General features: G+C 34.9%; 5 protein-coding genes across 14 annotated transcripts in view; 1 reads left to right on the top strand and 4 right to left on the bottom strand.

Moving 5' to 3' along the window:
• Nucleotides 1-8,730: 8,730 nt before the first annotated feature.
• On the bottom strand, nt 8,731-28,004 carry LOC128248367 (ATP-dependent DNA helicase PIF1-like). The gene is made up of 4 exons (XM_089350065.1): nt 27,964-28,004; nt 27,052-27,802; nt 26,191-26,269; nt 8,731-8,933 (listed from the first exon to the last, which is right to left on the bottom strand). The coding sequence occupies exons 1-4, from the start codon at nt 28,002-28,004 to the stop codon at nt 8,731-8,733; spliced, it is 1,074 nt and encodes a 357-aa protein (XP_089206191.1).
• Nucleotides 28,005-28,011: 7 nt separating this feature from the next.
• LOC149136057 (uncharacterized) lies at nt 28,012-28,593 on the bottom strand. Its single transcript, XM_089350066.1, has one exon. It carries the CDS (start codon nt 28,591-28,593, stop codon nt 28,012-28,014), a length of 582 nt encoding a protein of 193 aa, XP_089206192.1.
• Nucleotides 28,594-28,912: 319 nt separating this feature from the next.
• LOC106874701 (uncharacterized) lies at nt 28,913-30,055 on the bottom strand. Its single transcript, XM_014922512.2, has one exon. It carries the CDS (start codon nt 30,053-30,055, stop codon nt 28,913-28,915), a length of 1,143 nt encoding a protein of 380 aa, XP_014777998.2.
• Nucleotides 30,056-30,231: 176 nt separating this feature from the next.
• LOC149136058 (uncharacterized) lies at nt 30,232-30,615 on the bottom strand. The gene has a single exon (XM_089350067.1). It carries the CDS (start codon nt 30,613-30,615, stop codon nt 30,232-30,234), a length of 384 nt encoding a protein of 127 aa, XP_089206193.1.
• Nucleotides 30,616-60,262: 29,647 nt separating this feature from the next.
• The window catches only part of LOC106874706 (uncharacterized), a 777,908-nt gene continuing 766,081 nt past the window's right edge, over nt 60,263-72,089 (top strand). For 4 of the 10 annotated variants that reach the window (XR_016241517.1, XR_016241515.1, XM_089350798.1 and 1 more), the window contains exon 1: nt 60,275-67,537. Coding sequence is in view for 7 of the 10 variants with exons in the window: in XM_089350798.1 (XP_089206924.1) it covers nt 60,656-67,537 (6,882 nt within the window). In the remaining 3 variants the exon portion in view is untranslated. Of the gene's footprint in view, nt 67,538-72,089 lie in introns of all 10 variants that reach the window. The other 6 variants (XR_016241516.1, XM_089350802.1, XM_089350801.1 and 3 more) reach the window with 3 other exon arrangements.

The following is a 72,089-nucleotide window of genomic DNA, read 5'->3' on the forward strand; positions in this document are numbered from 1 at the left end:
GTCTCTCTGGGATGCTGAATGAGGAATTGTGGTTATTAAAGTGGGTTCTATAGAGGTCTTCCATTGCTCCCTCGGTTGTCCTTTCTGAGCCTATCTAGCATGTGGCCATTAGCCCCTCTTGATATTGCCAGTGTGTCATCCCTGTAGAGGTCACAGCTAGTTGAAAGGGATCTCCTTTTTAGTATATCTAGGATGCCAAGACCTACTAGGTTACACATATGTATATATATATATATATATATATATATATATATATATATATATATATATATATATACACATATGTATATATATATATATATATATATATATATATATATATATATATATATATATATGTATAAATATTTGTATGTATGAATAGATGTATATATGTGTGTGTGTATATATATATATGTATATATATGTAAAAGAGGTGAGAACCAAAATCCTTCAAAGGGATATCAAACATCCAAGTAAAGAATATATATAAAAATATATATTTAGTATTTGCAAAAACAGTAAATGAAGTATAAGGAAAGGAAAAAATTGTAAGTATAGACAAATTTTAATTCAGTTCAAATCCAAGTTTAGTACCGAACCAGTATCCATTCTACAAATTGTTTCAGAGTCTAATTAATTCCAAAGACAAAAATGAGAAACTCTTCATGAAATAAAAATTAGATTCCTCATCAGGAATTACATACTGGTAGGAAGGATTATGACCAACAAAAATATCCAAAAACCTTTTGTAGCCCAGACGTGAACAAATAAATGAAAGAAAGCAAGAACGACAGATATTCAAAACTAGAAATATATATATATATATATATATATATATATATATATATAAATGCCCTTATTTAAACTTAATAATATGGTAAAATCAAATGAAAATAAAAATAAATAACAAATCTTTTGTTTACAAAATAGCCTTCTACAAGTAAAGAGAAAGAGTTGTATCAAGAGAGGAAAGAAAAAAGTAATACAGTGAAGGAGAGGCAGAGAGAGTAATAGCCATGATTGAGAGAGTGAGAGAAAATAATGACCCTTTGAGAAAGTAGTGTGGAGTGTATCTTCTGTTCTCAACATATGAATGAGAAAGGAAGGGGCGAATAAAGTAAAAGACAGCCATTCAACTTCGTGTGAGTATATGTATGTACGTGTGTAAATGTAAAAAGGAAGGTATGTGAAGGTTTGTGTGTGTATGCATGTGTGTGGGAATGTATGAGTTCCAGCATAATGGAAACGTACAACTCTGAAGATAAAAACTGACATCATTCCAATTTTGTGTATGTGTATGTATGTGTGTGATTGGGAAATATTTGAATGCTTGTATCTGTGATTGTTTTGTACTCCATTTTGTATCTTGTTTAAATAACAATTAGCTATCAATTATAAACAGCACGGGGTCAGCTAATAAATAAATACAGAAATAACAAAATGGTAGTAAGATAATTAAATGAATTAAATGTAAAAATCCGCTGACTCACAAACACAGATGGACCAAAATTAAAATACTCACAATATCTTAAAAATTAAATTTAAAGAAAAAACCAAGCTAAAGGAACCAATGAGAGTAGTAAAAAAAACCAAAGGGTGAAACCGAAATTATCAAAATCTCAAAAACCATTAAATCATAAAACCATTAAAAACAACCATTAAATCATAACATAAAATAATAACAAAACCTTATTTAAAATTTTTAAACACGCATTTATTCTTATGAACAGAGAAACAACCCCTTTCAGATTTAGAGTTTAGCATCCTTCTTCTAGAAAACAGAATCTAAAATAATTCCTCAGAACAAACAAGGCACAACTTATTAACAATCCTATAAATATTTGTGTGTGTATATCATCATCATTGTTTAACGTCCACTTTCCATGCTGGCATGGGTTGGACGATTTGACTGAGGACTGGCAAACCAGATGGCTGCACCGGGCTCCAATCTGATCTGGCAGAGTTTCTACAGCTGCATGCCTTTCCTAATGCCAACCACTCCAAGAGTGTAGTGGGTGCTTTTACGTGACAGTGGCACAAGGGCCAGTCAGATGGTACTGGCAACGGCCATGCTCAAATGGTGTTTTTTACATGCCACCTGCACAGGAGCCAGTCCAGCGGCACTGGCAATGACCTTGCTTGAGTATTTTTTCACATGCCACTTGCACGAGTGCCAATCAGCTGCGCTGGCAACGATCACGCTTAGATGGTGTTCTTAGTGCTCCATTTCTCCATTTTTTTCGTCCTTGTTTTTGTATACATTAGTTTGCTTTCTTCCAAAGAATCTAGTGCTCCTAGCTTTGATTTTCTGGTGGTCAGCCAGATTAGAGTAGTCTTGGCCAAGGCTGAAAAGATGATCTTGTACTCGACCGAAGATTGAAAGCTCCGAATGACCCGTCCTTGTGTTTCCCTGACATTTTTTGTATTGTCTAACTGTCCGAATGTTTTGGTGTTGCCCATTATGTTCTTGTTCCATTTTTTGTTTTGTTTATATATATATATATATATATATATATATATATATATATATATATATACACACATATAATTAGAACATGGAGAAACCACAGATTAAGAAACACATTGATTGGACCACATATATAGCTTATTTTGAATACAAAGCATGATATAACAAAATAGGTGATGTAACATATCTTATGGCTGTTTCTGTTTGGTTACCAAAATGCTGTCTATAAGTAAATGCGAGAATAAAGTTCTTCATCTTCATAGGGCATTCAATTTAAGGCAACAGAGATTCATCAGAGTAAAAAACAAGAGCATACAATATAAACAAAGGGAAGAAGTAAAAGGAAAGAAAACATGGCCTAGACAAATGGTCTGGAAGCCCCAATATGTTAAGAACATATAATATACCATCAAGGGGCTAACAGGGTCTGTAGGTAAAAGAGTGAACTAGTAACGGTCTAGGGAATACTACAATTTATTACTGGGTAGGTGCAATTTGAAGGGGTGGGGTTCAGTATGTTTGAAAAAAGAAGTTATCAAGAAACTATATATATGGAAAATACTAACATGATATCAAAGGGTGATACCTATGCTAACAGAGTAAACTCAAGAAAAAGTAAGCCACCAACGGAGCCACAAATGCAAAATATAAGTTAGTCCTAGAGCGCACAATGTTCCTGAATGTCGGCAATGGTCTTCCTCGGTCACATATATATATATATGTATATTCAAATTTGTGTGTGTATACATACATATATATATCGTCATATTTGTGTATATAAATATATATATTCATATTTGTGTGTGTGTATATATATATATATATATATATATATTTCAATTTGTAGCTTAGAATTAGCTTGATTGCGTCTTCATATGAACATATACTTCTTAAACTTTCAAAAGTAGTTTATCTCATGATTTTAGGGGGTTTTTTCATTGTCATTTAACTGTCTGATATTTAATATTTTAACATTTCAGTTATAGATATTGATTTTTGTCAGTTCTTCATTTATATGCAATACACTGTCAGCTTACTGTCAATTGCTTTTGGCACTATATTATTCTTTTATACTAATGTATTTTCCATTTTGGTAATTTTTGCTGTAAATATACAAATGCTGCGTTCTAGAAGTTTAACTATTAGTGAGTACTTATAAGAAATCAGAACTGAAATATCAGTCGGTTTCTCAGTTGGACATAACATTTGGAATTTGCATGGGAACATGAAATTAAATTGTGTAACCTTCATGCCTTTCTCAAAGACATTGTAAAGGAGGAGAAACACTTCCATTCTGGAATCAAAAGCGTCTCACACAAAGCCAAAAAGCATATCTATATCTTGAGAAACACTAGATAGTGTAAAGTAGAATCTTCTGGAATCCTCTGAAGAAACTGATAATGGTCTGAATAGACAAAATATCAATCAAAAGATGAGCAAAGGAGGAAAAGTGTTCTTTTGGCTACAAACTAGTGATTTACATCACCTTTTCCTCTTTTTCTCACTCACAAACTAACTGCAAGGCTTGAAATTTTAAACTCTACACTACTTGCTGCAAATGGATTTCATGTATCTTTCATTCAAACCTTATAACATATTTTTTACTTAACAGAAATATGTTAACATAATTATTATTTTACCTGAGATTATGGAAATTTTCCTTCTCTGAAGTTGATGTTTAGTATATGCTATGTTTGTGTGGTTACATGATTGGAATGTTTTATATCCTGCCACAGGCTGGTATAGATAAATTATGCAGCAGAAGTTTAATCAATGTGTTCACACAACATACTTCATGAGACTACCAAAATGCTCTCTCTCCGACAACTACCAACTAGTACCGACCACTACTCTTTATAAGAGTTCGGGTAGTCCATTCATCCAGTACCCCAGGGGTGTCAATGACTCTCGCCACAACATCTCCACCTTTGAGATTGACTTCCATTGGAAGTTAATATTATTTTTATTTATTTTTCTTTCATTACAGTTCCCTTTTTGAGATTTTCCTCCTAGAGAAGTTTAATATTTCTTCAGTTTAAGCACTACTTCCAACTGTTCTGTTTGCTTTCTGTTTCTTGTGCTGCTCTGACTAGGTTCGATTTTTTGTGCTGTTGGAACATCAAAGGTGTCATAGAATACTTCCGTGGTTATCTCTTATCTTTTTTCCATATGTCTATATTTTAGCTGGTTTAAATTCCTTTTGTGTTCCCATTTGTCACCTCTTATCATAAATATCATTTTACCTATTCTTTTTGTTACTACTCTGTCTTCCCGACCTTGTGTTCCATTTTTATATATTTTGAAAAATACCTTGTCACTGATATAATAGACTTTGTCATATTTTTAGTGTTTTCCCTATTTGTTTTTCTTACTGGTAGCAGTTTGTCAAAAATTGACTTTATTTTTTGAGCAAACATTAATTCTACAGGTGACTTACTTGAAAAAACGTTTGGGCTCGGTGTTATCCTATAAACCCTCAAGAATTGCACCAATGCTGTGTCATCGACTACCATGTTTCTTGATTTCTTTAATGCTCTTGTAATACTTCGACCGTGCGAACCAAAGGAGATGGTGACGTAGACGGTAAAGGCTCCTTTTTACCATGTCGCACGGTCAAACACAAAATAACATAATACAAGATAGAAGGCTCGTCGTGAGATATGAGCCATAGTGCCAGTAAAAGAACTTAGGACAAACTCAACCGTTAGATATATAATGAGAATAAATTTATTAACAAAGTGAAACTGTTTGTCTGTGTGCGCGTGCATGCAGCATATAAAATTAACACAGTAGATAAATCAGGCCTTGATGTACAAGAGAAGGTATACAACAATGTTAAGTGACAGACAGTCATATAAGCAATAGTGTGTGTACAATAAGTGAGAGTACAAGTGTGCATGTGAATGAGAGGAAACACAGAACATAGAAAGAGTGTCTGTAACATAGACAGTAAAAGGTCTCAAATAGAGAAAACCAGTTCATATAAGAGTTACACAAGGAGATAGAATATTCATACACAGGAAGTTGTGGCCAAGGAGCAGAGCTGTAGTATCACACTATGTGTGTTGAGCGTCGAATGCTGCGACCTGTGTTACCTGGTATAGTATATTCTCGCTGGTTAGTTCTGATTGTTGATCGTGAGTGGAAACATCCACTCAAACAGGGTCAAGATAAAACTGCGCTTGTTGATGTTGGTGTTGCTGGCAACAACAATGGTAGACAGTGCATTGGTGGTGTAGACGTCGGCGCTGGAACTGGCTGTAGCTGTGTTCTGTATATGTGTGGTCAACGACCAGACCTGTGAGAGATCTGAAATCAAAGACAGTATGTGTGGTCAACGACCAGACCTGTGAGAGATCTGAAATCGAAGACGTGTGTCGTCGTTGGATCGGGCTTATTTATAGGCAAAAAAGGGCTCACCGGAAACCCAGTAAAACTCTCTATCACATGACTTATCTGAAGCCGTCGATTGGATGTAATGCCCCCTTAGCAAGCAGAACAAGGGGACAATTGCCACGCAAAATAAGAACCAATCAGGATGGTGGACAGAAGGGTCCAAGGCAACCGAAGGCTAGATGTTAGCAGCTTCATTATCATTTGTGATTGAATGCCCGAGAGAGAGAGAGGTTTCACTACACTCTTTTAAATGTCTTCACAAACCTTTCCACTTGCCCATTAGATCTTGGGTGATATGGTGGAGTAGTAATATGTTCAATTGAGTACATCTTGCAAAGATTCTTAAATTCATTCACCGTGAATTTTGTATCGTTATCAGAGACTACGGTATCTGGGACACCATACCTAGCAAAAAGTTCATGCAGAAATTCGACTGTTACCATGGATGTTGGTTTGCTACATTTACACATTTCTGGCCATTTAGTAAAGCTATCTACCACTACTAGATAATATGATTGGTTTAACGGTCCTGTGAAGTTTATGTGTATTCTGGACCATGGAATATCGGTTTTGGGCCAAAGTTGAAATTTTATAGGTGGTGACTTTGCTGCAAGAACACATCCTCTGCAGGATTTTACTAGCTTCTTGATATCTAGATCCATTTTTGGCCAGTAAACATAACTCCTCATAAGCAATTTCATTCTAGAATTCCTGGATGTCCAGTGTGGAATTCCTTTAACATTCAACCTTGTAGTGGGATAGGCATTACCACCTCCTGTACATACATAAGCACATTATCACATCAAATACAATTTCGAAACCATGTTATGTCCAGCAACATGTATTTTCTTATATGTTTCTCCTGATCTCATTATTTTTCTCATTTTTATGATAAACTCATCTGTCTCTGCCTTATTTTTTATTTCCCCCAATGTCATAGGCAACTCACACACAACATTGCACAATATATTTTTTATTTCATTTTTAGCTTTTAACATTACTATTACTATGTCTTCTAGTGGTTTACTGTATTTTGGTATTAATCTTGACAAACCATCTGCTTGTTCCAATTTTTTCGATGGCAAATACTCTATCTTGAAATTGTAATCCAGTAGGATCGTTCTTCAGTGCTGCAATCTGTTGGCTGTATGAGTGGGGATACACTTTTTTGATTCATAAATTGACAATAATGGGTGGTGGTCTGTCTGCATATAGAACCTTCTTCCATGTATCAATTCATGGAATTGTTTACTGCATATATGATGGCTAATGACTCTTTTTCTATTTGACTGTAGCTTTTCTCAGCCAGCAATAATGAACACGAAGCATGAGCTACTGATTTCAGGCTACCATCTTCATACTTGTGTAAAATCACAGCTCCAATACCACTTTCACTAGCATCTGCTGCCACTACTATTTCTAAATTCATGTCAAAATGTGATAACGACAATTCCGACATTAAGACGTTTTTAATTTTTTCAAAAGCTTTTTGGCATTTGTTCAGCCAGTTCCACTTAATGTCTTTTTTTAATAAGTTATTCAGGGGTGCTCTTAAATTGTGCATATTAGGTATGTATACCTGGTAGTAATTTGCAAGCCCCAGAAATACTTGTAACGTTGTAATGTTCATCCAGGAGAGGCATATTTTTTATTGCACTTGCTCTAGACGGGTCTGGTCTGCATCCATTTTCATCAATAATCTGCCCTAGATATTTTATTCTTGGCATTAAAAATTTCACATTTTTCTTCACTGAGCTTAAAACCATATTCTTTTATTCTATTGGAGACTTTTTTAACATGCTCAGCATGCTGTACTCGAGATTCAGTTTTTATGAGTATGTCATCAAGGTAAGCTACAGTTAAATCTGAACCTGCAGGTATAATGTCCATAATTTGTGGGTGTCGATTAAATTTATGTAACCCTGTATGGGTACTTATTGTCGATAATTTTGAACATTCCTCATCAATTTTTACCTACAAATTACACTTCAGCTAGGTCCAACTTTGAAAAAGATTTTCTTCCATTCAACTTTGCGAAAATTTCTTCCAGACTAGGTAACGGGTAATTATATGGCATCACACATTCGTTTAATCTCATTAAGAAATCAGTGCATACTCGGATTTCTTTTTTTCTTGACATAAACTGTAGGGGACACCCATTTTGAGTAATCAATTTTTTCAATAATTGCCAAACTTTTCAAGTCTTATCCAATTCTTCGTTGACTTGTTTCCATGCTGCAAAAGGTACCATTCTTTTTGGTTTAAATACCAATGTAGTGTTTTCTTTCACTTGAAACTTCAGAGAAAATTTTGTTTTAATTCTGTTTTTAAATTCTCCGACACCTTATTTGTACTGGCAGAAGAACCATTTACACTCTTACAAAAAATATTTATGGGTAGGTCCCATAAGTTAAACAGTTCCACCCAGTCTGTTCTAAATAAATTTGTCATATTTTTCAACCATAAACTTTGGCTTTCAAAGTTTTTTCCACAGAATATAACATCACTTATTATTTTGCCCATAAAATGCAGTTTTTTCCCTGAAACACAATTTTTGAAGTTTCCTTTAATCTAGGTTTTCCTATTTTTCTCCATGCGTCTCTATTGATTATTGTAATATCACTGCCTGTATCCATTTGTAACTTGATGTTCACGTTATTCATTTTTATGGACATAAATTTTATTTTCTGAGCCTTGCTTAGAATTATTTTTAGCAATACATTTTTTTCTAGAATTTTTTCTTGATTGACCTTTTTTTGTTTTGCAATACAATGTGATCTTTTATGTCTGATTTTTCCACAATAAAAACATTTACAATATTTAAAAGAACAATTACTTTTAAAATGTAAACCTCCACAGCCATAGCACAGATTTAGTCTTGCCATTCATTTTTCTTTTTTCTTATCCATTTCAGGACGACACGCATGTATCTGAGAGCAGTCTTTTTCTACAATTTTATCCACGTCATGTCTTAAATTCACAATCCCCTGGCAGTCTTCAGCCACGGCCTGTGGAATTAATTTTTGGTCCTGTTCTAATTTTGTTAATATATGGGAATATATATCAGCATCTTTTCTTGCTGTTAATCCTTGAACAAAAATTAGACATTTGAACAAATTCATTTAATTTGAATTTTTCACACTCTCTGTTAATTACCCCAGCATATCTGACGAAATCATCATCTTTTTTAACTGAATTTAAACTTTGTCAACAAGTATTGAACAGGGAACTTCTTTCACTGAAAATTCTCAATAATAAATTAACTGTGTCATCGAAACAAATCTCACCTGATTTCTTTGGCAGAATATAGTTACAGTATTTTTCATGTTTGGGAGGGGATAACTTTCTTAAATGTAGTTGCACCTTCTTCTCATCACTCCGATTTTTACATTCTTTTTTGAAGATTTCTTTGTATCTTTGAAAATATGAAGAAAAAGTAGTACCTTCTTTTGGGTTATAAATAAATTCTCCAATTGAATTTGCTACACTGTCTGATAAGAATGAACCTGAAGTATTTTCAGCCTTCTTCAACATTACTTCCAGTAACTGTTGGTACTATTGTTGTTGTCATTGTAGTTGTTGTTATAACTGCTGTTGTTGCTGTTGCAACTGTACCACATGAGCCAAAATATCTTCCATGTTAGATAATTTTTTCTTTGGTTTCATAACAAAAGAAAAAAATGTTAACGTCCTGCGCAAGCTTCAAATATCTCATTGCCACTTTTATATCCTACCACAGGTTGATATAGATAAATTATGCAGCAGAGGTTTAATCAATGTGTTCACACAATGTACTTCGTGAGACTACCAAAATGCTCTCTCTCTCTGACTACTACTGACCACTACTCTTTATAAGAGTTTGAGTAGTCCATTCTTCCAATTCCCCAGGGGTGTCAGTGACACTCACCACAACAGAATACATATCAAAATCAGAAAGAAGAAATTTTTGAAGTCTTTGTTTTGTCATAGTTGTGAAATTGAGTTTAGTTCAAACAAATGGAATAAAATATGTTAGAATTAATAAATGGATGCACAACACAGCTTAGAACAAGTATGGTGGTTATGATTATGTACAGTTTGTTAATATAAATGAATTAACAATAATGATGAGGATCAATGAAAAAAGATGAGTTATCAGATCAATTACATACTAATTAATTTTATCATTATTTGACTATTGTGAGAAGCCTCACTTTTGTTCTTGTTTAGGCTGATAATGTATTGCATAAATTAACCATTTATGAATGTTGAATGAAAGACAGAAAGAGCATCATCACATGTGACAATAGTACAATCTGAGAAGAAGTTATTGATTCCAGAGATAAGATACTGGTAACATCCATTAGTGGGCAGCTTAGTAGAGATGCATGCAGACATAGTCAAAAGTTTTACTAATGTTGAGATTGATAGCGTTGCTTTCACCAAATTTCACAAAGGTAAGAGCCTACTGGTGGGTGATGGAGGAGAGTAGGTTAATAGTGGATCTGACTTTATGGAAAATGTGCTAGCCATGAAGGAGAGAGAGAGAGAGATTGAAGGTGTTGGAACATGTTAATGGCTTCATTACCTTATTACCTATTCACCCTCTCAGAGTTGTGGGAGCTCTTTAGTCTTGCAAGTTATCAGACAACCTCACTAGTGCTGGTGCTACAATAAAATGTATCCAGTACACAGTTAAATTAGTGTTGTTAGAATCCAGCCATAGAAACTATGCCAAGACATGAATTGATGATAATAATGACTGTATTTACTTGTAGATATTTGCTTTCTTTTTACTATTGGTATAAAAATGCTGAGCAGTGTCCATAGTTTATCCCTGGAACTGGATTTAGTTATAACTAGGTCAGGTTAGTGCAGTTTAACTCCTGAAAGTTAATTTTGATCATTGGTATTATCTGAGTGAGTAGGCCCTTTGATCAAAAGTATTTTATCTTCATTTCAAACAGTGAACCTAAAACTATGTTATCCTTCCTTTTATAAGACTGTAATATGTGATTGGAGGAATATTTGCCAAACGTTTCATGCAGGTTGAGAAATCACATAGCAGCTCCCTCATTGACTCGTTGAAAGTTAATCATAAATATTTATGTGATTCAGAATGTATCATAAATATTGCTTTTAATATCTTTATGGAAATCATATTTAGCAGCAATTTTTCTCAATGTATGACACTTGAAATTGATATGGAAGCATTCATAGATTATTTCTTCATGTAATCTAAAACAATTTCATGTCTTTTTAATTTATATTTGTGCATTGCAAGTGCAGGTAAGCTATATCACTGTTTCATTTATCTTTACTTTATTTAACTGGAATTAGAACATTCATTAGTTAAAACTAACACCCCAGTATGTTGCTGGTGTAGCCATTTGATTGTTCTTTGAGACAAAACACGAAGTTAACCTGCATGGGATTTGAACTTAGAATGTTGATAGACAGTACTAAATATTGAGCCTCTTACTATACATCTGTACGTGAGATTTGTTTTTAAGTCAAACTCCATATTATAATGCAACCTTTAGGCTACTAAGGACTCCTTTTTACTGAAATGAATATTCTCATGGACTCTTGGCTTTTGAAAGTTTGGGATACTCAACAAATTTTGAACTCAGCTCTTGATCACTTAGTACTACATTTGCCAATCCCTAGGGGTCCATAGACCCTAGTTTGGGAACTCTTGTAGAATAACAGTGGGACAGTTATTTCATTGCTACAGGTAGTGATAATTCTAGCAAAATATCTATATCTGCTGGTAATAGCATAGATCCTTATGAGCAGCATACAGAAAAGCAGTTCCATCAATTTTTTATGACGCTCAAAGTCCCTGATGTGTCTGATCTTTTAGAATTGGTGTAAAAAAATGGATATTTACAACTAATATGAAATGAAGAATCCAGGTGACAACAGAATCGAAGAGAAAGAAGAATAAAAAGTGAACACCTATGAAGAATTGAAATGGGAAATACACAGGTGGTGGGCAATAAAGAAAGTAGATGTGATACCAATAGTAATTGGTGCACTTGAAAGCATCAGTACTCAACTACCAACATGGCTCAAAAAGGTTGAAACAAATGTAAAAATAGAACACAATCAAAAATTATCATTGCTTAGAACTCAAGAGTTCTCTGCAGGGTTCTTGAAGCATGATCAGTAAACAAGTGTTGCCTTTGTCTGTTGGCTGTCACTTTCCTTCACACCTAGCAAAATAAGCTGAGTGTTTTCATGAAATAATAATAATAATAATAATAATAATAATACTTCCTACTGTAGGCACGAGTCCTGAAATTTGTGAGGAGGGAACTAGTTGATTACATCAACTCCAATGTTTCACTGGTACTTAATTTATTGACCCCGAAAAGATGAAAGGTAAAGTTGACTTTGGCGGAATTTGAACTCAGAACATAAAAACAGACAGAATGCCAATAGGCATTTTGCTTGGTGTGGTAATGATTTTGTCAGCTCGCCAACTTAATAATAATAATAATAGTTTCAAATTTTGCCACAAGGGTAGCCATTTTGGGGGAGGGGATAAGGTGGTTACATCAACCTCCAGTGTTTCACTGGTACTTAATTTATTGACCCAGAATGGATGAAAGGCAAAGTCGACCTCAGTGGAATTTGAACTCAGAACATAGCGATAGGCGAAATACCGCTAAGCATTTCATGCAACACGCTAACAATTCTGCCAGCTCCTCGCCTTAATAATAATGATAGATATAGAGGAAAACATACTGTTAGTTTTGCTCATATAAATGAATTCACATATATGTTTATCCATGTTATCATTGATGTTGAAAAGAATTTGTATATAAGATATATTAACTATCTCATTTTTATCAATTCACTATCATGATCACACTTTCAAACATGCACAATAAGAAAAATATTATTTTGTATACAATGCAGTTTATTGTGTTGACAACAGCTTTGTAAAAATTTCATCATCATCATCATCATCATCATCATCATCATCATCATCATCATACATTTGTTTTCTATGCTGGCATGGGTTGCACAGTTTGACAGGAGCTGGAAAGCCAGAGGACTGTGGCAAATTCTACTGTCAGCTTTGGCAGAGCTTCTACAGCTGGATGCCCCTCTTAATGCTAGTTACTTTGTAGAGTGTACTGGGTGCTTTTTCATGGCACCAGCACCAGTGAGGTTACCAAACAACTTTCAAGATAAGGAACCCTCAATCGAGTAGGGTAGATGTATTGAGAGAGGTGGCTTCATGTCAGATGATGAGAGGTGAAAGTATTGTAGAGGGAGAGAAACAGGTGTCTTGTTGTAGAAGAGATAAATGACTACCCTAGTTGGAAAGGATAGAGGAGGGAAGAGATGGTGATGTTTTGGGGCATACCTTCAAATTACAGGGTGGTGAATATAAGTGGCAGAGAAGGTTGGATAATGGGATAGGATAGTTAAGTTTACAAGACTGAGAAAGGAGAGTGCAAGATAGAGGGGAGGAGAATGCAGTAAGTAGTGAACACAGGTGGAGGAGAGGGGTTAGAAAGTGGAGTTTATTGGAAGAGATTTGATTAGGACAGATTGTGTGCAGGGGTATGGACATAAATGACATGCCTTTATAGCCCCACTTTTGCTTAAATGAATGGGTTTAAAATCAACATTAAGGAAAATAAATCTAATCCAAATAAATGATAAAGAATTTGTGAACCTGTAAATTATTCCAGCACTGGAATCCCCAGATCTCCCCTTGGAAACCTGAAATCCCCACTTCAGAAATTTCAAGTTTCCATGGGTAGGTAATTGTTATTTGTATCCATCTTGAAATTTCTGAAGTGGGGATTGTCAAGGACAATTGGAGTGAACACTCCCTGACTTGGAAAATCATGTAGAAGTTAGTGACAGGAAGGACATCCAACCTCAGTGATATATATATTTGTTCAATTCATACTAGTATGGTGGGGGAAAAACACACATAAAGCAAATTAATTAATTAATTAATCACACACACACACACACACTCTCACTTTCTCTTTCTCTCTCTCTCTCTTTCTTTCTCTCTCTCTCTCTCTCTCTCTTTCTTTCTCTCTCTCTCTCTCTCTCTCTCTCTTTCTTTCTCTCTCTCTTTCTTTCTCTCTCTCTTTCACTTACAAATACACACACAGACATACACATATACAAAATACATGCAACACACATATGACAGGCTTCACACAGTTTCTGCTTATTTACCAAATTTCACTCACAAGGCTTTGACATTTTATTTCACATAAAATTTTTGTAATGTTATTTGAGTATTTAAATTTCCTAAAATTTTCAAAATGAAATCATGATAAGAAAAATCTCTGAGATATTTCTTAGACTAAACATTGAAAAAAAATTATCAAGTTTGTTGCTAGTTATGACCGAATCACATGTTTCTAAAGCAATAGAAACATTTCTGTGCCCAGGAACATCCAAGTTGCCAAAATTTATCTCAAGGTAAGTGATACAGACTAGTAATTTTAGATTTCACACAATTTTGGCAAGTTGCATTTTTATATAAGATGCTGGTGCCAAATTCCATTCCCTTGCATCTGTTTTTGTTCCAGCCATAATAAAGTATTTTTTCTACCTGTAAAACAAAATAAGCTCAGAGCAATGGTGAAGCACCAGAACTAGACTAAAAGATTTATAGTATGTACTCTTATCCATTTATGGTATGTTCTACTTTTATGTTTTACTACACCTTACTTAGACTTATATCCCTTTAGGGGATTAATGAAGTAAGTACTAGTCATATACTAGGGTCAATCAATTGTACCCCATTCACCTGCAAAACATGACTTCATGTCAAAAGAAATCAATATTATTTGCATTGTTGCTATGGGGACATATCTAGTCAAGAAGTTATTTCTTAAGCTAATCACTTTACATGGAATCAAATATAAAGGCAGCTGATGTTGAATTATTCAGAATAATATATTCTTTTCAAATGTATACACATATGCATACACAGACACATGCATAAACATGTAAGGCTATTTGAAATTATGCTAATATTTATTGCTGTCGTTGAAATGATGGTGGTGGTGGTGGTCCAATAGGAGTGGTAACCTATGGTATAATATTATCTTTCATACTTAAAGGAATAGAAGTCATTACATTGGAGAAAGAGAGAAGAGGAATATTTTTATCATCTTTTATTGATTGATTGATATCACACCACCCAATGAGTTAACAAATACAACAATACAGAGAAAAATTTATACAAAACTTAAAACAAATTACCATTGGTTAGAAAAGTATTTAACTTAATTTACAGTCATGCCAAGAACTGAAGTCAAGGCAGAAATAATTAACAAATTAATAAAATATAATTTATTTTTTAACATAATTAATATCTCATTTTGTTGTGTCTAGGGAGAGTTACTGTGCCAATATTAATAACACATGCACTGGTTCAATTTCACTCCTTTGTTATTAGCCAATTGGTTAAATATCTATCCCGCTAACTGATCATTTGTTTAATTTGTTGGTTAAAATGTCAATTGTTTTTTTACTTTTCTTTCTTTTTTTCTTTTGTCAAAGTTCTTCTGTTGCCATTCACAACCCTTTACAGTGATTAATTAGTTGGATGAATATTCGACCAAATGACTAATAATAAAAGAATGGAATTGAACCAGTGTAAATATTATTAATATTGGTCTAATGACCCTTCCCAGACACAGCAAAATTTGTTTCAACACATGAATTCACATAAAGAATCTTGCAAGCCAAATACAAAAACAAAATTAATATCTCATGCTATTTACAAAATTAATAACTCATTTATGTGATTCTCATTTGTGTGCCAGGTAGTGTGGATGAAACTAGGTAGTGTAGATGACCAAGTTAATAAAGACATTGGACAATCATGCAGATGGTCATTGTCACTGCATTTCATGTGTGGCTAAAACAATTTTCAATGACCACATCCACCAAGCCTTAAGTAAGTGTCACTATGTGGTATAATTCACCACAGTAAGCAGTATTTTAATAACTGACTGGTGATCTATTGGCTTCAGTCATATCTATAAATTGATCTACTGAGAGAGCCATTGGTTGTTACTTACACCCAATAAACAGCTTTCTTTTATAAGGAAAGATATGTTTCTCATCTGCTTAATAACAGAAATTGGAGAAGGGCACTGGTCTAGTAAATCCTGTAGATCTGATGACAAAATAGCAGCAAGATCTTCTTGAAAACACCAACCCATGCCAGCATGGAAAACGGACGTTAAACGATTTTGATGATGATGATGATGATGATGATGGTGCATTAGACATGTACCATAAAAAAGATGAACTGGTCATGATTTTGATCAAACATCATCTCAATGCAGGGTGAGTTGGGTTCAAACAACATAAAAGAGGAATGTAGTTTATTTCAAGCTACTGAAATAAACTACATTCTGATGTTAAAATAAACAAATTTGAACTAATTCATATTAATTTTTATCAGTTTTTTATTGGCACAGGAGTGGCTGTGTGGTAAGTAGCTTGTTTACAAACTACATGGTTCCGAGTTCAGTCTCACTTCATGGCACCTTGGGCAAGCGTCTTCTACTATAGCCTTGAATCAACGAAAGCCTTGTGAGTGGATTTGGTAGATGGAATCTGAAAGAAGCCTGTCATATATATATGTTTGTGTGTCTGTGTTTGTCCTCCCACCATCGCTTGACAACCAATGTTGGTGTGTTTACATCCCCATAATTTAGTGGTTCAGCAAAAGCGACTGATAGAATAAGTACTAGGCTTACAAAGAATAAATCCTGGGGTTGATTTGTTTGACTAAAGGCATGGCCACAGTCAAATGACTGAAACAAATAAAAGAATAAAAGTTATATTGAAGACCTCCACATAATAACTTGAAATATCTTTTCCATACACAGATATTTAATATTAGTTATAGTCTCTTTTGCATTACTAGAAATATTAAGTAGTATGACTTATCCAGTACTTGTATTTGACAGTAATATTCTCAAACACTTACCAAATGATACCAGAAAGTTACAGGCCTTCTATCCAATATTTTTTCTTTTTTTTTTCTTTTTTGTAGTGGTAGGGTTTTTTTCCTTCCTGTATATCAGTTTTCAGGATCTTCTACATTGTTATCTTTGGTGCATCAATTATTTTTTAAGGGCAGGATGTGTCAAGCCAGATGTAGTTTGCGTTGTCGCAATTCTGGTGATCTGATTCTCAGTAGAATTTCCACATTCGTACTATGACTGCAACAAGTGACATAAATAATTGGTATCTTAATTTTCTGCTTGGGATTAAAAAGTTTCCAGGGAACTAAGAAAATTGTGTTTTCAAGAAGCCACAGGAACTGACTAATAAAAGCAAGCTATTATTTAGTTTAGGAACCTTTAATAAGTGAATGAGATTACTCTTCTGTTGGGAAAGATATTAGTTATCATTAATAATATTTCCAAATTATTTGGTGCTATTGCTCACAACTAGCTAGGTAAACATATACATATAGAATTAAATTCACTCATGTTAATTTTTGTTTTATTATTCAGTAAAACCTTGCTTAATTCTCTGTCTTTCTGAATCACTGTATCTGTTGCTTAACTAGTGCCTACTGTATCTGTTGCTAAATTAGGGTCTACTGAAGCCAATAATGCAGTTATTAGTTGATATTGTTGCACAGATGATATTCATTAAGGAATAAATAATTTAAGTACAAATCTAGATGCCTATAGCTGAATGAGTAAAAAACGTTTAAAATATTATTGAAATGTGCAAGTGCAACTGAACATTTGCTTAATAAAAGCTATCTTCAAAAAAGAAATAATGAAATTTTAATGAGGTAAAATGGTGTGCCTTAAAAAGCAAGTCAGCAACAATTTCTCTCTCCTGACCTTTGTTGTTCATGTTATATGCATTAACTACTCAAAATAAGTATTGATTTTACTTCAAGATAAAATTACTAAATTAATACTGAATTTTAATTAGTTTTCTTTGATCAAATGTTCATCATATTAATACATGGACAATACATTGCAGCTATAATATTAGAAAATGTTTTGGAGTATTGTTACTTTGATTAAAGCACTTATTACAGCTAAAAAGGTTAGTGAGGCTCTTTAAAAGTACATCAAAAATACGATTCTAGCTATGTTTCCCAATTTTTTCCAGTTTACCATATTGTTAGTTTTAATTCATAGCATTACTTAGTAAATCATTGTCATCGTGTATTGTCCACTTTCCATGCTGGCATGGGTTGCACGGTTTGACATGGAGCTGGCTAAGTGAGAGCTGTCTAGACTCCAGCTGTCTGTTGAGGCATGGTTTCTACAGCTGGATGCCCCTCCTAACGTCAACCACTTAACAGAGTGTGTTGGGTGCATTTTATGTGCCACCAGCATGGATGCATTTATGCAGCATTGGCACAGGTGCGTTAACACAGCACCAGCATGGAAGCTTTTTAAGTGGCACCAACACCTGAAAGGACAAGCCTGTATGTATGGAAGACAACAATTTTATTTAGCTTGACGTGTCTTATGAAGTACAGCAGATCATCACATCTCCCGGTCCCTTGTCATTTCTTCAGTGAAACCTAGCATCCAAAGATCCTTTCTCCCCACTTTGTCCTATATCTTCCCTTCCACAGGTACCCTCCACAATTAGAGCTTGGTACTTCTTTCATGAAATATCAGGAGCCTCTGTAGCTTGCTCAACTGGTTAGAAATAGCAGCTAAATAGTCATGAAATCACACCCTATGATCTTACAAAAAGGAAAGACACATTAGATAATGCAGTCCTAGATTTACTATGCCTGAAAAAAAATACAGGATGGCTTTGGCTGAAACCACTTTGTTCATAGTTATGCTCAATCAAAGCAGGTGTAGAGTTAACGAACATTACCATAAACACTGCTCTGTGGCATTACCTAGGAGAATAGGTCACAAAATATTATAAAATAACATAAAAAGAGGAGCTAATAACTCCTACACACCTTTAGGAATGTTTTTATTCACAAAGCTGGCATAAACAATCTGAATACCAGGTTTTGAAACTATTGATTATAGCAGTTTGGTAGTGTAAAACCACAGTGTGTAGCCAACCAGCTTTTATTGTTATATTATTTCTATTAGATCTGTAATTAAAGGACATCTACCCTTTGAACTGGACTGTTTTTGTTGATATTTTCGTTTTGTTTGGCGTCAAACATATCTCTTCTATCACACACACATCTTCCAATTTTAAGTGTATGATGATGATGATGATAATCCTCATTAGTGTTATTACCATCATCAAGTTGTTTTAATTAGGTGAACGTGTTGCTACAACATATTTCCACTTGTCTTGTTTGAGAAGCCCTGAATCCTACATTCAGAGCTGACATATGCAAAGAACTGTGGCACTGTAAAGTTCTATCAACAATACCTAGGCTTGATGCAAGATAATGAAGTTTATAACATTAACCCAAAAATTAAAATTAAACTTCTAAACATTCTAAAAAATATAAAAAAGGAAGGAAGTAGGGATGTCATACAATCAGAAGATATATGACTTGTGGTGTAAAACTTTTTTTGTTGTAAATATGTATATGGAGCTATAAGTTTGTCTTGAGGTTTGACATATAAATAGAAAAAGATACAAAAATTATCTAAACAGCTAAAACATTTTATGATGCATACTAATTATTTTATCTCTGGCATGAAGCACAGGGCAGTTGGAAGGGAAAGAGACAATTTGTGCAATGGTTGTTAAGTGAGTAATATTCGGTGGATATAAATTTGTTAATTTTGTCAGCTTTGATGAATACTGAGTGGTTGATGATTCTTTTGTTTCAATTTGAAGTAAGTTTCTTTTGGGTAGATACAGTGATATATGACTAAATTGATTTAATTCCCTTTGGAAGATAATTAAAAAGTAAGACAGTTTTTTTTTTATAAAAGTGCTGTTTCAATAATATTATCTTTTATCTTTTACTTGCTTCAGTCATTAGACTATGGCCATACTGGGGCATTGCCTTGAAGTATTTTTAGTTGAATGACATGATCCCCATACATATCTTTTTTTTAAAGCCTGGTACTTATTCTGTCAGTCTCTTTTATTGAACCACTAAGTTACAGAGATGTAAACACAACAACAAAAGTTGTCAAATGGTGGTGGAGGACATTCTCAGACACAAACACACATGCACACACATGATGGACTTCTTTCTGTTTCTGTCTATCAAATTCACTCACAAGGCTTTGGTCTGCTTGAAGCTATAGTTGAAGACACTTGGCCAAGGTGCCACACAGTGGGACTGAACCCAGAACATGTGGTTGGGAAACAAGCTTCTTACCACACTACCACACCTGCACCTATGAGCCATACCTCTACCTATCAGGTAATAACAGTGAGTGAAATGTAAAAATTTTGGAGCTCTGTGTCAAATATCTTACTATATTATCATCCATCTACATTATGAATTCAAATCCTATTGGCATTTATTTTGTCTTTATTCATTTTGAAGTTATATGTCATTATCTGAGCCAAAGCTAGCTCTGATCAAGCTGGCTTATCATCAAAAGTGTTCCAGTCATGACCATCCCATATTTTTTACAAAGACATTGTATATATATATAGCACTGCATTATCCAATGTATCCTTCATTTTCTTAATGTCCTTGATTGTTATTAGTAGGAGAGTTGACTATTTTTGTAGCAGGTCAAGCAATTGTATTCAGAGTTGATAAAAAAAAAAGAACAGAAATGATTGTGAATCACAAAAATTCCCTTAAAGTCATTACCCCTTTTTGTTTTGATTTTGAATCTTACTTAGAAGTCTGGATTTTCCTTGTTATTAGAAGAGTTTATCTCATGCCTAGTTACCCCTTTCTCTTATCTTCAATAACGCTCTCTCTTCTCACTTCTCTAACATTTTCTCACTACACAAGACGAAGAGTATGTTTCCACTATTAATATGTTGTTGGTTAGATGCTGCAAAGACATGGTTACACAGACACATTATTACTATCACATATACATAGTAAACTGAGAATGTACTGCCATGCGCATGCACGTACACATTAATGTCTGTCACACAGGTACACACACACAGACACACACAATTGAAGACATATGCATATTATACACATGCACACAATAATGTATCAGACACATACAAACACACACTCATAATGGTCAAATTAAAACTTTTTATTGACAATGCCTCTTATAAGCACATACCCCATATTCATGAACAATGTCTCATACAACACAAGATTGTTTTATGTTAAATATGTTACATTTCGTATTATTGTTTTTATGAACATTTAGAACTATTTGTCATATTTAACTGTTTGTGTCTCATCTTAACAGCTTGTTGCTGTAGCTGCACAGAACAAAGGCTCTGTTAAGATTATTGTGAACATAATTCACTTAATCTTCTTTAAAAAGAATAAAACTGATTCTTGAATTTTGCTTCTAAATTTTATTAATTCCCAAACAGTAATTTTTACACCTGTTAAAATATGATATGGCAGAGTAAAATGAATAGAGGCTTTGCAGGATCTTTTTATTAGGCTATGAAGCTGTACTATGGCTCACTAGTAACATCTACTGGCACACAGCCTATCGGCCAGAGACAACCATAAGCACATTTTTTTGGAACATAATAAATTACCTGATTGTTACCTTATTGACACCTGAGCAGAAGTAATAAGGTTCAATCTGAACAATAAGAGACTAATATCAAAAGACTACATTACTATTTCTAATGTAAGGATGATATGTTGTCAAGGAAAATCAACATCAAGGTGGGATCAATCCACAAATCTTGACTTTACACTGCAGTCTCGATCTTGTTATCAATAAACTGTCCTAGCTTTCATTTAAAAGTATTGATATTTTGTGTGGCTTTGATATCATTAGGCTTTGATATCATCATCTAATTCAGTGTACAGCTGTGTTGTGAAAATATTAGCTATATTCTGATGTAAAGTCATTTATTTATACTCATATTCCATTTCAAAAGGGCCTTACATATAGAAAGAGTCATTTTCTTATTTTCTTCCTCTGATGGAACCAAGGATGTTTCTAATTTATATCAGAAATGTCACTGAGAAATGCATAATTATCACAACTCTCATTCTCCCTATATATCTGCAGTTTGGTAGATAAACATCTACCTCATAATTACTATTGGTAATAGAAGTGATGGTCGTGGTGATGGTTGTAATTATTAAAGGAAAGTTAGTGATCTGCAAAGTAATTTGAGCAATGAAATCTGAAAGATCTCAATTTATTTTATTATTATACTTCGTGTTACTGATCATTTTGCTGGTCCAAACTTAATTACCGTCCTAAGAATCAATACCTTGAGTGTTTTTTCCTGACATACTCCACACAACCAAATAGTAAGACATAGATCTTGCTGAATATAGATTAGTAAGACTGAATCTGAGACTTTATTAGACAGTTGGAGAGAAGTTATCCAGATGTGTTATTGAGCTAATGAGGACCCTGTTGCTTAACTTAGTAAAAAATGGTGGCTATAATTCCCTCAAATTACACTCCACTGCTTGATCAGTGTAGACTAAGCAATAACATGTTATCATTCTTTATCAAAAGCAGCCAGTAAGTTGCCAAATCTAGTATTTCATAAAAATCATCAGCCTCTTCATATGAGTCCAGCCACGTTGTAACATTATAATATGTTATGTTTAATATTCCATTATGACACTTTGAATTTCAATTCAAATACTTATAAGACATATTTTACCTAACATATTTAATTTGTTTTGGTACAAAATCTGCTTTAGACAGCCCCTGTATTATGATACAAAAGCATCTGTTTTAAATTTAAATTGTATGTAAGGATGTCTTAATTGAGTAATATTTCAAACACCAACTTAATAATGGTGAAGCCAGTTGTTTTAGTAACTAACTAAAATCTTGACTATTTAAAAGATAAATTGAAACTCAAGTAATTTCTACAGAAATGTGGTCACAAAACATTTAATACACTATTTTACTTAGTTGATAGACAGTTACATCAAAATAACACTAGGTAAGTAAAAGTATATATCTAGTTTTTGGATAGTTTCCCTGTTCACATTGGATGGAATAGTCAACTGGCACTAGTATTTGCATAAAATTCGGAGGACTAATTTTGTTTATGTTACCATTCTCATTGCTATAGTGCTATGTTTCTGTTACCAAAATTGCTATTTAATACTGACAACAGGGAAGTTTTAAATATACTAAGAATTCAAACTGTGGACAGAACTGAAATGATGGCTTTACAGCAGACATTTATGAGAAGGGGCTTCCAAGGCCCCTCACATAATTTGAGTATCAAAGCTAAATAGTGAATGAAGGAGCCTCTATGTAGTTTCCTATAGAAATACTAAGAGGTTTTTTTCTCCCATCATTATCTGGTTAAAAAGTAAGTCAAAATAAGGCACACTGTTTGTAAATTCCTGTTCACTTTAACACTAGTTAGGAATTATAGAATTATACTGCTAAGTACAACACTAATCCATAACTAAATCTACTGACTTGTGGATCTGTTTTGAACAGAACATGATTGAATTACTATACAAATATTGATTCTTTACTTTGGCATAAGGCCACAATTTCACAAGGGAGAAAAATGTGGTGGTATAATCTTCATAACTTCCTCAAGGAAATGTAAATGATATGAATTGGCTTGCCAAGATCTTGAATCTTACTTTACAAAACAGATATTAGAATAAAGCTTTCTTTAATAGTTATTTATACTTAGTATGTTACAATTTGATCTGTTATTTAATATTCTTCACTTAATTAGGACTCTACCTTTTGTATATTAATTTCATCTAATACAGCTTTACAAAATAATCTATTATTAATCGTATTTGGATAAAGCAGGCACTGGATATTAACAACTTGTAGAATACGCTTTATATTACAACAGTTTAACAAATCTGATATAACCATCTTATTCAATATTGACATCTTTTAGAATTGCCAACAGTATTTCATACAACCTGTACAATCCTATAACACATACCCACCTCTTCCCATTATGGTCTCTGGAATCTAATTGTGGCCTCTGAAACCTAGTTGTGGAAATTGTTATTTATTGAGCTACAAGACTTCTTTAAATGATAATAGAAATAATTTCTCAAACTAGTTTACTTATGTATTATATTTGCTTGCTTCATGGGGCTGGGGCTATCCCAGGTTAATGATCCCAGAGGTGTCATCATGCATAGGGCCAACCAGGTCCACCAGTGCTCTCTATCACCGGTGGTTCCAGGCCAGCCCCCCTGCATCCTTCAAGGTGACATTGAGCCTCTAGAGACCTTCCCCACTCATGCCCAGTCATCTAGTGTGGGGCCAGCCATGAGGTCTCTTCCAGCCTGCAGCTGCTGCATTGAATGTGAGTAAAGCCCTGGTAGGAGACTAATGTATATATTTACCAGAAATATATTATATACAAATACAAGTATATAGATGAGAAATGTATTATATATAAATTCCAGAATATTTTATAAAAATATATAAATACCAGAATATAAATACCACAGAGTGGTACCTCAAGCAAGTGCTTTCTGGCTGTAGTTCTGTGTATCTTGTGAGTGAATTTGGTTGGGGGAATCTGTGTAGAAGACTTTCATGTGGTGTGTGTGTAACTGTTAACTGGTTGGCATTCAGCTGTAAAAATCATGCCAAAACTGACCTTGCCTGTGCTTGTACTATGTAAAATGCATTCAGTCCACTCTGTGGGGTGGTTGGTGTTAGGAAGGGCATCCAGCCATAAAAGCCATGCCAAAGCAGACACAAAAGTCTGGTTGTAGTCTTCTGCTTGGCCAACTCCTGTCAAACCATCCAACCCATGCCAGCATGGAAAATGGACATTAAACGATGATGATGTGCTTGTTTCTGTAACTTAGGAGTTCATCAAAAAATAAAAACAACAAAAAAGAAAGAAAAAGACCTATGGAATAAGTACCAAACTCAAAAAGTAAGTATTGCTGTTGATTTGATTGATTAAACACTTCAAGGAACTATACCCAGCACAACCACTGTTTAATGATTGAAGCAAGTAGAAAAATATACTAAAAAAGTACTAGAATATACATAAGAAAATATATCATATATAAAAAGCAGTATATATTCCAAAAGTATATTTACTATAAATATATATGTCAATATCAGTAATATATTGCATATAAATACCATGACAGATACCAGAAATATATATGAATATTAGAATATACACTAGAAACATATGTATAAACACCAGGATAGATACCAGAAATATATATAGATATCACAAGACATACCAGATGTATATTTAGTAGTAATATACATCAAGGAGGAGAGATCATGAAACATAGCAAACATAATATATTGATTTAAAGAATAAATGTAGATTAAAATATTATTAATCAGCTAACCTCCTCATTCTTTTTCCACATCAATAATCACCTGATGTAATGGAGTCTGTGACTTTCAATATTCTGAGAGAGAGTGAGAGAGAGAGAAAGAGAGAGAGAGAGAGAGAGAGATTCAGTGTCATTATATCTGCATATCTGTAGTTCAACTATGAAGTCATTGTCCATCTTTAGTTTTAACAAATCTTCAATACTAAGTAGATTACAAAGGAAAACACATGCCATGTCAGGAAGATGTGTCCATATATCATACCACAAAATTTTAAATGAAAATCTATGTTCAGAAGTGAGCCAGTCAAGTTTTGTATAGGAAAATTTAACATTCTTATTACTGTACATTCTGAATATAAGATAGACTACAGTTTTCTGAATAATATTTCCTTACTCAAATTACTGATGTTAATAAACAGACTTATACATATCTATTCTGAAACTCATCAAGACATGAATATGAAATGCATCTGAGACAGAGACAAGAATTTATAAATGCTTGTTATTTTCTTGAGCTGTGCCTCTTCTGTATTATTGTATTTAGTCTCTTATTGTTTTGTATTAGAAAACTGAAGATTTTCTACTTTTCAATACTCAAACATGCCTTTACACAACTCTACCATTTTAACAGCAAATCTAATTGTTCTTATTGATTAACAAATAAAGGCCCTTCCTGGGAGCTCCTAGTTAATATATTTTTAATACTTTTTCTTATTAGAAAGTTAAATGACAATATATATTTAGCTAACTTCATTTAGAAGCTGTTCATTGTTCTATGTTAATAATCACTAAATTTAAGACTACTTTATTATCTATTTCCTATTTGTCAATCTTGTTGCCTTCCATATCTTCAAAGTTTATCACTCTTTTTCTATTTTACTTTATGTATGGTTTCAAATATACCAGCATTGAATTCTATCATGTTCTGATGATCCTCTTCCTTGAAAAAGTAGACCTAAATTATTTTGTAAGTTATATTTACCTTTGCCAGTTCTTGTGTCAGTGGTAAGTATTGATTTTTGAGCAATGGATTTTTCATCCATGCTACAAGATATCATCACCTGAACAAACACAAAGCTTTAGAATTTATATCACCTGAATAAATATTCAGGGCATTGTCTTGTGAAAGAACCAGCCAGTTCAATGACAGACTTTAGAAACATTTCAATAATAATAATGATAATAATAATAATAATAATAACTAGCAGGGACCTGTTGAATTTCCATGAATTGATTAATAGAATGTTGAGTAAATAATAAACTTTTCTAAATATATGTATGTATGAAAATAACGCATTGAAGAAAGGAGTAATTAAAATCTCTACATATATAATAGAATGAGATATTTAGGCAGCAAATACTAAAATTGCATATATTTGTACTGTTCTATTTACAAATACATAAAGTTTAGCTATTAATTCTATCCTTTTTTAACAAACAATACTCATAGGCTGGGAAAATAAACAACAGACAGTGATATTTGGGAGTATCCACCATGTGTGCAAAAATTACCAATGCCAATCAATCCATGATACTCTCCCCTCCCAACATATAGCCATGCCAGTTTGCTCCAATATGAATACAGAAAACAATAGACCTATATAATACATGCCACATATAAGTAATTTCCTCTTTTGAAAGATATTCATTTAATTTCTATATATGTGTGTGTGTGTATATATATATATATATATATATATATATGCCAATGACACATACCTAATGCAATCAAGGGTCTCCAGAATTTTTGAAAAGCCAGTACCTCTCGGCAGACAATGTTCTTAGTAACAGTTCGCCCTCTTCTCCTTCCTTGTCTGTCTGTCTCCATCACCTTAACCCTTACATCTGAGAGTTTGTGAGCTCTAGAGTATGCCATATACAACTGCCCATGACTGAACACTGAATGAGGTAAAAACAATGCCACCTTCTCAAATGTCTGCCCCTGTGACTTGTTAATAGTCATGGCATATGACAAACGGATGGGAAACTGGGTTCTCTCTAAGATGAATGGCAAGTTAGGGTCACTTGGAGCCAGCTTTATTCTGGGGATGAGGACACATCTTCCAATTAGTGAGCTGCTAATCAAGGAAGCCTCAATTGAATGTTGATGCATGGCTACCACTTCCAGTCTTGTACCATTGCAGAGTCCATTCTGGATAGAAATGTTATGAAGAAGCATTACTACTGAGCTGGGTTTTAAACTCAATTTATGAGGAGGCATTCCTGACGGTGTCAAAGAGTTTAGAAATTCATGTGGATGGCACTCAGCTTCAGCAAGATCGTCTGTCAAAACTTTATCTGTTCCATAATAGGTGTGGCAGCCACCTGGAAGTTGTGTCAAAAATTCTTCATTGATCAGGAGGCAGTCTGAGTTCTTTGGCAAAAGAATTACTCTGCTTCTTCTCTCTTCCTCAGATGTATTGTTGAAGATATCATCCACCTGAGAGCCATCAATGCATGAAATTTGAGGCACTTCTATGTCATCAACAGTAAGATTAGGATTTTGTGGAGCTGCATATGTTCCATTGCCAAGATGCAAGAGCCATGATGCAAATTCCCTTTGGTCTACTGTTGTCCTGATGTTTTGGCTTAATCTGTATTGGATGAAATTCAGCCATAGAGGAGAATTTTTAATACAGATTTCAATAATTGCCTCACAAGTTCCTCTTGGTAATATGGGTAGGATTTGCCTAAAGTCTCCCCCAAGAGCACAACTTTACCACCAAAAGCAGCAGCAATGCCAGTGATATCTCACAAGGTTTTATCAATAGCATGAAGAGCAAATGAAGGGATCATAGAAGACTCATCCAAGATAATCAAATCCAGGTTTCGTATGATTTGCATGGTCTGAAGTGGCTGGTACATTACAAATGCTGGCTTCCGTGAGTGGGACAGGCAACTTGAACAAACTATGGATAGTCATTCCACCTGACAGTAGTGCCTGTCCAAGCACCACTGCACACATTGCAGTTGTTCCTTCACAGATAAGAATGGTATTAAACATATAAGTTTTACCACAACCTCCTCGTGTATCTACATAGAAACAGGAGTGGTTGGGCACCTCACCTCTCCTCTTCTTATCTACAGATTCAAGCACAGCATTAGCAATCAGTCTCTGTTCATCAGTAAGTGTTACAATGCCTGGGTAATTGAGGTCTCCATGATGGTCAAGCTGCAGTACTCCAATAGGTTCAGGCTGCCCAATTCCTAAACAATTAATGCCATTCTCTATCAGAATTGCATCAATTGAGTGCAGAGCCATGTTTTCCACATGTTCTGCAATAAAACCTTGGTGTAAGAAATCTTCAATCATGGATTCCTTGTGAGTGGTCCACAGGTGAAGAGTATTTGCAGGGTTCATATAAGTGCACAGAGTAGCAAACATAACACAACTGTAAGGGCATCCGACAGGCAGCAGCTTCTAGAAATGCATGTTCTAGTGTGTCATCGTTTGAGAGAAGACCGTATCTTGGCATGCTGCCTTAAATGTTGGCAAGATTTCTCCTTCTACAGTTCACAAATCCTGGAAGCTCACAGTGCCTGAAACATGCTGCAGCAACATTCACAAGTCTCTAGGGCTCACTTTATACATTCTACTGATGATATTAGAATTCCTTTGCCTTGGTGTCCATGTTCTACTGCGTTCATTAAACACATAATGCAGCGGGATGTCAGAGTACAAATGATTCCTTGCATCATCATACTCATGCAGTGAGGGTAATGTCATGGTCCCTCTGTGCCTGAGCAGCTTGCTGAGTGCTACCTCTGTGAAAGTAAACTCTTTGCTGGTCTTCAAGATGTACTGCAAGTCTGTAGACAGTGTGAGATGTGTCATGTAGCTTAAATTCTGACAGTCTCCACATAGCTTCCAGAGGAGAAACATATTGGCAAGTAAGATAATTAGTAATTTCATCGTGAGCTTGATTCTGCTCATGATCTACTGCTGAGTTGTCTTTTACTTCAACAGAAGCACAGTCATGTCCCTTGTGCACATACTTGAATATATGTTTAATGCTTTTCACAGATGAACAAATTTCTACACTAATGTGAGCCCTGTACTTTTTCAGCAGGCAGGCATGGTATGGCACAACGTTCCTATTGTCAACTGAGTGACATCCAACTTGAACTATGACTCCAGTATTGCGTTTTCTGTACTCTGGATAGCCATTCAAATTAAGAAGTGTTTCATCTCTGTAGTTCTTTGGGAATTTCTTTTGACATGAGCCATTTTCCATGCAAGGGGAAGAAGGATTATTTGTTCTGCAAGGACCATGTATCATGCATATTTTCACTAAATCATGCAAGACTGGATCATCATTGGTATCAAGAATTTCAGCTGTCACGATCCTATCTATGTCATTGCTGTTTCTCAGTTTGTCCTCATTTTTCAACACTACCAATATGTGGCAGTGGAGAAGACCTCTCTTCTGAAACTCAATGTCATAGACATGAGCCACTGGCACCCTTAAAATGTGTCTATCCTTTATGTCCTTCATAAGTTCTGCAAGGTGTGACTTGCACACTTGGGCAGCTAAATCTGACCTATTTTCAGATGTTTCATTTTGATGTTGATTATCAACTATCTCAGGGCACTTTGGGTTGCAAGTGTAAGTGATGAACAAGTCTGGCTTAGCATATTTTGAAACAATTGATATGACATCCTGAAAATATTGGTGCATATTCTTTGGACTGCCTGTGAATGAGGAAGGCAGTATCACTGACACTCCTGGTTCAATATTCTCATCTGCTTCTGTGTTCAAATAGTCCATCAATCCATTGTACCTTCCACTTGCAACTGGTCTGATTGTTCCTAATATATTGCAGCCTGCATCCTTCAACCTTGACATATGCATCTACAACTGTTAAAATAATTTTCCAGCTCTGTGAATAACACTAAACCTTATGCACACGTGTCCAGCATTCCTCGACATGTTGCATCTCACAATGCCATCCAAATTCCCCATGGAAAAACAGAATTGGGTAGCTCATAGTGTCCAAGTGGTATGATGTGTAAGATATTTTTTCAGAGGAGCCTCTCTGGGATACACAATAATGTCTCTATTTTCAGGAGGACACCATTTTCTCCAACAAACACTGCTATTTCATTGCTGGTGGGGAAATTGTAGCGCCTGATATCAGACCCTCTCCTGGAGTGTAACTCACATCTCTCTATTGGCACATTGTCTCTTCTGGCTCTCTCCTCTTCTTGTTCAACTGCATGCATGTTCTTGTACAACTCTGCATAAGGATTAATTTGGTGGATAACATCACTTATTTTTCTCATAGTAACAGGGGAATACTCAAAATTTTGAGGTGCATCTCTCCTGTGCTGCAGAGCTTCATCTACATCAATTATGTATAACTGGGTGTATTGCAGTTGATCATTAGCAGGATGCAGGTTTGTCATCATGTGGTAAGTTTGACCCTGAATGCAGAAGCAATACGGACCACTTCCTGGAGGTGCTGCCAGTTTGACTCCGAATGATGCAAAGGAGAAGGTACAATTGTAATTTCTGATATTTCTACAGAATGAAACAGACTCTTGATTGTTTCCCTCAAATTAACTTTTTAGTGTCTTTGGATATGGTTGCAATGTAGGCACATTCACTTTTCCATTTGTAAACCTAAATGTGCCACAGTATTCACATATAATGTTCATTTCTCCAATGTTAAATTGTTCAAATTCATTAACAATAAACTCTGTTCAGCACTGGCCTATATCTTCTCACATGCTGTCACTGCATCTGATGCCTCCATAAATTGTCAATTTCACCAGCATTCATATTTTGAACTCTTTCTCAATATCTTCCCCTTTGGTTTTGCTGATAAATAACCCTGTCATGTTGATTCATGTTCTCTACTCTTTGCTGAAATAAGTTTCTCTGCTGCTCATGGTACTGTGCACGCTGTTCCTCATTCATATTTTCTCATCTTATTTGTTGTCTCTTCCTATCTTGCTGCAGGTGTTCCTCATGTTGTTCACCCTCCATTGATGCTCATCTCAACTGCTGGCATTGCCTGTCTCTCTCTAGGATTTCCTGCCTCTGCTCTTCCCTTATTCTCTGCCTGTAGGGCCTCATTTTTGCGCGAGCAGCTTCCAGTTTTTGTTGCTGGTTCATGACGAATGCAGTTTATAAGCACAAAAGAAATACAAGATAATATATATACAAAACACATATAAGAAAAAATTGATAAAAATGGACTGTTATAGGCAATTTGGATCTTCTATGTTTCATTCACAAAACCAGCCCCCTTTAATTTTGCTCAGATTGTTTTCAATTTTGGTGTATCGATGCAGTTCTGAATTTTTATTATTCTCAGGTAATTACATTATCTCATAAATTAAGAATCTGATGTCAGAATTAAAGTTTGAAGATTTGGGTAATTTTAGCCCATCAACAGACAGCAAGTCATTAACAGCTTGTTTCTGGATGCGCACACCCACGCAAGTCAGTGGCACCCACGATAAAACATTTTAAAAAAACCTCCACATTTTGAGTAACATTTTATTTCAATTTCAAAATTTGTTTTATTTATTCATTTTATTGGATAGATATATTTGTCCGAAGCAGATTACATTTGAATAACATTTGATTTCAATTTCAAAATTTGTTTCATTAGATATATAGATAAAAATCCCATCCTCGTTTTACAGTTTACATATATTTATACATGTATAGATATGTATAGATATATGTGTCTATCTATCTATCTATCTATCTATCTATCTATCAACACACACACACACATTCTATCACCACTCTCTCCCTCTCCTTCTGACTCTTTCTCTCTCACTACTTCACTGTCCCTCCTCTGTATTGAAAAGTAAAAGTAACATCGAAAATTTACTGTGGTTATTTCTCTTTGATTTAACAATGTGTCGATGTATTTATCTATCTACTTGTATTCCATTTCACAGAAGACAAATAGATAGATAAATACATCGACACGTTGTAAAATCAAAGAGAAATAACCACAGTAAATTTTCGATGTTACTTTTACTTTTCGATACAGAGGAGGGACAGAGAGGTAGTGAGAGAGAAAGAGTCAGAGAGAGAGAGAGAGAGAGAGAGAGAGTGGTGATAGAAAGTGTGTGTGGACGTGTGACATTCTCTGTGTTTATAGATAGATAGACGCACATATCTATACATGTAAGTATAGATTCATGTGTCTATCTATCTATCTCTCTATCTATCTATAAACACAGAGAATGTCACACGTTCACACACACTTTCTATCACCACTCTCTCTCCCCCTCCCTCTGACTCTGACTCTTTCTCTCTCACTACCTCTCTGTCCCTCCTATGTATCGAAAAGTAAAAGTAACATGAAGACCGTAATGGGCAGACAAATTAAGGAAGGAACAAGCAGAATGATAATATGATGATGATAATAATTATAATAATAATAATGATAATGATAATAATAATAATAATAATTTTCTGATTAGCTAAAAATCCAAACAATAAATGAATCAACATTTTTCAAACCTTGGTTAGTTGTAAAAATGGTGAAGAAAGTAGAGTAAATAGTTGAACTTTTAATAGAATATATAGAATAATTTATTTATTAAGCATTTTTAGTTCGTGTTTCATTTTGTTGATATTGTTGTTTATTTGGTCTCTGGTCAACCTTCATAACTCAGACGTTATTACAAGACGTAATTGTCTTTCTTTAGTCAGATTGTATACGGCTTTGCATTACCTAATGTGTCCTTCCTTTATTATAACAGTAGTGTGTGATTTGACGTAGATTTGGTTGCTAATTCTAGAATGTAGCATCACTCTACAGATGTTCCCTCTTTGCAACACTACCACCACCACCACCACCACCACACACTTAAAAAATATTTGTTATCTTATATCTAACCTATCAGTGTTTACAAGAATGGAACAATTTCATACCTTTAAATTTCATTTTCAAAGATTTCATGTTTTCTATTCATAAATCAACTATTTTTAAAATTGGTTTTTGTTAAAAATATTAACCCATTAGCATTCAAATTATTCTGACCAATGTAATGCTTGTTTATTTGCATTGTTTTAAATTACCCATGCACTGTTTCATAACTTTTAGATTTCAATGATGTGGTCATTTATTTTTAGAATGACATTATAGGGTAGCTGAGGGTGGCTGATTATGGGCAGTCTCAACATAAAACTGGCAGAATATTTGGACTGGATATGGCAGTTTAAATGCTAAAGAGTTAAAGGACTGGCAGAGGATGTAAAGTGTTAGACTTTGAAGTTGTTGTTTTTTTTTTTTTTTTTTTTTCCTGGTTCCAAATCCTGTGGTATTTGACTTTCACTCCTCTGGTGTCAATAGAATGAGTATTGTATTCATCAAGTTTTAAAGTTGATTCAGTTAATTAGTACTCTTTTCCTAGAAATTTGTGGTCTTGAATGTAAGTTTGAAATCAATATAGTTTTTGAAGCCATGATATTTAAATTTGATTATTACATTTAATTTAAATATTAAGTCTAATTATTAGAAAAAATATCATTATTGAAATTTGGAATTTTCAACAGTAAAACTACTAAATTATCAATTACTTTATTTCTAAATCTATTTATTCAACCATGAAAGAAAAAAAAGGGCTTAAGAATCATGATTAAGACTAATCTGATAGTTGTTTAATCTCATCTTTATAAAGTAAAAAATGTAAAAGATGTATAATATAACAAAATAAAAAAATATATATATTTATAAAATCCTCCTCTTTTCTTTATGTAGCAATGTTTTGTTTGATTTTTGATATGATAGCTCCTACATTCCTGTTTCAAAAGATTTTTTTTTTCAAAATCAAAGCTTATTTGATTCTTACAGGATCATGGATTAATTTTCTAAGAGACTGTTCACATGTTCAGACAGATCCCTGCATCAACCATTACTATTTGAACAATTATCTTTGTGTAATGAAATCCCTTCGAGTTTTATTTTTTTGACTCAGTTAATAAATATCATGGAGTTTTCTTAATACAATTTAGCTATTGTTTATGATTAGGGACGTAATTAATTCTGAAGCATAATTATTTCCCAATCTTCTCCACAACTTTGTTAGTCCTTTCCATATTTTATTATTTCCCCTCCCTCTGTCCCTTCCACTTGTATAAATAAGCATGCTCCATTACCGATTTATAATTTCAACCTATTTCATGCTAGAAATAAGTTGAGAAGCTAAGACATAACAGTTTTCTACCAACTTAAGGACATTTGACAAATTACCTGTAATACAAAGTCAAACTATAATACTGCACTGTATTGTTTTTGACATTTTGTTTTTAAACATTTATTCATTCCAAGTTGTATTTCATTCTTTGCAATAACAAAGGAAAAAAAAATATATTCATATATTTTTTAATTGATAAAAGTCAATAATGATTTTTTAATAATACCAGGTTAAGCCACAAATTTTTTGAAAGGGTGACAGTTTACAAAATTTGGGGGAATCAACATCAGTACTTGAATGTTGTTTAATTTTAATCTACCATTGGAACAATAAAACATAAAATTGACTTTAGCAGGATTTGAGTTTGGGATGAAAAAAATCTGACTTTGCTGCAAAGCATTTATTTTATCTACTACTACTTATTCAACAATCCACAAATAAATACTAATTAAAATAATAAAATTATGATAATTTTCTGCATGAAGTTGAAGACATGTGAATTTAATGATTGAGAAAAACAGAAGTTGTGATGCTTCTATTATTCCCCAGGGTATAAGTAATGTAAGTAAAATAGCTCCCAAGTGTGAACTGAAACCAGGATATGGATTTAGCTTCCTGAAATTTCCTACCATATTAATTAGGTATCAACCGAGGTAATGACATTTACTCTAGGATATGCAGTTTGTGTTGACATGTGCTGAAGAAGTTGCTGGAAGTTGACTAGTGTATGTTGTGATTGAATTTTTTTTTCTTTAGTGCATGAAATCAATTTGTATTACATGTGCATTCTATATACTGATATAAACATGTGATGCAATTGAATTTTTTATGTTGAATAAGAGATGTCCTGTCAGTTGATGGATGTTTAACTCCCAGTCAATTTTGATTGAGTAGATTTATGATCAAAGGCATTCAAACTATGACCATCCAGGCTTTTTTCTTTCTTTACAAACATAGTGTAACTTTTGACTATATCATCATCGTCCAAAATACTTAATGCTAAGGCAGCTTAGGGTGGGTTGAGGGGGATGGCTGTTATCTCTAGCTTGTCAAACAACTGCACAGACTTAGATAAAGGAAAACTTCAAAAACGGTTAAATCAAACATGAAATTTATATAATCAAAATGACATTAGATCAAGTTATACAAAATGCTGTAGTATTGTTGATGTATCCAACCCACACCAGCATGAATTGATTAAAAAGAACTCATAATGATAATTATTATATGAAAGGAGAAAAGAGAAACTGTCAATTGTGTCTTTATCAAAGGATTTGGTGGATTTTCAGAATAGTATTTTTGGTGGATTTTCAGAATAGTATTTTTCATTATTTTATAATATCAGGGAAGGGATGGCTTAGAAATGTTAAAAACAAGGGTTGTTGAAAATTTTGTCTTTTTAAATGCAAATTACATTTGTTTGGGAATGTGTAATATTATAAAAGGACAAAGAAATACAGAAAAAAAAACAATTTAATTTTAATTATGGCAGCTATTCCAAAAGTCTATCAACTTCCCTATCTTTTATTCAAACAATATGTATCACATGTGCTCTCCTTTTCTTTATAAGTAAATACAGTAGGGTGAAATCTGTAGGATATTTGGCTGCTGTTTCTAGCAAGTTGAGCTACTGCATAAAAGCTCCTCATTGCCTTATTAGAAATTTGTTGTTTGATTTGATTGCTTCTGCTTAATCACCTTCACAGTGCATTTATGCTAAGCTTTCTCTTCATATAATCATTTCCTCCCGAAAATTATTTATATATATATATATATATATATATATATATATATATATCATAACAGTTTCATTATGAACTTTTTTTTTTTTTCCAATTCTTGGCTGGTAATCATTGAAATTGAAATATTGAACTCGTCATTATACATTATCAAGAGGCCTTTGTCTCTTTATCATTCAATAATTTACAATAATTTTTGTTCAAAAATGGTCTAATGCATGATTTCCTAAACTAAACTACATTTATATCTGAGTTGATACTTTTGTAGGATATCATCTAATTACCAACCACAATGGATACTTAAAAAAAGCAAAGAGAAAACGAAAAAACCCACTATGCCTTAAATTTAACAACAACAATACTTCATTTCAGGAAGAGCATTTCCAACATATACATGTGATTTTGACTTCTGGTGAGAAACAGCAGATGGTAGGAAAAGCTAGAAAGTACTTCACAGGCAATCAATGCCAGTCATCAATATCATCATCATCATCGTTTAACGTCCGCTTTCCATGCTAGCATGGGTTGGACGATTTGACTGAGGACTGGTGAACCAGATGGCTACACCAGGCTCCAATCTGATTTGGGAGAGTTTCTACAGCTGGATGCCCTTGCTAACGCTAACTACTCCGAGAGTGTAGTGGGTTCTTTTATGTGCCACCAGCACGAAGGCCAGTCAGGCGGTACTGGCAACGGCCATGCTCAAAATGGTGTATTTTATATGCCACCTGCACAGGAGCCCATCTAGTGGCACTGGCAACGATCTCGCTCGAATGTCTTACACGTGCCACCGGCACAAGTGCCAAGAAGGCGACGCTGGGCACAGATGCCATCACGATTTCGCTGGCACCTGTGCCCAGCGTGAAAATTTAACTCAGTATCATGTTTAATGTCAAGGCCACCTAGCTCTTGTCAGTGAACACATTGTGGTTTAAAGATAAACATTATTTGTACAAATTTGCAGCACGAGACAACAACGAGGCTCTCGTCAGCAACCAGTATTTAGCAAGAGAAAGACATTCTCTTTCTCATTCCTTCTCACACTCAAATTTGTTGAGTTGAACTTGTGAAAAATTTTGATTGCTGTGTGCTGCTTTGCAGTGGTTTTTCTGGTTGAGCTTTCTCTCTATTGAAAGATAGCGATGGTGATGAGTAGAATGTTTAATTCGGATCTCAGTGGTTCCAAATTGTCCTCTTCAGAGGAGGAATTGGTAAGAGCCATGAACAAGATGGATAATTGTTTGGAAAAAAGAAGCTTTGCGAAGATGACGGAGATAAAAAGAAAAGGAATCAATATGGCAAACATTAAAGAACACCAAAAGATGGCAAGTAGAGTGGGTGGTGATGTGAAGCTGTCACCACCACAGAACATAGAAGACATGATGAAGAAAACCATTGTTTACAAAGTATATGCAGTAGAAGAAAAAAAGATAGAAAAAGTTGAGGTAGAAATAATTGAGAAAGCATTGAGCATGGTACACAAGGATATTGTGTTCATGTTGAGAGGAAACAAACATTCCTTCTCACACTTACGCTGAGAAGCACTGCGAAGCCAGCAGTCACAGCGGACCCTTGTCCCGCTCTAACTCCACATGCTTATCTCCAGAGGTAATGAACCTCACATGTACGGAGCTATAACAAACCATGTGCTGCCATAAAGATGGTCTCTGAGAGCGAACCACATGAATGAGAACTCTGTAAATAAACAGCTATTGAACTGTACTCCACTTGTGAACTTCTTTGTGTTCCAGATCCTTGAAGCTACAAAAATAATTATAATGGGAAAAGGAGATACTCCACAGGTATCATAAACTTTCCATTCCATTGTAAATTCTTGGAAAATTTTGATGAAGGTTGGTTTAAATACTGAATGAGAATTATTTTGACCAAAATTTTTGTTGATGTACAAATGAGAATGGAGGATGGAAAAATCTGCAAAGTAATGAACATAACTAATTTGCTTACTAGGATTTTCAGCCACCAAAAAATATTCTATTTATGAAAAGAAATCTGAAGGAGTCGTTGTTAGAAGTCTCGGATTTCGGACTTTACTAATTAAAAATACTTTGATAAAATGTTATTTGTGGAAGCTAAATTTAGAAGGGCACTATTTAAAATAGTATCAAGAGGATCTTTAGATACTATTTTGTCTTTATATTTATAATTATCTGAAGCATGGATTTCAATGTAATTCACTTTGTAGGTCATTGACTACTTGGAAAAAAACTTAAATATAATATAAATGTCAAACACAAAAATTTTAGTCCCCATGTACTTCATGTCTTCGATGAAGCGGTTTCACTTTCGATTATACATTTTATTGTACTTTAGAAGAGGCTATCTCATTTCCTTATACACCGGTTTTTTTCTTTTTTTATTAATAATAACAATAATGATGATGATGATGAAAAATATCAAACATCTCATTTATAACTTTTGTGTATATTTTGACCTAGGAGAGTCAATCAAGTAAAAACAAATTGATATTAAAAGTGGAATACTGATGGTTTGTATGTCTTTAACCATCATCACACTATATAACAATAGAGAAATTTTATACTCGTTGAACTAATTCGCAAATATGGGACTGTGTTGTTTAGCTCCAAGTTGGCCCTGATCGAAGAAATCCGATGGTCAATGGCATTCAAGACAGTCTTTTTTCTTTCTTTTTCAGGAACAGCGTATCTCAAAGAACATTACCCAATGTTTTAAGGTTGGGGGAGACCTGGCTGCTATGTTAGCTCATCCAATGACCATGGGGGTAGAGCGTGTTGCTCGGAGCATCATGGCCCTTTTCAACATATGGTACCTGCTACAATCTCTGATCAGTGGTTCCCATTCCGATGAAGATTGGCCTTGAGGTTAACTCGTCCAAGCCAGAAGTCGTGAACATCGGTTACAATGCTGAGGGTTTTGTGGCCTTCATCTCAGATATATGATCATTACTTCACCAGGTGCATATGGCCTCGAAAGACGACACCCTCCTCTCCTCTTTGTGGACATCCAGTCACCCCCAAAACAAATTGGATGCTACCTAGGGCAGCATGATCTCGGACGAACTGGTGCACTGACTTGACCTGCACCATCTGGCATGTTTCCGCTCGGCCTCCCAACCCCACAGTGGTGCATGGCTCAGCACAATGCCCTCTCTCTCGACTGGCACTCAGCTTGATAGTGACTGTCTGTGCATTGATATTTCCTCGAGGCTTGGTTTCCAGATCTGTGAGCCCCATAAATGCTGCTGCAGAACCACTGTGGATTCTTTCTGCCTTCACCCATTGTTATGCCAATATACGCTGGCCGGCTTCCACGCCATGCTGGTCTCAATGAGATCATAGAGCATGGCCTGGACCCCGTAGGCTTCCCTTCCCAGCTCGAGCCATTTAAAAATATCCATTTTTTTGAAAGGTATGAAGAAACAAAGCCAACTCTTGTGTCTTGTGAACTTTCCACACCTCACTCTCGGAAAAATAATTTCACATTGAATTCCAATGATGTCGTAATCTGCACCATCTGAAGCGTATTTGTGGAAAATCTTATTTAAAATATCCATTTGTTTGAAAGTTGTGAGGAAACAAATTTGGGTGGGGGTACACTTGTTTAGCTATCTTCTTTTTCCTTATCTCTGCCTCAAAATCAACTGTGCATCGTGTTGAGGCTGACTTGTTTATTCTGTTTTTACTATTTCAACCTTCTTCACTTTCCCATAGTAAGCAAAACTAATGTCTTGTGTTGTTCTGATTGTTGCAAATAGTAAGATTGATATTTAAGAAAACATATTTTCTTATAGAAATAATGTTGTGTAAGGACATGCGTTTTTACAAATACGACATAGATATTGTAATGCAAATTGATACAAGAAGCGACGTTGTTTTGATAACAAAGACTTTTGTAAAAAAATGGCAGGACCTAACTTATTAAATAAACTCTTCCTTCTTTGGCGGTTTCTGCCAATATGTTAGCATAATTGAGATCCATTGTGGTGCTCACTAACTTGTTCGTCAGCTATGTTGAAACCTAATTTTCTGTTTAACTGGTTTACTGGGCCAGATCCTGAATTATACAGATTTTATATTGATGATTACACTGGAGCCACCTCTCTCATCAGAGAGCAGCTCACACTTTTCATATTCTACATTAAAAAAGTCTAATCTGCACTTGAATTCACTTCAACCATTTCCAGTGATATTCTCATCACAATTTCCTATTTCTATTTTTAGATGTTTACGTAAGGTTGTTATTTTAAAGCAATTTTAAGAATAATAACATAAGACTCACTATTAAAATTAGAATCAAATTTATTATAAAATTCGTTTTAATTAGCACTTTTAACCAACGCCGCAAGCTAGCAGACTCGTTAGCATACTGGGCAAACTGCCTAGTGGCATTTCCTCTGTCTGCACATTCCGAGTTCAAGTTCCACCGAGGTCGACTTCGCCTTTCATCCTTTCGGAAGAAACCAGTTATGACTTTGGTTTTTACCTGTCTTATTCAACCAATTTGGCCTATATATATATATATATATATATACACACACACATATATATATACATATATATATATATATATATATATATATATATATATATATGTTGTTGTACTTGGGGATGGTCATATTGCCAGTTTTGCCAATAAAAACACACGCACTGTATATTTGGTGTTAATTATATATATATATATATATATATATATATATAAGGGCATCCAGCTGTAGAAACTCTGCCAAATCAGATTGGAGCCTGGTGTAGCCATCTCGTTTCACCAGTCCTCAGTCAAATCATCCAACCCATGCTAGCATGGAAAGCGGACGTTAAATGATGATGATGATGATGATGATGATATATATATCCATGTCTGTATATAGATCCAAATATGTATATATACCATTCTCCTCTCTTAGTCTCAGAATCAGAAGGGACCATTCTCTGTATCACTTTCCTCGAAGACAACTATTACCTTTTTATCCCAGAGAAAGTGTGCTCCTCGTGGTTCTGGTAAAAGATGGGGCATGATAATGATGACAGTTTGTTCAAACACTGCACATACTAAGCTGTCACACGTGTAGATTTTGCAACTAGTGAACTTATTTACTGTTCTATTTATATTATTTCAACCATCTCTTCTGTATTCCCCTCCTTTCCGGGACTATTACATTTGTCTCCTCCACTCCTCTAGAAATGTTTTCCTCCTGATTTGCTAGAAATAGCAACCAAATGTCATCCAAATTACACCATCATTTTAGAAAAGAGACGTATACAGGTGTAGCTGTGTGGTATGAAGTTTGCTTCCCAACTACGTGTTCTGGGTTCAGTCCTAATGCATGGCACCTTGGGCAAGTGTCTTCTGCTATAGCTTCGGGTCGATCAAAGCCTTGTGCGTGGATTTGGTAAACTGACAGAAGCCCGTCATACACACACACACACGAGGGGGTGCTGAAAAGTTCCTGGCTTTAAGGGTGTCATGAAAGACCTGGTTGGAGGCTCAACCTTCCAAGTTCTTTTACAGGGCTTAGAAAAACTGAAGTACTGCTGCAATAAGTGTGAATCTGCAAGGGGAGTATATTGATTAAAATCATAATTAACTGATTCACCTGTATTTTCTTTTATCCAAAGCCAGGAACTTTTCAGCACCCCTTCGTGTGTGTGTGTGTGTGTGTGTATATATATATATATATATATATATGCGTGTGTGTGTGTGTTTGTCACCCTCTACCATTTGATGACCGGTTCTGATGTGTTTACGTCCCCCGTAACTTAGCGGTTCGGCAAAACAGACAGCTTGGATAGTACCAGGCTTGAAAAAAAAAAAAAAAGTACTAGGGTTGATTAGTTCCGACTAGAATTTCCAAGGCGGTGCCCCAGCATGGCTGCAGTCTGATGACTGAAACAATTTTTAAAAAATTCTATAATGTAGTTCTAACAACCCCTAAAAGATGAGATGGATACGATTGGAATGCTTTTAATGTGGATCAGAGTCGCCCAGGGTTAAACAACAGCTGAATATTAAACAAAGAATAGGAATGAAACATTTTCTTTTCTTCGATGTTTCAGTATAGTCTTAGCTGTGAAAGCTAAAACAGACCAATGAATCTCATCACAGTCCTCGTCAGAACTTCAAAGTGTCTTTAATGACATCAGTCCTTTCTTTCATTATCGACTGCTGCTAGTTGTGATCTATTATATAGGAAGGAATTCATTCAAGACTAAAGTCAATCATGATTAACAATTATATAGCTCAGACAAACATGTGCGTGTGTGTGTGTGAAGAGAGGAAGGGAGAAAGAGATGGGTCTCCGTCGGTGTCGACTAAGAGGATTTTGTTACTCGATCAACCGATTAACCTGCTCAATTAAATTAGCGTGTAAGTGGTTGAGTATTCATGTACCCTTGACGTCATTCTCCAACAGTCAGAGTGACACTGTTTCAAGGCTATCTATGCATTTGAGATACAAGTGCAATCCATTCTATGGATTTCTATACAGTTTCGGTTAATCCAATTCCACTAACACGGTATTTGGTGGACCCGAAGCTACAGAAAATGACATTTGCGGTGGGGTGAAAGTCGAGGTTGCGGAATGAAGTATTGGGCCACATCACACACACACACACACGTGTCTGTGTGTGAAATTTATACTTCTTTGGCAAGCAATAATTAAAAGATTCATCATCCAAGGAAATTACATAAAAGTATCGATACAATGATTCAAAAGTTGCATTCTAAGCAAAAATACGATCTTAGCTTTTGGTCTTCATTGAATTATAACAGCACATAATGCCAAAGATCAGAAGAATAATGGCAAATACAAAATGACTGGCTCCATTCAACTTTATGCGTAAAAAATGACTTTGACTGAATTTATTTGATGAATTATCTGAATTTATCTGACGAATTCCACAGAAGAATCCGTTGGAAAGCAAATAGTTTTTTCTGTGATATGAAGAAAAATTGTTTTATTAAAAACAGAAACCCAGAATTGTTTGCATAAAACTGAATATAGAATTAGTTATTTATGATATCTTATTCTTTGTTATATTACTTTCTATTTGCATCTTTGTTTATTATTTGAAAGCACCCTCTTAAAATTCCACATGTTCACAATCATACATGCTAATTATTCTGTGGTAATTGCTCATTGTTTTGCTATCTTTATAAGACATAACAGCAAGCTTGTCAACCTCACATCACCCAGGAATTTCCAGCATTCGCTATCCACCCATGTTACAAATTCTTCTACATTTACGATATTTATCATGTTCCACTATTCTCTTTGTGAAGTGCCACCAGCAGTTCCTAGATTCGAGCTGTCTTTCGGTTCTTTCTGAGTTTGTAAAATAGGCTCAGGACCAAGGCTACCATTCTGTCATAAAAAGCAAGGCCAGTTACGAAAAATTAAAATTGTGTCGCCATAAAAGGCATTAACATCTAGGCTATGGGTCACCAAACTATGGCCTGCCGTCGCATTGAACCTTTTGTGTTAGTACCTGCAATGTGAGTTCATTTGTCTCTGGTTTGGCATCAGTGTTTGGGACAACTTATGTCTGTGAGCAAACATTTTCAGAAATGAAGTATGTGAAGTCAGCACATTGAACGAGGTTGACTGACAAACATTTGAAAGTAATTCTCTTGGTTGGATGCAGCAATTCCAAAGCAAACATTGATGATATCCTCAAAGCTAAACACCTATTTCAAAAATCTTAATAACCTTTTTTACTGCTTAGTTTGTGAGATTTCAATATGTGCACACTGGGTGTGATATAACTATGTTATTGCTAACGTCGCCTTCTTTGATAACTTTTTAGTAAATAAATGTGTTGGTTGTCTTTATTTTTTGTGTATTCACTGTATTATATTGAACAAAATGGTTATGTGGCCTGCACTCGGCATTCTCTCAATTCTCTGGCCTGCCGTGAAAAAAGTTTGGTGACCCGCTGATCAAAGCGAACATGATTCGGCCAATTAAATCAGTGGTGTTTAGCAAAGTGAGCTGGAATCTTTCCGCCAAACAACCTGGACGAACATTCTCGAAACTCTATTCGGCGTTATAAAAACTCCCCGACCGAACAGGTGCTATCCAGAAGCTATATAATTCAACAGTGTTATTCTTTCTACTTAATTTGTTCTCAATAACTATGAAACATCTTCGTATTACTACTCAGTAATATATGCAGTGAAACTTGTACTTATTCCATTTGATATATTTTTTTGAATGCCGTTCTATTTATTCAACTGTTGTATACATTTAAAAGCAACTGTTCCAGCTTATTAAAAATGTATGAGAATTAAAACCAGTGTGCGTATAGTCATTATGAATGTAACAAATGTTATTAATACAACCCTAGTAATACACTAAACTGTTTTTGGCCTAAACATGGCTTGCTTTTCAATGTATAACCAATGTGTGTGTACTGCTAAATTCAAAACGTTGTAGATATGAGACAGAATATTGGATGATACCCTGCCAGACTGGAACCATGCTTAGCATTCAAAATGACTGCACCAAGCAAAGTTGATGTGAAATACAATCCAGAGTGGACAAAGAAATAGAATTTTAATTCACAACTGTACTGGGGTAGCGTGAAAATAGTTTCCTGGGCGTATTCGCAAAACAGATTTTATGCATCAGGACAGAAAAGGCATTCAACTCGATGCTGTAACTATAGAGAGCATGGAAAAGATCACGCGTGTGTTTTGTAATGATACTAGTTTGGCTGTGGCTTAAATGTAAGTATGAAACATTTAAAGGAAGCTTCAATTTACATGTAGGTCCCTAAGTTATTCTTTTAAAATTATAAATGTAAAGATTAAAGTCTCAGAAACAATTTGGGTGCCAGTCATCAAATTTAGTTCGATTTCGATTTCACTTGCCCCAACAGGTCTTCGCAAGCAGAGTTTAGTGTCCAATGAAGGAATGGTACATCCCTGGCAGAGGCCTTGGATTTTGGTCTCACTTGGCTTGCCGGGTCTTCTCACGCACAGCATATTTCCAAAGGTCTCGGTCACAAGTCATTGCCTTGGTGAGGCCTAATGTAAGGTCATGCTTCACCACCTCATTCCAGGTCTTCCTGGACCTGCCTCTTCCACAGGTTCCCTCAACCGTGGGAAGAGCCATTCTAACAATGCGTCCTGCCCTAACTCTTCGAAACGCTTTGTCTTAGATTGATGGCAGCTGATGAAGGAAATGTTCTCTATGTGGTCTGTGTGTTTTCTGTACTTTGTTTATAATTTTGTCCACGTTACTTTGCAACGTCCTGTACCCACATATGCATCTATATATACATGTAGATGTAGGTATGTACATACATGTATGTATATATGCATATACTCATATATTATTTGCATTATATATATATATATATATATATAAATGAATACAAAAAATGGGACAAGGACGCAAAACATCCAGAGAGCTAGATGATGCAAAAAAGGGACAACAAAACGTCCAGACAGATGATACAAAAAAGGGACAAGGAAAAACACAGACGGGTCATTTGAAGTTTTCATTCCTAAGTCGAGTTCCAGATTATCTTTGCAATTTTGGCTGGTTATACACGAGTGTGCGATATATATGGAACTCGGCTGAGGAAAGAAAACCTGTTCATGTCTTTTCTTGTCTCTTTTTCGTATCATCTGTCTGAATGTTTTGTTGTCCCATTTTTTATATTCCTTTTTATATACACATTGCGGCGTATGTACACTTTGTTCTCTTATGTGTATATTTATACATACACATATATGTGTGTTTATATATATATATATGTATATGTATATATATATATATATATATGTATATATATATATATATATATATATATGTATATATATATATATATATATATATATATATATATATATATATATATATATATATATATACACACATGTATATACATATACATGTATATATATATATATATATATATATATATATATATACATACATGTATATATATATATATACATATATATATGTCTATATAGTTGGAATTTACAAAAAACACAATACAAAGGATGAAGATGGGTGTGTAAACAACAAACAGGTATATTAGTTTAATGCTCGGGAAGTGAGAATGTGTGTTACATTTTGAGCCTACAGTCTGCAACAGAAGGGAACACAAAAAGAAACAGATAGAAAGAATATAAAAATAAATATATACAATTATTTGTATATATTCAAGTATATATATATACATGTAAAGATATATATACATATACATATATATATATATGTGTGTGTGTGTGTATACATGTATATATATATATATATATATATAAACATGTATATATATATATATATATATATACATGTACATATATGCATATAGATATATATACACATATATGTACATGTATATATATAGTTACATATATGTAATATATATATATACGTACATGTACATATATATATATATAAATATGCATATTTATATATATATATATACATATATACGTGTATATATATATGAATGTATATATATATATATCATCATCATCATCGTTTAACGTCCGCTTTCCATGCTAGCATGGGTTGGACGATTTGACTGAGGACTGGTGAAACCGGATGGCAACACCAGGCTTCAATCTAATTTGGCAGAGTTTCTACAGCTGGATGCCCTTCCTAACGCCAACCACTCAGAGAGTGTAGTGGGTGCTTTTACGTGTCACCCGCACAAAAACGGCCATGCTCGAAATGGTGTCTTTTATGTGCCACCCGCACAAGCCAGTCCAGGGGCACTGGCAACGATCTCGCTCGAAAATCCTACGGGATCGTTGTCAGTGCCCCTATGCATGTCAGGTCACTGTTGAGTGCTACTGGTAGCATTTAATCCAGTACAACCTGTCACAAGGTCAGGTTGTTGGCAACTAAACTGGCAACCCCACCTGGCTTGTTTGGTGAGGAGTTTGTTGCTGGACACCCTGCAGGATGAAAAATATGACCTGTCAAAAAGAGTGAAGTCCTGAACAATCAACGGCCATCCACCAAAATATCTGTAAACATGGATATATATATATATTTTTTCTTATATGTATATTTTTACTTTTATATATATTTATTTATTTGTGTTTCAGTCAAGTGGCTGCGGTCATGCTGGTGCACCACCGTGATTATTTTATATCTCTTCTCTTATATGTATATTTTTACTTTTATTTATATTTATATATATATTATTTTATATCTTTTAACTGCATATCTTTTACTTTTCTTCATACAATATTATTTATACGTAATTCTTATTCACACATTGTACCTTCTTAAGTTTTGTATATATATATAGATATGTATATTTTTACTTTTATATACATACTTATATCTACTGCGTATCTTATTTATATTTCTATAGAATTCTTATTTATATTTCCAAATCACATATTGTATGATTTTGCTTTTTTAAAGAGCTACTCCCCGTAGGTCACTGGAGTGATATTTGATCACTTTATAGTGTTTGAATGTTGGTTTGGTGTCTGGAATGGGATAGCTTACCTCATATGCAAGTAGAAGCTCTTTAACCTTTGTTGGTAATCTACCTAGGAGAAGGAAATCTCTGAAATAAAACCTGAGGCCTTGTAAGTTCCTGGTTTTGTTGATTTCCATGTGACACTGGCAAAAGTCTTCTTGGGCCAATAGGTGGGGTTAGTACAGTGCAGGCTACACCCACTGAAAATTATTCATCTGCACAGGTACTTCCTGTACTCCAAATCTTGGTAAAATCATTGAATTGATTGGTTGACAGAAACCTAAAAATGCATTTGTAACTTACTCTAAAATGTCTCAGATTCAGTAAATAGCAAAAAGGCTTGGGAACAGGTCTGGCTCAACAGGTGTCCCAATGTATCACAGGCTGGACCTGGTCATTATCCTGCCACTGTGGTCAAACAATCTTCAAGAAAAAGTAAAAATAAACTTCCTTTGAATTTTGGTTGTTGGAATGTGCACACTTCTTGATGATAATTTCAACAAGAGGCCAGAAAGGTGTACTGCACTTATTGCATGTGAGCCTAAGAAATATTCCCTTGATATGGTTGTACTGTCTGAAACTCATCTCTCTGGGGAGAGTCAAATAAATGAACCTACTTATGGATATATTATCTTTTGGAGAGGCTTACCTAAGGGTCAGCATAGAAAATCTGGTGTTGGGTTTGTCCTCAAGAATACATTAGTGTCCTCCATTGCAGAGCTTTCAAGTGGTATATCTGAGTGAATTATATCATGCCATATGAAACTGACAAAAGGTAGGTTTCTTACCGTTGTCAGTATCTCTGCACCAACAATATCCCATTCTGATAAAACTGTAGGACAGTTTTATGATAATCTAGCTCAATTATTGAGGAAAGTACCAATTTCTGACAAGCTGATCATATTGGGAGATTTTAATGCAAGAGTTGGAAAGGACTATGTTTCATGGCCTGTTTTAGATTGATATGGGATTGGAAAATGCAATAAAAATGGAGTAGTTCTTTTGACGTTTTGTACTGAGAATAATCTGGTTGTCACCAACACTCTGTTTACGCAGAAAAATAAATATAAAACCACCTGGATACACCCAAGATCTAAGCACTGGCATCTCATAGATTATATTCTGATCAGAAGAAATTTTGAACCTGCATTCTCATTCCTAAGGTATTTTTTGATGTTGCTATTATTATTATTATTAAGGTCACCGCCTGACTGGCTTCCGTAGGATTTTCGAGCGAGATCGTTGCCAGTGCCCCTGGACTGGCTTGTGCGGGTGGCACATAAAAGACACCATTTCGAGTGTGGCCGTTGCCAGTATCGCCTGACTGGCCTTCGTGCAGGTGACACGTAAAAGCACCTACTACACTCTCTGAGTGGTTGGCGTTAGGAAGGGAATCCAGCTGTAGAAACTCTGCCAAATTTAGATTGGAGCCTGGTGTTGCCATCCGGTTTCACCAGTCCTCAGTCAAGTCATCCAACCCATGCTAGCATGGAAAGCAGACGTTAAACGATGATGATGATGACTGCTTGGAATCAAACTCGGAATCTTGGGATTAGTAGCCTGCGCTCTTAACCACTATGGCATATGCCCGGGCATATGTATGTATATATGTATATATATGTGTGTGTGTGTCTGTGTTTGTACTCCCACCATCGCTTGACAACTGATGTTGCTGTAGGTACGTCCCTGTAACCTAGCTGTTTGGCAAAACACACTGATAGAACAAGTACTAGGTTTAGAAAGAATAAATCTTGCAGTTGATTTCTTTGTCTAAAGGCTGTGCTCCAGCATGGTTGCAGTTACTTGACCGAAACAAAATAAAAAAACTATGCCATTTTTATCCCCAGCAACGCTGGGTATCTTGCCAGTATAATTTAAAACAAAGGACAAAGATACTACATCTACTGCGTACATTTAGAAATGTTGGTTGTGTTCTTGTACAGAATATTGGAGTTGGTGAGCGCTAGGTGGAAGATACAGCAGTTGGGACACGTGAATTTTGAAGTAATGAGTGAGTGGAGACTTGTTCGAGCTTCCAATTCAGTCAGTTGAGGCATTGGTACTTCATGTTCCTAGTATTATAGTAGCTGGTTTCAAATTTATCTGAAATGCTGATAATGTTCCCAAATTGCTTGAGGTTTATTGCTGATTCTCCGCTGTGCCATACTGTTGCCTCTCTCAGGACACCTGAAGCACTAAGCTGGTCCTGGATGAAGTTTGTAGGTCAAGTCACAGATGTTAACATCCCCCAGTTTTAACTATTATGTTTGGGGAAAACACTAATTAATGGTTTGAGGTGTTGCGCCGAGAACATGGAAGCAAGGATAAACAATTCCAGTGTTACTTGCTCGACTGTCTATGCACCTCTCCAGCAAAGGAAAGGAAAAAAAGTGTTTAAATCTGACAGTGGCAGATCTCTTGAAGCGTGAATGAGGACAAAGTTGCGTTGAAACTCCAGTATGCAACCCCATTCAAACCTACTGAAGAATATAGCATATTTCTTAGTCTGAACAGTAATTCTTTAGGGGTATTAAATGATTTATCAATACTATGTATGAAAATTGCCAGTGGATCTGTCGATGGCTAGTGAAAAAGAATCAAATCTCACCTCCTGATATTGGCTGCAATGTCTTCAGCCTGTCTTGTTGTCCTGTGAGATAAGCTGATCTTATCAAACATATTTAACTTTTCCGGGCATAAAAGTTCAGCCACTGCCAAAAAAATTCTTTTACAATTTCTCTATTGGCATAATTTTTCCTTTTTTAACGTTTAGCAATTTTTTTTTTTTTTGCTAAAGTGCCTTCATGTACAATTTCTTCAAGTTCTGTTTGCCTTTGAGAAATTGCATATTTAGGCTGTTGATTTACTTTCCTTTTTTGCATTCTGATGTTCCCTTTAAATTTATCATACTCCGAAATTTTTTAAGCATAATGCTGCTTAACATTAAATTCTTTAAAACCGGAGATGTATTCATATATTAAACACATCGATTTGGCTTTTTTCACTTCAGCAAAAAAATAATCTTTGCCCAATATTCTTGGAATTTTCTAATTTCTTCAGAAATCTATTTTTTTTTCTCTCTCTTGGATGAAACCATGAGCTGTGATATAAAAAAATTAAAATATCTTTGAAAATACTTATTGATATAATGTTCAGTTTCTGTCTCCACTCCTTATGACTTGTTGCAATAATTCAGCCGCTGCAACAACACGTGTGCTGTGTAGCATAACTTTGCATACATACACTTTGAAAGTAAAATTTTGTCACTCCTACCCGAGAATGTTACATGATACGCACGTGTAGTTACAGTTCTGAAGTATAGCAACAAGTCGCTATAAGAGGTGGAAACAGATATTGAACATTGAATCAATAATCATTCATTGAGTAGAGATGCCAATTTAAGGATCTTGAATGTTTGATTACACGGGTGACTTCCGATGACGAATATTTTCATTTTTCTAACTGCTGTATCCACAACGCAACCGGAATTGATAAGAGAAGGGATTAGTCGGGCAGTTAGTAGTTATTCCCCTTTGGCACTAGTTTCTACAAACCTCTTTAATCGAGTGTGAGGACACGTGAAAACCAAACGAAACCAGCAAAATTTTAATAGACGTTATTTTCCTCGTTAAGTCAGGCGTGCCTTTCAGAAAGCCAAACTGGTTGCAGTTTGTCTACGACTAGTGTAGTGGCTACTGCGGGGCCTCGAATGAAACCAAAGTAGAAGAAATAGATGTAATGAACGCCATGTCTTTCTGTTGTAAATGGGTCATATGTTTTTAAAGTCTAATTTAAGCCAAATAAAATCATGCAAGTTTTGTTTGTTAATGTGACTGGTGCATAATATGGATCTTTCTGATTTGGCGAACACCATTTGTTTCGAATACAAAAAAAATTTCTGTGTTCTATAAGACAAAATATACAAGTATACGAAGTTTTAAAGTGTTTCGGTAAATAAAAAATGGTGTCCGCCAAATCAGAAAGATCCTAAAATATATTTCGTTATCCGTAGTAATTAATTTTTACTTGTGACTTAGTTTTTCACAAAAAGTAGTATGTCCCTTTAAAAACGCACTTCTGTAAAATACCCTAGTATCAAAGATAAAGCTGTGCATTTGAAATTCTATTTCAGTAACCACGAAACCCCATGTATAATGTAAGATTAAACTTCACGGTGTGAGTAGTACAGAATATATAAATTTTTCCCCGCTCTCATTTAGAAAACACCAAGTTTACTATTTTGCTTTTCAGTTTCTTTATCTTATAGAAAATGAAATATCAACAACTAATGTATTACATTATAGATGGTCTACTCCTGTAGCAATTGAGCAACTCTGTATTTTACGTTACATGTTTTTAAGACAATTTGGCCCACAAAAAATGAGATGGAGGGACTTTGAGGATAAAAACAATTACAAATGAACCATTTATACATTTCAAAAGTAAATGAAATATATTTATGTAATTGGCCATCATTTAAATTGGTATTAAGGCAACTTGTTAACGCTGAGAAGTGGTGTGCCACCAGTTGTGATAAAAAGAATATTCCCCACAAATGGTTTCAATACAATTTTAACAGAAAAATTTGGAAGAATTAGATGAAAGTTCTCTGGTATTTTTTTTTTTTTTGTGTAAATGTTTGTGTTAATTTAAAGATTTGCCAGCAAAATCTTATAAAATGACAATGTTCTAAAAGATGTACATGTTTATATGTTATATATGAAAGTAAAAGCTTTTATATTAACCCATAAACTGCTGGGATTTTTGCTGTATGTAACATGAACTGCTGAGCCTATTTTGGGTAAAGTACTGCTTCGAGAGCATCATGTTTTCAAAAAATCATGAAAAATACTCAGTGTTTCTTAACACCTTCTGTGATTGGCTACACTGTTTCTGGGGTGAAAGGGTATCGTGTGCACACATTATACGTCATCAAAATTAGGTCAGATCATGCCCTACTTCCCTGGCCACGCACGTGGCCTATCAAAGTTTATGGGTTAACCTTTTCCTGTCAAACATAGAACATACTTCATTGGCGTCCATGTATCATATATGATACATTCTTATTTTTTTTTAACCACTAGAGTAAGTTCGTACTAAGGAAAACCTTCTATTACTCAGAACGTATGAAACAAGGACTACCTAAAAGTCTGAAAATATAAACATGGACGTTTAGGACAAACCTATGAAAATGCTTTGGACAGGCAAAGGACGAAACTCTAATCCAAACTAATCCTGAGGTTGGGATTAGAATTGAGTTCAGAGCTATGAGTGGTCATAATTGGAATGCTTTTGTTGATATTAATTTGAAAACAGAAATAATAAGTCTTAAAAAAAAAAAAATTGGATGTTCACTGTTCGAAAGTTATAGTTGAATGGAAAATTGTGTGCATGAACCATGGTTTTCGTGTATGTGCAGAAACCAAAATGAATTGGACAGTCGAGTAATTCATTTAAAATTTGTTTCGAACTGTAAAGTTCTGGACACTCAAGTTTCCCGTTACATTTTACTTTCGTTATAGAAAATAAAAGAGTACTTTACAATGTATTCTCAGATATTTTCATTCTATTTTTTTTTTTAAATTACACATTAATTTCGTTATTTTGGTCGAGTTTTCTGAAAAGAAAAAAGAAACCACACAATCGACGCACCAAATTAAGTTCACTTCAAGCCAAAGTGGAATCCTCTAAATCAGTGGTTCTCAACCACGATCCAAATGAGATTTTGCTAAAATTTATGTGCAATAAATTGCTTATACTGGAGGTTAAACTACTTCATAGTGTTTTATTATTTGACGAAAAATATTGGACTAGTTTGCTTCCCGACCATGTCATCTTGGGTTCAGTCCCACTCACTGCGCGTGACGCCTTGGGCAAGTGTCGACCAAGGCCTTGCAAGTAAATTTGGTAGACGGAAACCGAAAGAAATTTTTACTTGTTTCAGTCATTAGATTGCAGCCATGCTGGGGGTACCATCTTGAAGAATTGTAGTAGAATGAATCGACCTCATACTTATTTTTTAAAGCTTGGTACTTATTCTATCGGTCTTTAGCCGACTCGCTAAGTTACAGGGACGTAAACACATCAACACCGGCTGTCAAGCGTTGGTGGAACACACACACACACATATACACGACGTGCTTCTTTCAGTTTCTGTCTACCAAAATCCACTCACAAGGCTTTGGCGGGCCCGAGGCTGTAGTAGAAGACACTTGCCCAAGGTGTCACGCAATAGGACTGAACTCGAAATCATGTGGTTGAGGAGCAAACTTCGCGTGTGTGTCTTTGAATTTGGCAACCAGTTTTGGTTTGTTTACGTCCTTGCAGCGCAGCAAAAAGATATCGTTAGAACAAGGCTTAAAAAATAAGCACTGGCGTTTAGTCGACTAAATCCTTCATGGCGGTGCTCCAGCATGCCGCAATCCAAAGCCTGAAACAAGTAAAAGAATCTAGGGCACAACGCCACAAATTAAATTAGCACCATCTCTACATTTGAAGTGAAGCCTCAGTGCTTGAATAGTAGTTATTTTATCGAAAGATTAAAAAAAAAAAGGTTAAGTTTGACCACCAGGAAATTTGAACTCAAATAACTTGGAGGTAATCTAGACTTTAGATTGGGAACAACTTTCAAAGAACAAGTCGTAGACGATCTGATTCGTTCTTGCGCACACGCTACAACACTGCAGTTTGCCAACCGTCCGACAAAGGCTAACAGGCCAAAACTTCGAAGCCATCACTCTCCTCGTAAAAGTATAATAATGTCTATTTTACTTTGTTTCAATAGCCGTTTAGACAACCAAAAAAACTCATTTATGACAAATAGAAAGAGAGATGCAAAAAGAGTTAGGGTACGAAAAATAAAATTCGTCCCTCACAAATATAACATTCGTTGCCACTGCTATTTTAAATGTATTTCCTAAAATTAAATTCTGAATCGGTATGGTAGTTGTTAGGACCCACAGAATAGACAGGATCAAAAGCATTCCAACCTTGTTAATACCACTTTCACTTTTTCTTTTTTTCTGTATTGTAATATCTTGTGCTGAAATGTTCAATATGACTTATCATCTTAAGACTGTAGGGTGGATGGAATTCTCGCAGGTCGTGCGACCAAGCTGAAGTGTACCCTCGTAACCAACGCCGGACTTTAGGCATAATCTAAACAAGCTACAATGTAGGGTTTCGCAATTTGCAGGAGCTTCAAAAAATGTCATAAGAGACCCTCTAGTGTAATTTTTGTTAATAAGAGACCTCCAGTCTTTATGTAGCTTCACCAAATTTAAATCCAGCTCTTTTCGGCCTTACGAGAGAGGTTTCTAACAATAAAGTGCTAAATATCGGACATATACAGCGAGAGGTTAACTTCAGAACGAAGTTGAAAATATACTAATTAAGAGTCGGGAATCGTCGTGATTAAATTGCATTATCGTTTCAATCTTACAAGTTTCGGTCATTTTGGTTCATTATAAACTGAATTCTTGATGGTTTTTTTAAATCACAATTATCAGAAAATACATTTTAATGTCTTACTAAATTTGTTGACTTTTGGAAGTGACATGTGACATTTTTCTCGAGAATTGAAACAGGGTTGTATTCTTGTGATTTTGTTTTACTTCTGCAAGTTAAGTTTCTTAATATAAATTTCATCTCTCTCTTTCACCTCCCATTTCCTCGTCAAAGCCTTCACCACCAACTCTCTGTGTTCATTACCTCCACTCACTTCGTTGACTGTCACGGCTCGGAGATTTCAAGTTAGCTTGTTTGACACTGTTGTTCATACTGCCAGTCACATACTGGGACAATTGAACAAGATTACCACTATATTGTACCATTCTTAGAACTATGAATAGTCTCTAATCTTTTGACAATAACAATTCTCTTATACAACCATGGACAAACTGCGATCCGTCTGATGAAGAACCATGTCTCATGCGGCCCACTTCTCGAAAAAGTTTCTCTCTCTTTCTCTCTATCTATCTATCTATCTATCTATCTCTCTCTCTCTCTCTCTATATATATATATATATATATATATATATATATATATATATATATACACACACACACACAATATATGTCGCGCTGCCTCTAATTCACATTTGAGTAAATATATATATGTGTATGTGAAAAGATATCCGATAGTAATAAAAAATTGTAAAAATAATAGATAAAAAAATGTATATATTACTTATATGCTAAAGGGACTTCTGCATACGCTCTGGCCACATCAAAAGTCGAATCTTATGAGCTTTTAAATTGAATTTTCTTAAAAGTCAATTTCTTATTTCGTCTGGTTTTGAGACAACAATATAAATACAATTCCTCTTTCTGTTTCAAATTGGTGCTTATAATATCTAATTACATTGCTAAATTCAGTTGTTAATTCATTCATAATAAATATATGTACTTATTGTTAAGTGAATGGTCGACTTGACATATCATCTAAGAAAGTATGTCACTGTTTCAGAAAAATATAACCATGTTTTTATACAGTTAATTTTTAAATTTTATTTACAGGATTACTTTTCTTATGAACCCATGGTTTGACAAAGAAAACTATTTGTAAAGGAAATTGCTCAAAGACGTTACAGTCAGTAGTAAAGAGCGTTTTGCAGTCCTTCCGTTTTCAAGTTAAACATCAATCAGACTCAAACAAATCGGCCCCTAACCAGGAAAATAATATTGCTCAAACAGAAGGATTAAAGTTTATAAATCAAAAACCGATTAACCGAACGAAACCATCAGATAAAACTTCGTCACTTTCATTTATAGATCTAAACACGTGCCCTGAAAATGACTTGAAACAAGGACGGTTACAATGTTAAACAATTTAAAGGGTACCATGGAAATGGTGATAACTATCACCCAAATTTCAGTAAAGTACCGAGAAAACAATGTTGTGGAATTCGAAGTTTCTACAATTCTAAAGAGAAAGTCATCAATATCGATAGCCTTTTGAATTTTGAAAAAACAAAATTACATTTAATCTTTGAAGGGTTCACAGAACGCTCATCTAAATTTGCTTTAATTCCCAATACAAGATGTAGTGCATCTTCCACTTTAAAGTTTTACAATTCTGATAAATTGAAGGTGAAAGAAACTGAATTACCTATCATTGCACCCATCCATTCTTCAGCAAAATGTGCAAGAACTAAAATTAATAAATCAAAACTTAAAAAAAGTTTAAGCTTGAGGAAGTTTCCAAGTAAAATTAAAAGGGTGACATTCTCTAAAAACAAAAGAGTACACCTTAAATCTAAAAAAATAGTTAATGTTTTTACTTTAGAGTTCTGGAAATGTTCCGAAATAGTGTCATCTCCAATACATCAAGTTGCTTTACCGGCCAGTGGAGGTAATAGTATCATACACAACACTATTCATTCAGAACGTCCAAACCGAATCCCACCACTATGCTTATACAAAGAAAAATTATCGACCAGCGGGTTAAATGTTGTATCAGAATTTATTTCACCGATAGCAGCAGCTGATTCTTACATGGCAATAGCGACAGTCTCCACAGAAAGGTTACTACTGTCGTAGTTTCCCAGCAGGGAAGTGGTCACTGTAAGAACAGACTAACCCAAAGCCATGACAACAGGCATAATGATATTACTAACTATATCACAGCTGTTGGAACTGTCGAAGAGACCCCTGGCTGCACATATTCAGTATCGGTAATATACTCAAAATTAATACATGGTATGTCCAGTACTGCTGTAACAATTTCATCAGATTTCTCCTCTCGGCTGACCACAGTTAGTGAAATAAATTACTTTCCGTCTGTTTTCACAGAAAATTTTCCCAACAGTAAAACTGTATGACAGACCAAGTGAAACTTTGGATACTTATGTCATAGCTGCTAATCCGTGTCAACCGAAAACAAATAATGTCGCAGACGGTGGTAACACAAAAGGAACATATCAAAGTAAAGATTATTTGTATAACCGGTTAGAAGATCAAAGTTATGAACTTTCATGCCAAACCACATGTTTTTCTAACCAAATACTAGATAAAAGCTTACGTGATGTTACATTCCAGGAAGAATTATCTAATAAAACACAATGCCAATCACCGCAGCATACATTATTAACCTCCCTATCTAGATTTAAGGAAAGTGTAAAACCAGAATACTTAACAAAAACAAGAGCTGTTTCCAGTCAAGTAAATAAATATGATCACGAGGTGTCGACCAATACTATTGATCTCAGACTAAATGATTGTTGTATAAACTGCAGACCGTCAGAGGAAGAGGTGTCACTGACTCCGGACCACACCCAAAATAATGAGCGACGTTTAGTGGCAAGCACGAGAAATGTAGATAGTAAAAATATTTTTTCTAAGGAAATCTTCATCGATAATTTTAATAATAATTGCATCACTTCTCTACATTATCTCTGTAGCAACTGCTGCTGTCATCAGTTAAAAACAACTCGTTTGAAGGATACTGTCTGCCAATCATCACAATACACTGACAACTTGCCAGACAGCTGCGACGATGATAATGCCACAGAAACAGCATTGCATAGGGATCAGCACGTTACGAAAGGCATTCCAGGAACTTGCCACGCGACAAGCGCACTTACCGGCGGAGAAGGCGAGCGAATCACGGCAAAGAAAGAGGGAGAAGTGAAAGCGAACTACATTCTTGGTACTCAGGTACAAGGAAACGGAATTGTCTACATTTCTACAACACGGATTAATTGTTTGTTACTATCATTTAATAATAATAATCAATCTGATAACACAAATCTTTCTGGTTCTGTTTTTGACAAGTCTTTTAAAGCTGTCGGTGAGGAAAATTCTCCTTTATATTCGCAATCACATGTTATTACTCCTGATAGTAACACTAACTTCGATTTTCAATTTAATAATTCGCAGTATTTGAGAGATACATTAAGCAGTAGTTCGATTTGGAATAAATATCAATCATCCGATAACAAAAGCAAAAGTGATAGCTATGACATCATCACCAGTGGCAATGATAGTCCACTCACTCGACACTACATAAACACCAAGTCATTTGTAGACATTACAAATACGTATAATGAGTTCAGTTTTTCATCTTTGACAAGTATTCGCACCCAAGCAGAATAACATGATGTTCTGCCGACAAAATAACAAAAGTGTCATAGATATCCGTGGCCGATTTCTGACCACACAATTTTTCCCTCTAGTATCGATAACGATATAGGTGGTCGGTTGTCAGCTGCTCGTGTTAGTGAACAACTGGGAAAGCAGTTAAACCCGAAATGGCTCGATCCCCTTCCTGGATTTTCTCACAGAATATTTTGACGACGATAACACCACCACCACCACCAACAACAACAAAAATAATGTCATCAGTAATAAGTGCAGCGTAGTTGTTACTGCCAGAAGCTTAATACCGACGAAGTCGACTCCCTTATCATATTTATCATATTTATCAGCAGCAGGGGGAGAATCTACCCCGACATCACTTTTATCTTCTTTTCCATCTATAGTTTTTACTCCTGAGATTCCTTTTCACCCTACCCCAACCATTGAAACATGCGTTAGAAAAGATAGCGGGATAATATCTAGCAACAGCTTTTCTTACAGCCCAACGTCAGTTATAGCAACTTCATTAGGAAGCGCTACCCAAACAACCTTGGCTCCCTCATGTTTTCCTCTTACTTCTGATAATGTTGCTCTCACCTCTATACTTGTTTCCGACACTTGCTTACTTGCTGAACACGCGAAAGAAGTGAAGAAAAGAAAAAGTAGACGGAGCGACGGTGGAAGGATAAAATCAATAAAGTGAGAACTAATAAAAAGAAAAACATATTTGATTGAGAAACTGTCACTAGTGTTCAACGAGAAGGCCATGTACGGTCCGATGGATTATTTGGAAATAAACAACTATCTCTGTTTACCCAGGAAGAGAAAATTTCGTTCACAGAAAAGTTGAACAATTCACATTTTCTTCTCGTTCAAAATCCTCGTAATCCTTATCACCATCATAGTAATTTATGCTTTAATGAAGCGAAGACTGGTTGCAACCAGCAAGTTAGCAGTCGTAATTACTGTGGCACCGAGAACACAGTAAATCATTTTGGGCTGCTTTCTCCCTACTCTGCAACAAAGGGGCCGCCGTGTATCGAAGCTACTTACTGCTGTGACTGCTGTACAACTAATCATCATTACTACACCAACTCCGGTACTAACAAAAGTAACGTTATTACTACAACTACTGACAGTACCTGCGTTACAAGGACCACTTGCATTAAGGTAAGCAAGAGTGAAAGATCGTGGAAAAGTAGTGATACTTTTGACTCTGATAAGGAAACCTGTCGAGTAAGCACTAACCAAACGACCGACTGCGTTGTTTGTACTTTAGGCTATCGCGGAAATGAACTGTCTAATGCGGCGGCAACAACGACAGCAACATCAACAACAACATCATCATCAACAACAACAACTTCAACAACTCACACAGATCATATACCAGTGGCTTGTAACGAAACCGTTCTGAAAGAGGGTTCGCTACCGTTGTTTATCCATGCTGATAGTCTGTTACATAGGAAGTATAGCGGCAACCGTAGTAGTAGTAGCTCTGTCTTATTGACAGAGCAAGCAGCAGTACACGACCACCCCACATGCACGGCAATACGGTCACTTTTACCAACCTATTCCAACTACGTTGGTATAGCCAGCAGCAACAGTGGTTGTAGCGGTGACGGAGACGGCGGGGAAAAGCCTATCGCAGACACTGGAACAGCGGAACTTGCGCTGCTGGAACTGAAAACGAAACCGGTCAGTACACCTCTGTATTTACCTCCTCAAACTAAACATTCTCCGTACTGAAACAGTGATCGTTTGTGTTGTCAATACAAATACTATTCTGACAAACGTGAAACACGACAGAACTTTTCAAACAAATCGACCAATTACAGGTGTATAACTGCAAAATTCCCAAGTGCACAGTCAGTAGCGAGAGAAGCAGAGTCGTTACAACAACTGCTGTGCGGTAGTGATAATTCTGATAATGTTGTTCTTTCTTCAAATGATGTTTGTGGAGATATCGAGTCGGGTTCGGAAACGCGGATAAATTTCAATGAAGGCCCTAACATGGATTCTACAAAAATTATTAACAACCAACCTGCTGACGGATTTCATAACTCAATAGTCTACCGAAAGTGTGACAGAATCTCTGGTGAGGGTTCTGGTGAAATTATTTTATCTTCGGACTACGGTGGTGTATCCGCCGGTAATCGCGTTGAAATGAAAAAAAGTTCATCTCCTTGTAAAATACCTGTTCAACAGAAACAAAAGACAAACATGAGTACAGGGACTAAACATTCTGTGAAATCCAGCCAGCTTCCTCGTGGAAAATCTACTTTGATTGATCAGACCACCAGGATCTCCTTTAACAAACAAACCAGCCAACAGACAAGTGCTGACAGTAGTAGACTTCCGTCTAAATGCACAGGTAAAAAATCTTCTCTTGTTAATGGGGATACGAATGTTAAGAAACAAGGTGATAAAAATACAACAAATTTAAAAAATATCAACGTGGGTAAATCTGTTAGTAGTTCTAAAATACATCGTAACACAGCATTAAGTAAAACTAAACATCAAACAACCAGTGATATAAGTTCTAAAAATTGTAATGAATTAATTTCAATTGATAAACATATTTCTACAGTTCTGTCTGAAGAGTCACCAGAAGATAGTGAATCAGCTATTGATGAAGTGAAAGTAGTTAATGAATTAAATGATAAATTCCGTCTTCGGTCAGATTCAGAGTCCAGCCATGCTAGCCATTCTTCTTTTTGTTCCCAGCTATCCACTTCATCGGTTAAATCATCTATTTGTCTTCCAAGTTCCACTAAAGGTGGGCTTGGGAAAACTAGTAAAATTCTTACAAGCTCCTGTTCTCGTTTAGCTGTGTCTAAAGCAGAAACAAAACTACAGAAAAAACCGTCCATGCTAAGCCGTACCACCTCATCCACAACTGTCTCTCGAACTAGTAATTCTGCTTTGTCTCACCCATCCAAGTCATCTCCTGCACATTCACGCCTAACGTCACGAGTTAACACTGAAAACTTACAAAGAGCTGTGAGCACAGGTTCTTTAAGAAATAATTCCAATAAATCTAGTATTCCTCCTACTGGCAGACCTAATACAACAGTTACAAAAAGTAGTGGTTTGTCACTGAGGCAAAAGAAAATTGCTGATTCAGCATCTGATCTTTCAGTTAACTGCACAACTAGATTAGGTAGCAAAATTCAAAACAAAGAAAGTTTAAAGACAGTCAGTTCCGAGAATTTGTCAAACAAAATTCAAAACTCATTTGGAAGAAGTTGTGAAAATTTAACAAAAAAGAAAAAAAATGTGTTACAAGCAAGTTGTGAAAATTTGTCAGTTAAATCTCGCAATAATTGTGTCACCACTCCTGACTGTACACTTCAACAAAAAGGTATTTCGCACAATAAAAAATTAACTTCCACTCAAAACATTAACAATGGAGGTTTGGTTCATCAAAAGGAAAAATACAGTGGTGGTATGTCTTTATTGAAGGCGAGCAGAATTAGTGGCAGCAGCAGCAGTTCAATTCCTACTGCCGCAACTGCAGCTGATAAACTGGACAATAAAAAATTAAGTAATCTCCGCTCTAGCACCTCCGCAGTTACTGAGCGGAGAACAGGTGTGGGGCTAGGTAGCAACCAGGAGGGCAAACCAACCACTAATATTGATAGATCTCAGATTAAAAAGAGTGTACCAGCTACAGGTAAAAAAACTACATCATTAAAATCAAATGAAGCTATTGAACCATTATCTAAAAAGAAACTTGTAGCAAAAACAAGTCGAGGTTTTAGTGACCATAAAGTGACTTCTAATTTGCCTACTGCTTCTTCTAAAGCTTCATCTGGCATTAAAAAGTCTAAGTTGTTAGAGGCTCAGTCTAATAATGTGATTAGTCAGACAGCTGGCAAAAACTTTCAGGGAAGAGCAACCTATGACAGTAACCGGTTACAGCTGGATAAAACCAAGAATACACTTTCTGTTAATGAGGTAGAAAATTTGGAATTACATTATAAAGAACTAGATGATGCACCTGAAAATGAAGATAAAGTTGACAAAGATAGCTCATCAACAAAACCAAATATTTCTGAAAATTTTGCTTATGATGATTACATGATTATAACTGAGGCCCTTTCTGATGAAAGCATATCTGGGCCCAGTGTACATGTCGGAGATTTAGACAATGTTTCAAACCCCAACCACCTCTCTGATGTTGATGCTTCGGAAAGTTATCAAACTAGTTCTTCAGCTTCTGCCCTGGACATCAGTTTACATGAGGACTATGTGTATAATGGATCTCTTGTGACCTCTTCTAGTGACAACTGCACCGACAAGCACACTGGCTTCCAGCGCACACAGTCAGCTGTCCATGCTTGCAGAGAAGTTACCAACAGCTACCAGGCTAACACCAGTGAGGATGAGTGTAGTGAAAAAGAAGAAAAAGAGGAAACAGAGAGAAAAGAAGACATAGAGGAAAACAGAGTAAAACTAAAATTATCAGACCATGGTGTAATTAAATCTGATGCCTATTCTGATAAAACTTTTGACTATGAAGCTAGTTATGACTGTAATCTTTCCAGCTGTGGTTATCAGCAGCCACAGAAACATTATGGACAGCCCTACCCCCATCAACAATATCCCCACCATCCCCCTCAACACCATTATCATCCCCCACACCAATCTACTGGAACTGAGAATAGTTTTAAAAATTTATCAACAGATGAAGGGAGGGGTGCTCAGTCTAGTCCACAGCTTCATAGTATTAATGATAGTAAATGTGTGTATAGCTTTGAATTTGAAGAGGGACAAAATCAAAAGCAGGCGGAAGAAGATGGGGAGGAAAAAGCAGTGGGTGAGAGTGAAAACTTAGAAGAGAAAGCATCAGTGGTTGTATTTAAGTCAGCTGACATTTACAGAGTGGCAGGGCATGGGATGCCAGTAGTAGAGTTCACCCCGCCCCAAATAGCCCACCACAATATTTTGAGGAATGAAAACAGTGGTAGTGGTGGTTGTAACCCAGTTTCTGCTACAGACAGAACAAGTAAAGATGTGACAGCTACCAAAACTACTACAGTTCTGAGGGGAGACGCTGATACTGAAGGAGAACTCGCAGGAGCTGAGAGAAGCGATGAGGAAGCTGTCGACTGCCCTGTCAACAGACTGTTGCAAAGAGAAAGAGACAGACCAACATCATTCACACAAGTAAATGTTGGTGAAGAAGCTCTGTTTAAGCAGCAGATAAGTTTTGGTGAAGTTGCTGTGACAACAACAACAACAACAATACTTGCAGCAACAATAAAAGCTGATGTTACCAATTCCAGCCTTCAGGAAATGGCAGACCAACCAGGGATCCAGTCCTCTAAACTACAACTAGGAGATCTTCATACATCTCAGTCAAGAACCCAGTCCTACAACAGAGATGTCATGTGTGAAAAAGGTGACTTATCAAGGAGTACTGCTACGCTGTTTATGGAAGAACAACAACAACAGCTGAATTCTAATGCAACCAGGCAGATGACAGGCCCATTCTTACCATCTGAAATGGGATTCCTTGCTGGTCAGATGCTCAGCCCCTGCAGTAATGACAGCAGTAGCTTCAAAGATATCAGTGATGGTGCTGTCACACCTCTCAGTGATGTACAGGAAATATTTGACCAGGAAACCTCTCAACTGAATGACATGGGCAATGTGGATGAGCTAAGCAGTACCTGTAAACTTGTTAGTGATATTACAGAAGGTGAAGTTGAAGGTGTCCTTATAGAAATTGAAGACAGTACTTTACAAGTGTCTGGGAGTCCAGATGGTGAAGACGAGATTATAGTAGAAGAGCAGGATTATGTTGTGACTGATGAGAGGAATTATAATGAAGAATCAACTCATTTTACAAATGATGATATAATCGGTGAACGTCCAATTGTGGATGCTGGAGAAGATCTTGCTGAAGTGACGCTGGATAGTAATGAAACACAAAATTTATGGTTCTCAATTGAAGCAGAAACAGACAGTCAATATGAAAATCTTAGTACATCAATCACACTAGAAAATATAGCGGAATCTAGTATTGGAGAGGATGTTGAAGAACTCCTTGACCAGACTCCCAGTATTGAATCTAGCAACACCTCCTCACGAATTCATGGAAATTTACGTGAAAGTATTCTGAGGCAGTTACAAACACAAATAAGTGAAGATGATGCTCCAGATATTTTAACAGAGGAAATATCTCCAAGCCTTGAGCATTTGCAGTTAAGAACAAAATCTGAGGAAACTGATTTTGGTGAATCTGATCAACAACTAATATCAGGATGTAATGAAAAAATGATTAACAAAGATTTTTATTTGCATTCCCATCAATTGGAACCCTGTTTTCATACTGATTCCCTAGCTGAGAATATCCAACAAAGATCTGCTGATGTGAAACTGGATAACTTTAAAAGTCAAACTAAAAACAGTTTGTCTGGAAATACTGTTTTAGATGATAAAAACTTACTTGAAACAAATGTCAACTTTAATGAAGATGTGCAGAGAGCATATACTAATAGCCTTAAATATGGATATAAAAATGAATTTGATTCTTTGGATGTCAATATTTGTAATAATGATATTTCTCAAGAAATGGAAATAGAAGACGGAGGTTTTGTTATTCTCAAGAATGAAGGAGTGAAGAAAACCAATGATAATTCCAATCAGGATTTCACACTTCGGCAACTTCAGGGAACTCTCAATCTAAGGAAACAGAAAATTCTTGAACTTTGTGGGCAAACAGAATCAGTTTCAAGCAAGGATATTAAATCGCCCTCTCCTACAAAGATTTCAATTGATAGAAAAGAAAGGTCACCAAGTTTTAAAAGATTGGATGCTTTTTGTACAAGCCCTGGGAGTGTTAATGAAAATATTAGCCCTACAAAAGCTAATTCTTCTTCAGCATTAAACATACCAAAAGCAGACACATTGCAAAACCTAAGTCCAAAGACAGATGAAATAGTTTCACCAATAAAAGAATCTTGGATCAAACATGAAGGAAAATGGAAAAGAGGATATATACTTGATGATGGTTCAAGTGTTCCGTCTGAAAAATATCAGGATTACATTTTGAAATCTATACCAGTTACTCCAAGCAGTGATGGAGAACACAGTTTTGAGAAATATTCCTCAGCACAGATTGTGAAGAGTGATAGTTTTGAAGAAAATTCCTTGACTTTAAAGCAAGAACAAAGTAGTAATTTTGAAGAAATTTCTAAATGCAGAATGGAATTGTTTAATCAGAACCCTGTACTCGAAGAAGAAGTCTTTGGAAATAATGAAGCAGAATTCACTCATGAAAATTTTAAAATGCACAAAACTGTGTTGGGAGATATTATAAGCAGTAAAGAATCTTATGATTCTGTAGATGGCCAGCCATCTGAAATAAATATGCTTTCTCTTGACACCAACTCAAAAATAAAGGATTATGGAGAAACTGAGATAACTGAGGCTGAGATGACACATAAATCACAAGCTGAGCTAACTTTGCAGACTGAAAGTGTTCAACCAGTCATTACAGAACAGAAGACTTATTCACCAGAAATTGTGGATGACATACCATTTGTTGATATGGATGAAACTGTATGTGACTCCAACATTGTTAGCATTGCTTCAGTTAAGCTAAAAAATAGTGCATCTCAAGATATTCCTGAAGTCACTCCTACGCAGGATACACTTAGTTCAGTGAACACGGAGTTTAAAAGCAAAGAGATGGTATCCATATTGGATTTACAAGAAAATACCATGGAGCAAGTTCCTCATCCTTCAGTGATTGAATCAACTTCTTATAATGAGCATGAAACAGCTGTTGATTTGGATACTATTACAGATGACCCAAGCACACATTCTTCTGTTGATGAGTTGAAGTGTGAGCCACTTATTGATTCGGGTTTTGAACACCCACTTCATGAGTTTGATAATGTATCAATGGCTGTTTCAGATATTGTAACCACGAATGATACTGATATTGAACGATTAATAGATTCAGGCATTGCACAACCTTCAGATATGGATTGGGTTCCTATTACAGATGAATATAATATTTTACCTGCTAATGCTGAAGAGTGTATACCATATTTGAACTGTGAACCAGTGAATGGAAATAAAAGGATGCAACATGATTCAGATGATGCACTACCAATCCACAGGAAAGAAGTAGTAAATGAAATTAAAATTGACTCTCCTAGAAAACTCATTGATTCTCAGTCCCTGCCAATGGATATACCTCAAGGAAAAATCCCAGGATTAAGTACAGATACTGAAAGAAATAAAATAAAAAATAAACATACAGAGAAACAAGAAATGAATTTTGCAAACAGTTCAGATACCTACCATACATCTGAGGAAACAGAATCATCATTAGGAAATCAAAGAGATATGTCCATGTTAGAGCAAGATATTTATGCTTCTTCACCTAGAGAAGTTGGTTCTTTATGTGATGAAATTTTCAGCATTATTGGTTCACCAACTTTATTGAATGAATCTTGGAAGAAATTGTCACAGAATAAATCTGAAAGTGACTTAAGCAAAAGTGAGAATGAACTCTATTTTGATGGAAAAAGAACATACAGAAATTTACCCACGTCTCGATCAGTTTATGCAAACATTATTCGATCTTCTATTTATGAAAACTCTGAATCAGAAAGTTCAGAATCACTGGATTCTATCACCAAAACAAGTTATGATGATTTAAAACAGACCAAAGATAAAAACAACATCAAACTGAAAGGACAGGGATACTCTTCAAACGAGGATTCTCCTGAAGGTTTAATGTCATCCATGGATTTCTATTTAGATGCCAGCGAATTTGCTCGAGCTTGTTGGTCTGATAGGAGTACCTTGTCTGAATTCTACCCAGTTGGATCACATCAGAAATTGAGAGCTAGTGATTCATCTACCTATGGGGTAAGTAATTTATTTTTCCCACATTTTCATTTATTAATATTATATTATAACCAGTGTCACACTACTAATATCTGATGGTTTCTGTCTTTGTTGTGCACAACCTCCTTTTACACACATACACATGCACCTGTCCTTCTATAGTAAATCTGATACCTTTTAGTTTATCCTTTGTTATTATAAAAAAAATTTCACATTTACATACATGTAAGATATTGTACTAAATGAATCTGGTGATAAAGTGAAATTGGCAATCTTTATTCTGTTTTTGTATTTTAGAAGTTGACTCTTGAATGAAGATTTTCAGTTGTCTGTTTCTACAATTGTGATTATTGAGATACACTAAAATATATATTAAGACAGATTGCTAGCTAGTGTGACTGAGTAAAATAGTGTATTTGATAGATAAAAAGTGATTGGGTAATAGAGTTCACCTTATTAAGCGTACACCCATACATTGAAAGCTATGTTTTGCCTCACAGTCTCTTTCACCTGATTGCTTTTTGACCAACTGCTTAGCTTTCTCTGTATAATTTTATGAATAAACTAATGTCATAGACTCTAGCTTACTCTTTTTACATGTATTGAATTTTCACAATTTTTTTTCTGTATTCAAATAAGCTTATCATTTTTGGTGGGTATCGGGCTAGTGTGTGTATGCGTTTTTACACACACAAAGAGTTTTTGACTAAAACTCAAGAAGCAAAACCTCATCAATAAGTATAAGTAATTTGTCACAACTCTAACAGCACATATATATATATGTATGTATATGTGTGTGTGTGTGTATATACACACTACTTATAAATATGCATACAGAGACATGTGTACATACATGTCTGTGTGTATGTGTGTGTCTGTATATACACCACTCATATATACATAAAAATGTATATATATGTGTACATATGAAGTGCAGGCTTGGCTGTGTGGTAAGAAGCTTGCTTCTCAACCACATGGTTCTGGGTTCAGTCCCATTGTGTGGCACCTTGGGCAAGTGTCTTCTACTATAGCCTTGGGCCAACCAAAACCTAGTGAGTGGGATTTGGTAGACGGAAACTGAAAGAAGCCCGTTGTATGTATATATATATATATATATATATATATATATATATATATATATATATATATATATTATGTGTGTGTGTGTCTGTAGTTGTTCCCCCCACCCATCACTTGACAACCGGTGCTGGTGTGTTTATGACCCTGAAACTTAGCAGTTTGGCAAAAGAGATAGATAGAACAAGTACCATGCTTACAAAGAATAAGTCCTGGGGTTGATTTGTTCGAATAAAGGCGGTGCTCCAGCATGGCTGCAGTCAAATGACTGAAAGGTATAGAAGAGTATTTGTATAAATAGATATGTGTGTATGTATGTACAGACATACATCATATGTACATATATGTTTGTGTGTGTGTGTGTTCATATGCACATGCAGGCAACACAAGTATACTTCCCTCTTATTTCATGTGTTGTAACTGTTAAAGTAACAACAAACAATATACATTTTACACTATATATATATATATATATATATATATATATAATATTTTTTGTCTTTTCAGTTTGAATAGCATGTATGTAATTTTCTCTCTTTATTATTTACACAGCAATATATTTCTTGGCTATTTTTCTCCCAGGGTTCTATATATCCGCTACCATTCTGCTATTCTGATAAGGAGAAGGCATTTCAATTATATATGCTTTACATTAAAGAAGAAATCTTTCTATAACTTTACTGATATACCTCATGCTTACACATACAATTTCCAATTTTAATGTAAGAACAAGACTTTATTTAGTTTTGTGATTATAATTAAAGGTTTTGATATTTAAATATTTATTAAAGAATCTACTTTATTTATCTAAATTATTTTTTTATAAAAGACTCTATTTAAATTATTTTTATAAAAGAATCTATTTCTATTCATTTATATTATCTTAATTCAAAATATTGTCTTATTGAAGTGGGAGAATGTATATTTCATCTAAATTTTTCTCAAATTCGGCCTGATCTTGAAACATGCACAATTTCTGAAATATAGCTTTCTAACACTCACACACATACACTCACATTTATATGTATGATGTATGTGTGTAGAGGAGGGAAGAAGAATTATTTTATTAAGCCAGAAGTGGCTATAGTCATTTTTATAGTTTTGGCTTTCAGCAGTCTCTGACTACATATTATATCACTAAAAATGCTTTTGACATTTAAAATAAGGGGGCACATATGTCAAATTCTCACCACCAATTTCAGTTGCTGTGAAATATTGGTTCACATGGATAAACCATACAGATATCTTGGAAGTATTATTGGTGCAGTCAGTATCTGTTCTGCTGCTATGTATACTACAACTGAACACCCTATTATTAACTGCCCCCACTCTTCCACCTTTATAAACACTCTGCTTACTATGTTACTGCTTATATACATACACACACACTGCTTATATATATATATATATATATATATTATATATATATATATATATATATATATATATATATATATATATATATACACACACACATAGACACACGTGTGTGTTTGTGTGTGTGTGTTTGAATAGTTTTAACAATTCACAATTTATGCTTAGGAACTGTTGTTAATATTTAACAATATTGCTTTCTCAGTGTTGAAAGTATATTGTGAACACACTTAGATGTATGTTCAAGCTATGTTTTTATTTTATTATTTCTCTTCTGTTCTGTAGTATAGTATTATAGTATTGTTTAGTAATTATTTTAAATATATCATAGAGAATATATCCTTACCCCACCTCCCCCAAAAAGACAAAAAACAATGAACTTAATTTCTAGGCCTTAAAAACAAATTTTAACAAAGAATGCTATTGTACAGTATAATGTACAGTAAAAAAGACTAGCAAAAATATGTAAGAGACTAGCCAAATATTTAAAAAAAACAAAATGAATAAAAATAGCCCCATTTCTCTTCTTTAATGTTAAATGCTTTCTGTGTCTCATAAGAGATAGTATTGTATCTTGCTCCATTTTTAGGTATAAAACTTGGTTTCTCTTCAGCAAATGGTGTAATTGTTTAGGGATATTTTTTGTTAATGTTTTTTAGTTGGAGGTTTTTGTTAGTGGTATTTTTAGGTTCCTTATAAGTCTAGTGATAACCACAGATAAGTTTGGAATGTTACTTTACTGATGATAGTTGTTCTCTTTTACTGAATCTGGAATCAGAGATTCTATTTCTTTTTTCCCTTTCCTTAAACCTCATGGTATTCAGCTTTAATTTTTTTCTTTTTATTATTCTTAACCTCAGGTCATTTCTGACTGACATGACTTTATGATTAAAGGCATTCCAGCTGTGACCATCCTGTCTTTTTATTGGATGTCTATGACTACCATTTCCTATTATGTCATTTCTTTGTTTAAGGCACTTGGATGTCATAGGAAAGATTTGACTGCTATTTCTAACAGGTTGAGTAACCATGTAAAAGGCTTCCTTCTCAGTGCATTTGTATTTTGTTATAACAGAAGGGAGTAATAAGTTGGGATTAAAGAACTGTTTGCTTTAATTACTTCTCACTTCATACACACTCATATGCCTTTAAAATTTCTGCTACTGCTCTTATGCTGTAATAATACTTATCTTTTGAAAACCACCTTGTTGGGGTGTCTGTGTGGCATATAAGCAGAATCAGCTTCAGTGTGTATCAGATTTGTTTTCATGAACTTGTCAGAAATTGTTAGTTTAGTAATGGGATTCCAAAAGCCTGAAAAATAACCCCACTGAATTAACTATCTTTGCATATTGCTTCAGAAAATTCTTTGCATCCACTATGAATGAAAATGAGGTTTTCCCAAATTGTCATATATCTCTTCTATTTTATAAAAAAATTATTCAGATTCTATATTTATAGATGGTTATATCTGCTATACATTAGGAATTTCTATTGAAATCAGTTTGTAATTTCTTTTTTATACTTTCTGGACAGGATTTTCAGAATTTTGTTCAAATTGGCAGTGAAAATAAGTTGCAAATAAAATAACATCAAGATTGATAATATCTTGTGTTTGAACAAATTTCTTTTGATCTTAATAGATTCCTTTTCCTTGTTTCCTTTTATACTGTAATTTACTGTTTAACTACAAGATTTTGCTAAACTGGAAATTTACTGAAAATTTGGAAATTGAACTAGATGATTGTAAATTGAAAATTGCTAGACATCTGATATTTGCATATAAATATTTAAACATTTGACAATTGTGTCTTAAAAGTGCTAATTTACTCTTAGTTGTCGTTTTATGGCAATTAAATTGAAAATGGAATTTGTGTATTTACTTTAAAAAAAAGTAACTAATTTCCATTATCAACATATATTTTTATTACTAGATTTTGTTAACATATCCACTTTCTTGTGTCAAACTGATTGGTGTAACTGTTTAGTTAATTTTCTATGAAGGGAATGGATACCAACTGCATGTCATAGTTGAATAAATTGGTTTAAGTACTGGCAGGCTTTTGTAAAATTCTTTGAAATGACTAAATTTCAAGGACCACCCAGCTTTTGCTGCTAAGGA

The sequence above is a fragment of the Octopus bimaculoides genome, chromosome 4 (genome assembly GCF_046866305.1).
Source record: "Octopus bimaculoides isolate indiv1 chromosome 4, ASM4686630v1, whole genome shotgun sequence".
NCBI classification, from domain to species: Eukaryota; Metazoa; Mollusca; class Cephalopoda; order Octopoda; family Octopodidae; genus Octopus; species Octopus bimaculoides.

What these genes read in the sequence shown, in the direction of transcription:
- LOC128248367 (XM_089350065.1), bottom strand. Translation starts at nt 28,004, where the DNA reads ATGATCCCTTCATTTGCTCTTCATGCTATTGATAAAACCTT. An exon ending in CATGCTATTGATAAAACCTT is followed by an intron (nt 27,803 to 27,963) that starts GTGAGATATCAC and finishes CATCCAATACAG; the next exon opens with ATTAAGCCAAAACATCAGGA. An exon ending in TGACACAAGAACTGGCAAAG is followed by an intron (nt 8,934 to 26,190) that starts GTAAATATAACT and finishes TTTTTGTTCAAG; the next exon opens with GATTAACAGCAAGAAAAGAT.
- LOC149136058 (XM_089350067.1), bottom strand. Translation starts at nt 30,615, where the DNA reads ATGACAAACCTGCATCCTGCTAATGATCAACTGCAATACACCCAGTTA.
- LOC106874701 (XM_014922512.2), bottom strand. Translation starts at nt 30,055, where the DNA reads ATGTCAAGGTTGAAGGATGCAGGCTGCAATATATTAGGAACAATCAGA.
- LOC149136057 (XM_089350066.1), bottom strand. Translation starts at nt 28,593, where the DNA reads ATGTTTGCTACTCTGTGCACTTATATGAACCCTGCAAATACTCTTCAC.